At 27.7% G+C, this 59,000-nt stretch overlaps 4 protein-coding genes across 5 annotated transcripts; 2 read left to right on the top strand and 2 right to left on the bottom strand.

The window, feature by feature from the left end:
• The first annotated feature begins 5,833 nt into the window (after window positions 1–5,833).
• LOC112600832 (charged multivesicular body protein 4b) lies at window positions 5,834–9,675 on the top strand. Its single transcript, XM_025348145.1, has 5 exons — window positions 5,834–6,203; window positions 6,280–6,457; window positions 8,655–8,769; window positions 9,277–9,412; window positions 9,479–9,675. The coding sequence occupies exons 1-5, from the start codon at window positions 6,023–6,025 to the stop codon at window positions 9,538–9,540; spliced, it is 672 nt and encodes a 223-aa protein (XP_025203930.1). The 5' UTR covers window positions 5,834–6,022; the 3' UTR covers window positions 9,541–9,675.
• Window positions 9,676–11,824: 2,149 nt separating this feature from the next.
• On the bottom strand, window positions 11,825–15,683 carry LOC112600811 (leukotriene A-4 hydrolase). Its single transcript, XM_025348115.1, has 13 exons — window positions 15,360–15,683; window positions 14,318–14,433; window positions 14,119–14,252; window positions 13,930–14,041; window positions 13,800–13,868; window positions 13,513–13,734; window positions 13,312–13,452; window positions 13,042–13,248; window positions 12,824–12,965; window positions 12,592–12,763; window positions 12,281–12,511; window positions 12,083–12,187; window positions 11,825–11,984 (listed from the first exon to the last, which is right to left on the bottom strand). Exons 1-13 carry the CDS (start codon window positions 15,412–15,414, stop codon window positions 11,861–11,863), a joined length of 1,830 nt encoding a protein of 609 aa, XP_025203900.1. The 5' UTR covers window positions 15,415–15,683; the 3' UTR covers window positions 11,825–11,860.
• Window positions 15,684–17,153: 1,470 nt separating this feature from the next.
• On the top strand, window positions 17,154–26,992 carry LOC112600793 (transient receptor potential cation channel trpm). Of its 2 annotated transcripts, none has more exons than XM_025348095.1 (25): window positions 17,154–17,287; window positions 17,458–17,498; window positions 17,631–17,739; window positions 18,315–18,397; window positions 18,477–18,651; window positions 18,725–18,938; window positions 19,010–19,303; window positions 19,367–19,523; window positions 19,622–19,769; window positions 19,831–20,014; window positions 20,094–20,224; window positions 20,928–21,055; window positions 21,120–21,303; window positions 22,178–22,367; window positions 22,441–22,652; window positions 22,717–22,902; window positions 22,960–23,181; window positions 23,270–23,427; window positions 23,489–23,679; window positions 23,748–23,929; window positions 24,002–24,187; window positions 24,536–24,892; window positions 24,952–25,580; window positions 26,218–26,446; window positions 26,514–26,992. In XM_025348095.1, exons 3-25 carry the CDS (start codon window positions 17,674–17,676, stop codon window positions 26,637–26,639), a joined length of 4,632 nt encoding a protein of 1,543 aa, XP_025203880.1. In that variant the 5' UTR covers window positions 17,154–17,287; window positions 17,458–17,498; window positions 17,631–17,673; the 3' UTR covers window positions 26,640–26,992. The 2 variants fall into 2 exon arrangements, with proteins under 2 accessions (XP_025203880.1, XP_025203881.1); XM_025348096.1 differs by having other exon boundaries at window positions 26,218–26,453; window positions 26,514–26,633.
• Window positions 26,993–31,650: 4,658 nt separating this feature from the next.
• On the bottom strand, window positions 31,651–34,818 carry LOC112600837. The gene has a single exon (XM_025348151.1). The coding sequence runs from the start codon at window positions 34,199–34,201 to the stop codon at window positions 32,282–32,284; it is 1,920 nt and encodes a 639-aa protein (XP_025203936.1). The 5' UTR covers window positions 34,202–34,818; the 3' UTR covers window positions 31,651–32,281.
• Between the last annotated feature and the right edge of the window lie 24,182 nt (window positions 34,819–59,000).

Raw genomic sequence — 59,000 nt, forward strand, 5'->3', positions numbered from 1 at the left:
GTCAATTAGTTAAAACTAGAAAAATATTTTGATAAAATCGTTTTTGTAATTGAAAAATAAATAACTGTAAAGACTTGATTTTCTTTACCAAATATTGATATTATTATTTTCTAGATTTAATATAATTCAATTTTTTTTATAAATAGGCATTTTAAATGTTCGATTTATTTTTTGTTTCCATTTAAATTTTGTTCTTGCCTAAAAATGATCAAAAATCTAGTTACCCAGTTTACACGTGACGTGTAACCTATATGTACTTATATACATTGATATTAAACAAATATTTATCCATTTCAGATGCACATTATTATTATGACTCCTAATTATTATTATTAAACAGGTGTATGTAGAATCTATTATTCGGATTTGATAACACATTTACACATACGTATGTAGGTATGTATTGCGCGTGCAAATGACCGTGGGATTTGTTTTTCTTTAATCTCCAAGCACGATTAGCCATCGGGCACGTTCTATACTTTTGCGTAACATTGACGGTGATGCGCACGTGGACGACAAACGGCAATTTAACGAATTTTCGGACCAAAGGTCATTAATAATTCCACTCGGGTCGTCGACAGCGGCATACGAGTACCTATTTACTTGGTTTTATATATTATTATAAAACCAAGTAAGCACTATATACCTAAAGACAATATATACTTATATCATTATATTTTTAATTCTTACATCACATTTTGGTACCTGACGCCACTTTAGCAACGTGCATATTTTGTTAAAATGAATTATTTTTTCTCAACGTATTTTTTTTATTCGATAATAATAGTATATAATATCTAAATACATATATGTATACTTGTATATTATATACGACTCAATAAAATCCGTTGATATCAATTTATCTGCCCGTACAATATTCTATATTTTATTTTTATATTGTCCTCCGGTGTCGTCAGACTACGCCGCCGTCACCACTAGCTGAGAGATGAGCAATCACACATAATAATAATAATAATAATAATATTATTATTATTATATTCAGTAATTACACCTACCGACAGTTAGATGCGTATACTTAGTCAATAGCTGTATGTGCCAATATATTGAATTTTTGCGAAAATCATCAATGTGACCCAGTGTGCCAAATTAAAACAATTGATTGAGGTAATTGGGGTGATAAAAATATTTCAACCGATAAACGGAATGATCGAAATGTCAAGGCTCTATTAAAAAAAAAAAAATGTTATCATCTTATATCAAAATATTTTGTAATATATTATTAGTTATTATAACAATTACCAAAAAAAGTTTACTAGGTTATATTATCATTATTTCATTAGTTTCGTAAAAAATACATAGAAAGTATTTAATGTAAATGTCTCTTTTTTTTAAACTAATTGTCCTGTTGTCTCAAAAAATCTTCGGGACATCAAAATATTCCATTTTTGTTTTCGGATAGTAATTACTCTTGATAAAATAATTTATTAGAAATATAGGCGTTTATTTTTAAATCTATAAAGAATGTTGATGATGGTAATTTTTAAAATTTTTAAATAATTTAATTTTTTATGTACGTACCTGGTTTAAATGCAAAAGTTGAAATAATTTTCTCTATTTATAAATAATTTTTTAGACAGAAAAAAGTTGAAATTGGAAACAAAAACAAATAAATTAATGTCAATATTTAAAAAAAATTCACCCAAACATGTACATAGCCCCTAGACTTTTTATTCAGAAATCTATCATTATTAAAAGAGGTCTATTCGTTTATAACCATATTAATAACTAAATATAAAAAATATATTAAACATTTAAGTTTCTTGGATCCCTTTTCGGAAAGAACTGTTAATATATATTTCGGATTTTTTAATTTGTATTTCTCGATTTATTTAAAGATTTTTTATTCTATTTAAAAATTACTGTCTCGTTACGTTTTGAAAGTTAAATTTGTGTCCTCTGAATCAATTCGTGCCTTAAGCAAAATCAAAAATTACTATCGTTGCAGTCTGATTTTTGTTCTACGTTAAACGTTATGTAATCTCGATGTGCCCTAAGTAGATATTGTCGTCCACACAAGATAATTGTTTTTATTATAATTTTAAGTTTTTCTTAATTTTCTAAAGATCGTTAGTGATGAACTTAATCAATTTTTTTTATCAATCGATAACATTTTTCCAAACATGATATTCTTAAAATGGTTAGCTATTTAATTAGCTTCCTTTTGATATTTTGAATTTCTGTGTTTTTTTTAATTTTTCTAAGCCTTTTTCTAATTATTGTACTCCTTTTTAACGAATATATGAAGTGATTAGTTGGAAGTTGGAACTATAACCAGCTTCAAAAGATTAAAATAATATACAAACTTTACGAAAAGCACTATAATCTTTAATGCTTGAATATGTTAGCTATTTGTATTTAGTTAACCAAAATACATAAAACTTTTTATTTTGATTGCCAATTTATTGATTTGGAACCCATTCATTTAAAAAAACTTGAATTTTTTTCTTTATCATTGAGTTTTTTATTGATAAATAATGATATGTCATAAGAAGAAAAAATTTCATAATTACCAACAATATCAGATGTTGGCGGCGAAGCAAAAAGTTTTTGAAGATGGGGGATCATTGATTTTTAGAATTTTTGATTCACTACTGATATAGGTAGTTAAGTAGAGTACTACCACTACCAGTTAGTTTGCGTTTTTGACTCAGCTGTTTTTATACAGAATACATACGTACTTAACACAATAATCACAATGGCAAAATCGAACGGATTGAATTGGCCATTGTTCAAACGTGGTTTTTATACGCCATAGACAGTCAACAGTCATAGTTATTATTGTTATTGTAGTTATCAATCAAAGTCAACGACTGCTGATCCAACGTAATTGCTAGTACCTTTAAATATAAAAATAATTTTCAACAAAATAAGTATTGAGCGATTACCACAAACCTCATTACGTTCTATTGAACTATGAAAATATATCTAACATAATAATAAAATTTGGAAAAAAAACATCATCATTCATCATTAATATTATATTTATGACAATATGTTATAATAATGTATAATTTAACGTTAAAAAAATTTTTATTTTATTTTTTTTTTTTTTTTTGTGTAGGGGAGGGGGCTTTAGCCCAAAGACTCCACCCCCACAGATTCACCATTGATTACAATAAACGACGATATAGTACATTATCAACATCAACAACAGCAACCAATTATTTATATATAAAAATATCGTTCTATTAGTTTGTTTAAAACGTATACGGTATAACTACACTAAATTGTGCATTACTAGTAAATTTGATAAATTATTTACTTGCTTATTTTTGTATGTGTTGAAAAATTTAATTTATTTATTGAATAACTATTCTAATTTATTTATGAACTATCAATTAAATGTACCAAGTAAAATTAAACTAAGTATACAATTAAGTATACTTATACAATTATATAATTTATTGTGATACTTATTTTAAAACTTTTACTTATTTCCTATTGACTATTACTGTAAACAATTTAAAAGTTAGTTTTTATATAAATTTTGGATTTAAATGTATTATATTTCTTAAGTATAAATAATATAATTAATATAACTTATTTTATAATAAAAAATATTATTAAAATTATCTGTATTCTTGCTAAATAAAGACTTACTCATACACATAGCCGTACGGCCTAATTCCCTATACTTTAATCGAGGTACCGACTTCTTTGTTTTGACATTTAATATTTAGTATATATTATGAAATTTCAAATTTTGTCCTGTTTTTTAAAGTTTGAAAACTGACAACTCGTATAAAGTACGATTAGTTCATACAAAAATTTAATCATTTAATTAGTATTCAAAATTTTAAATTCTAAACTAGATAAGGTTATTTATAAATGGTAAGTTATTACCATTACAGTTATTACTGTTTTTAGGAATGATAGATTAGACAAATCATCACAATATGACTAATCATAATTTTAAAGAACATTTTGAGTTGTGTAAATATTTATTTTATTTTACAAGTCAAAATATTGTAATCAGGAACTTAGTTTTTAAAATTGTTTGTTGCATAACTCTAAATTATAATTTACTCATAAAAAGTATGTACACAATATTTTGTAATCATAATTCATATTATGTAATATTATGGATTTTAAAAGTTTTCTGTTATTGACAGTACTTATTAATTTTAAGTTTCTAAGTATTATTTTTTATTGAATATAGGCATATTAGCTTTGAATTATTATACGTTTGCAGTGTTTACACAGTTGTCATAAGATATTATAAATACAAGAAAATATGAATTTTATTGAGCTATGAAAAATCATAATACATTTTATAGATAGGCAAAATACTTTTTAATGTGACATTAAAGTAGTATCATACGTTATTTAAGGCTAATCATTAGAACAAATAATTGGGTATTATATTTGAATGAAAAAATTTTATACCTATGTTTGAAAAAAAATGGTAGAATAAATTATTGGATTATCAAACAGAAAATTCATGAAACTCATTATCGCTTATTATGATGCAAATCAGATAAAACACAAACCGACTGCTAAATATAAAATACACTATACTAACAATTATATTGGTAGCTACGTGTTCAAGTTAATTAAAAAATTACTAGGGTGATTGATAAACCATCATAATTTATAAAATAATAAAATTAATAAAATTAGTTGTGCACTGGGTAAAACTTTTCTAGTAAGCCGATAAAGTACTATAGGTCATGTATACAAAAATGTATAAGGTATTGATATAAAAGTGTATAATATATTATTTGATATTTGTTATCATAGCCATAACGAAGCTATATGTACTAAAAATACCTCTACTAGCAATCCCATACTAACTCTCAAAAGTCAAATAAATTGTCAAAATATTAAATAAATATTTATAAAATTATAACAATATACCTAAATTAATCTATAAATTATATATGTATAAAATACCTTGTCCTAGTATCTATTAAGATGAAAAATGAAAAAATTTGGATTTTTTTTATCAATAAAAACAAAATAAAGTATATAAGTCTTCAGAAATAGACATCAAAATATCAAATGCAACATTAACTATTAATTCATCTAGAGTCTATACTAGACTAATAATTAACTACCTACTAATTTATGTATACTATCTTTTTCGAATTATATTGGCGCGTACTAATACTATAATTGTAATTTATATTTGTGTAGACAGTAATTTTGTAATTTTGGGCGCCAAATTTATTCTTTTGTATTATATTTCTCTATAACTCATCAGTCATTTATACCCAAACGCGAATCACTCGAGCCCACCGCAATGATAAATAATAATATTATATCTGAGTGGTGGACATTGAACACTAGAATAAAATATTTAAATTTTAAATTCACAGCTACTCGATAATTTGAGTCATCCGTTACTGCCTTACTGGTTAGTTTGCTGTTCTTTACCCCACCACAATCCGAGAATATCTTAAATCGTGCCCCCGCTCAGAAATATAATCTATTAAATATCTGTTTACGTACCTACCTACCTAGCAAACTGATAATTTTTTATACAGTTGCTGATGGTAATGTACTAATTTGGAAGTGTCATTTTTAAAAAACGCATTATTTCAGATTTAACTTGTAAACTATTTAAGTATTTGATAAGAAATAGAAGAGTAATAATAATAAACATTAATATTTTTTATTCTGTGTTAAAAATAATCAAAATAACAGTTAAATACTACTGCTTTCGCATTTTTATGTACTCTTTGAAATGTATTACATTGTCTTTGGTTATAAGTTATCAAATACGGTGTTTTCATCGTCAATCATTTGTGGCTGATTTTAACAGATGACCACCAATGACAATAATAAAAATCCTTTATCATTATCTTTCGAAATTTCTATAGTTCTTCGCTTTTGCCTTCTACGCAAATTTAGTGCGACTTATTGTTAGTGTTTTTGTGACTATTAAGTGTTAACTATTGAGTATTTTTTATTTGTGTACGGTATCTTTGAATTATTATGTTCATTGCATAAATACCTGGGTTAATAAAATTAATATAAATAATATAATATTGTATACATTATGAGTTTCCTGGGTAAGCTTTTCGGTAGCAAAAAAGAAGAGAAAGGGCCATCAACCGAAGATGCTATACAAAAGCTACGATCCACTGAAGAAATGCTGATAAAAAAACAAGAATTTTTAGAAAAAAAAATCGAACAGGAAGTAGCGATAGCAAAAAAAAATGGTACAACAAATAAACGAGGTAAGTTGACGTTATAACTTAGCACCTTATTTCTTAGTTGTTTAATGTATTACACATTATTGTTATTGGTTTTCAGCTGCATTGCAAGCATTGAAGCGTAAGAAACGGTATGAACAACAATTAGCTCAAATTGATGGTACTATGTTAACTATTGAACAACAACGAGAGGCGTTAGAAGGTGCAAACACAAATACAGCAGTATTAACCACGATGAAAACTGCTGCGGATGCACTCAAGTCGGCTCATCAAAATATGTGAGTTCAATTGTTATTAATTTGTTATATATCTATAAGTTAAACCTAGATATTAAATTGTTTATAATTATGAAATTTATTTATTCATATTGAGTATTTAGATAATACTTATGATATAATATAGATATATACACTATATAGTGTATACATTTATTTAAATTGTATCACTATTTAAACAAACATTTAAGGTGGTTTTTTTTTTTAATTCCACATTTTTATTAGATTATTTTAAATACATAGGTAAAGGTAGAAGTAATTAGCGATATAATTTATTAATCAAATTCTTTTCTTCACTTATGAGTTATAGAAACTTTGTTACCAATATTAAGTTTTTAATTTGTTGCTTGTGTCTTAAATAATGCAAAAAGTTGCACATTTATCTATGTAACTTAAATAAATTATTAAAGAATCAAAATAAAGTATTTCAATAACATTTTTTAAGAACCTAACATGAGGCTGTCTATCATAAATAGTATCAATGTATTAAATGTTAACTTTAATTTTCATTATTCTATTCTCCTACTTCTAAGTTTTAATTAATTTAAACTATTGATAACAATTGTGGTTTTTAATGAGTCATATTTTCATTTTTAATAATGGGCTGAGTCACTAGTTACCACCTAGTTGGTTACTTGTAATTCTTTAACTTTTTTTCATTTATTAATGTTTTGCTCAAATCATATTTTTCATTACATCAGTATTATGTATAATTAATGTGACCATAATGTTTTTTACTTAAAGCGAGAAACTTGTAAATTTTAATAAGAAAACTATAATAACTTTTTACTTTAGTTTGGTACTTATTTTTGTATAATTTTTATTTATGGAAGTTAACTGCTTACATTATAAAATTTATATCAGTGTACAATATTTGTATACCTACCAACATAATGTTTTTGGTTGTGGTTACTTGCTCTTATTTAGTGGAATAAAATGTCACAGATCACCTTTTTTCAAAGTAGAACATTTTTGGGTTCTTTGGGAACAGCTGGACACCAAGTTTGAAAACAGGACTGTCTCGCCTTAAGCAGAACATATGGGCACGTTGGGTATACCTAAAAATAAAATTAAAATAATAATTACTCAAAAGTATAAGGCATTAAGTTAATTTTAAAATTGTCTTCATTGAAAATTTTCCTGCTATTATTATTTTCCATTAATTATGTATCGTTTTGATTTTTAAATATTTGAGTTTATGTATGGGTTATATTTGTTTAGGTATACTTAACTAGCATGATATTCTGTGTAGTGTATATAATGCATATATATATATTTGATTATATTTATGTATATAAAAGTTAGAAAATTAGACATGAAACTAGTTTTATTTTACTATTTGTGGCATTTAATTTAAAACCTAAATTAAATCATTTATTCATAAAATTTTGACTAAAAATTGATTTAAACTTTGTTAATTTAATTTTTTTAATAACATTCAAGTAATTTGTACTTATTTCATCAAATATTACCTTTTAAAAGGTTTAACTTAATGTACAATATTTTATAGGTTAGGCAACTAAACATTTTTTTTGTAATATCAAAAAAAAAAAAAAAATTACACAATGTTATTTTTAAGTAAAATATTATTGTAAAACTAATACATGTCTTGCTTAACTTAGTATAAAAATGAATTAAAAGACAGGTACCCATATTTTATACATATTTTTATCAAATATGATATTATTTTTTATTTAAAAATCTATTTTTATAATTTTAGATCAATTTTAGGTTACTTTCTACAAATTTTTGAAGTAGTGGAAAATAATTCAGGTTATTGATTTCAGTATTTATAAATTAATTAGTGTTAATTAATAAACTATTCTATATTTATATTAATTGTATATATTTTCAAGTTAAAAAAAAAATCTATCATTTAGTTTTCTACAGAAGTTAAACATAAAGAGTTATAGAGACTATAGAGTTTTTGATTATTAGGCACAGTATCTATATTTTTTTTATGTATAAAGTATTTAAAGTCTTAATTCATAATTTATATAGGTTTACACTTACAAATTAGTTTTCATAATTATATTATTATAGGATATTGTGTTTTATGAAATTGATTAGTAGGGATATATTATGTCATTAAAATTCCTAATTATGCATTTAAAAATTATGAAATATGTTGAAAATGTTTTCTAATATATCTTCATTATGATTTGAATAATGTTTATTACAATTAGTTATTATATTATAGGAATGTCGATGATGTTCACAATATGATGGACGATATAGCAGAGTCACAAGATTTATCAAAAGAAATATCAGAAGCCATTTCAAATCCAGTTGCATTTGGAACCGATGTAGATGAAGTAAGAATAATAATTTATTTTAATAAATTAATCATTAATTATTTATAAATTTTGTAATTGGTTAATAACTTATAAACAGGAAGTATTTATGCATTTCTATTGTTTATACTCATTTGTATTGAATTAAAATGTAAAAAAATTACTTGTTTTAACTACCTAATGTTCAAATCTAGTTCATCTCAAAAACAATACTTAGAACTTTCAAATATTAGCTATTTAATATGTTTTAATTTTATAATTTTATAATAGTGGCTCATACAAAAAAAAAATAATAATGTATATTTAATTCATTTTTAATGGACTATTAAGAGAATACTTAAAAACTTTACCTAAAAATCTGCTTTCTAGATTTATAACTGTTATAGTACTGGTAAATTATTGTAAATGCATGATATAGATGATATTGATTACATTGTATAATATTTATTCCTTAAAATAGCTAATTCTGACCAGTATTTAGTTAATAATTATATGAATAAATTTTTAATAATATTATAATTTTAACAGGATGAATTACAAAAAGAATTGGAAGAGCTAGAACAAGAAGAACTGGACAAAGAGTTGTTGAATACAGGCAAGACACCTGTCAACGATTTGCCAACGCCTGCAGTGCCAACATTTGATCCCAGTGGCCGGGGCAAAGGTATTTTTAAGGAAAAATTTATAGATTTATAAAATATATTATTTATGAGTTGTTTTAAATTTTTAGCAAAAACCAAAGTTGAAGAAGATGATGACGAAATGAAAGAATTAGCTAATTGGGCTTCATAAAAATTATTTAAAATGCTTTTATTAAAATATTTGATGGTAAACATGATAAGAAAAATATTTTTAAATTTATAAATGATCATTTTATTTGCTATTATGTTATTATATAGATACTATTTAACACGAATTTACTGTCAACATACCAATTTTTGTTTATACCATTCCTTTTTTTCCAAGCAAAAATTAAATCAATAATTTTACTGTTAATAAACCCAATATTCATACTTGATCCAACAATTATTTAACTTATTTTATCTAGCAGTGTGAAAAAAAGGTAATAGTAAACTATACTCACATTAATTCAGCTTCTTGTATATACATACTTTCTTATTGTTAATTGTGAACATATTTTTAATCAAATTCATAATTAAAATAAAATATTTTATATAGTATAGCATGCTGTTAAATTGATTTATTTTATTTTTACACTTTTTTTTTTGTATTTATAATCTTAACAAAAATATATTAATTTTATAACTTAAATATTTATTTTAATCAATTTTATTAAAACAAAAAAAAAAATTATTATTTTTTAGTTAAGTGTTGGGTTTAGTGTTGAAGTTTGAACACTGCACGATGGTACATTATTAAATTATCTTATTCTTTTAAAGAAGATCGACTTAATAGCTTGTTTTAAATTAGTATTTGAGTTTAAACTTAAATGATGAATTTAGTAAGGTTGGGATTTCTTGAAATCACTGATATCTATTCATTTTGGTGTATATATTTAAGTACTTATATTTATACGTTTATATAGTATTCAGTGTATATATTAGTAAGAACCTATTGTATATTGTCTACTATTTATGTTGTTTTTTATTTTGTAATCTTATTTTTTTTTTAAACCATTAGAATTACAAAAAAATTATGGTGGAAAATATTGGCAATAAATTAAAATGACTTAATTGATGTCAAAAAAAGCAATATAAAATGTAATTTGAAAAAATAATAGCCACGATAAAATAGAAATAAATACAATGATACAAATGATACGTTAATATGTATTATTAATTAATTTAAATCAATAAACAAATAGAAAAAAGTAGTTTACATCAAAGTTATAGTATTCTACAAAATACAGATTTTTTTTTTTTTTTTTGAATTAAAATCTGATTATTATTAGTTATTATCAATTAAAATTTATGTGACAACAGAAGACATTGCATCTTTAAAAGTGTTTATAAAATTATTATATTATTTTATTATTGACACTTTGTCAAATATTAATGTGTTTCGAATTCATGAATTTGACAGAAAAATTTGGCCTATAAAATATAAGTTCAAAAAATCAGCAAAGATGATCTGCAGATTCCTTGAAATTATTAATTAAATTAGCGATTTAAATGATAACATAATTTCGTGGATTTAGCTTAACAGTTATTTTTTTTATATTTAACCAGTTACTAGTAACTCTCAAGTACTAGTTATTTAATTTATGATAAAATATATTTTATTGTTATACTATTATGATTAATACTAATAAATAAGTTATTCAGTTCATGAGTTATAATTTTATTTACGTGGTAAGATTTAAAGTACTTATTTTATAGCTTATTATATTATTATAAAAATATTTGGATTGGTAATCTTTCAATTATTATATTCATTATACATTATGCAACAACAATATGTTAAATAACTTAATAGTTATTTATCCAAGTATTAAGTTATATCATAGAGTAATTTATAATTTTATGAAAGTTTACAATACATGAGTATGCTGATACTCATTATATATAAGTAATCAATTGCTACAACTAATTACAATGGGATTCTAAGTTTGGCATAATATATATAATTATTAATAATTCAAAATTTATTTTCCTTTGCAACTTTCACAGTAGTATTGTTCGTTAATCATTATACTGGTATGGAAGTGATATACTTGTAAACTGAACAAGACCAATATCATATCTAGTCACTGTTTACTGATGGCAATCTATTTGTTCTACTTATATCAAACTATTTATCTAATTAGTCGCATCATGTGTGTTCTTCAGATAAAGTGTTCGAGAGAACCATATGATTTATTATGGTTATTTCAAGAATCCTAGTGTCTTATGGAAATGTTTTCTCGTGAAAATTATATTATTATTATGTCAATATTTACAATAAATTCTATTGCAACTCTTATTTTAATGATATTTCAAAAATTAAAAAATATATTATTCCATTAAATATTTAAAAATTAGATTTTTTTAGTTTTTTTATGCATAAAATATGTTAGTTATCACATTTTGATTAAAATAGTATGATAATAATACCAAATTCAATACATCAATAAAAATAAATAAATATTGAACACAAATATTATTGATATTATTTAACAATTTCTTAAATGTAGATCTTTAGCCACAGTATGACGGCAAACATACATCATACGCATTTTATTATTCTCAAAGTTGTCTATTGTTTTTGTTCGGGTTTCTTCCCAAGAGTAAAGATCCCTATAAAAATACAATGATCAAAAAGTTTAAAATAAAAAAAAAATGATTATACATTTTCTTAAACTAATAACATCAAAACATAATTTGAAAATAGTTACCTATATAAAGGACGAACATATTTCATTCTTCCAGTAGTATTGATAAATTTAAATATGAGTTCCAATTGTTCCATCCACTTAAATTTTACACATGTTCTAAGCCACCTAATAAAAAATACAAGGGTATTATGGTGCCTACATTTCATTTAAAATAAAATCAGCGGTAATTGTAATAAATATTTTTACTTTAGTTCTTACCTAAGTAAAATTTCACAGTTTCCATTACTGTTGAAATCATAAACTTCTTGCATAGTTTTTACTTTAAACAAAGTAAAGTTATTGGATTTTAAAACCAATGCTAAAAATTGAATAGTTTGTGCTGTTTGAAATTTATCCAAATCAGACTTCTTAAAATTGTCACCAGTACCATCCCATTGTTCCCAGTGGTTTAACAAAGAGAGGCATGCATCTTGATAACTTGTATCATACCTTTAAAATTATTAAATAATATAAATATTTAATTTTTACTTACATATTTTCCTAAATTACTTGACTAAATAGATACTTACGAAGGTATTATTGGAGGCATACCACAAGTATACAACCATAAATCCCAATCAATTTTTGAGATAGCACTGTCCTCTTGGAAATAATAAAGTAAATATGATTTAAAATCTTCTGTACCAACAGACTTATACTTGAATTTATCAATATATGATTTGAAAAATATCTGAAATTTACCTGCAAAATATGTTTTTTTGAAATGAGAAACCCGTGCAATTAATTCTTTAACAGTCTTACCAACTCCTAGTAAATTTTCTAAATAGAACAAAAATGTGTGTCCTTTTTCATAAGGACAAGTAGAAAATGCATCGTCTGGGTCAATACCACTCAAATCAACTACTAACTTAGTTAATGGATTTTGTGCACCTAAATTATCAACCTACAATAATACTTATTTTTATTGTTATTATGATTTTTTAGTAAAAGTAGCAGTAAAAGTATTAGTAAATATGTACAGATTGTTTGAGATCTTCAAGACCACCTAGTGCAGCAAATTCTCTAGAACTCTCGCCATTCAATAGTCCATGTATTCTGCGTTCAACATAAACTGTAAATCCTTCATTCATCCAAAAATGTTCAAAATTTCGATTTGTCACCAAATTGCCAGTCCAACTATGTGCTATTTCATGAGCTACAACATTTACAAGACTCCTATCTCCAGCCTATATAAGTACATGATAAATACATTAAATGGTTATAGTTATCTTTGATATTACTTAACTAACCAGTAGTGTTGGAGTAACAAAGGTCAAACATGGATTTTCCATACCACCAAAAGGAAATGAAGGTGGCATAACAAGTAAATCATAAATTTTCCAAACATAAGGACCACATACATTTTCAGCGGTTTTCAATAGTTCAGGTGTCTAAAAATATCAACAAATTATACAATAATCAAAAACTCAAATGTTAATATTATAATATACTTGTTCAAATTCATATGCCGCTTTGTCAATTTCTTCAGGTTCAGACCAAACTTTTGATATAGGACTTAAAGTTTTACTGACTAGATTGCCAATAGCTAGGGCAATCAAATATGACTGGATAGGAACAGTTTGTTGAAATAAGAATGTGCGTGTATCTCCATTGTCAATTACTTCTAATGGGACCGCACTCATCAATACTGTTAATGGTTTAGGAGCTGTTATCTGTAAGTTATTCATAATTAAATAAATATTTTGAAAAGTTATAACATTTTTGACAATAAACAAACTTTTGCTGAGTATGTAGATTTTGTTGATGGAGTATCTTGACAAGGTAGCATAGATCGAGCATGAGCAGGCTAAACAATACATATCATTTAATTTAAATGAAATTATATTAATATGAAAAATATAACATACTTGACATTGGCTAAACAAATATGGATAGACTTTGCCCAGAGTTTGCTCAGGTGTAAGCCACTGTAAAGCTGAGGCAGTTTTAGACGTTTCATAAGTAATTTGTATGATGCTCCTTAAGTTTAAGAATTAAAAAACCAAATAAAAAAATGTTATTTAAAGTTTTAATATAAAATAACTATCATTTTTTACTTTTTTATAGATGGTACTTTTATTTCAAGTTTGGAACCAAATACTTCTAAGCGATCACCTATAGTATAGTCAAGCAATGTTCCATCATCTTTGTTCTTAATACTTATTATGTTTAAATCAATATTGTCCAAAATCTATAATTTAAATAATTTTGTGAGTTATTTTTGTATCATAAATTAATTATCTTTAGGTACCATACAATATAATCACAGCTCTCATCAATTTTAGTTATGCTCAAATCAACAAATCCTTTAAGTTTTTCATTTTCAAAATCAGCAGCAAGTTCTATATCAATATGAGTTACAGCAACTTTTTCTAGAAAATTATTATAATTATATTTTACTTTTAAACACAACAAATTAATATACTTAAATGTTTGAGGTATAAATAAAGCAATTATTATATTTTTTATAATTAGTTAATTCTATAATTTGGATAACTGGTTATGAACGTTATAGCCTATAATTAATATTTTGATGGTTTTATTTTTTTACATTTAAAATATTCTAAAATTATTAGTTTGTCATAAATCATGGTTAAAAAACACCTGTAGAACAAAATTAATAAAATAATTGTAAAAATAATAAATGATGAGTATTTAATACTAACATTGGTATTAACATTTTAAATAAATAATTAATATAAGTATTCTAAATGATTTAAGTAAGTAATAATATCAATCAACTATAAATTAAAAACATATTGAATGATTTTAGTAATTATGGTTTTGAGAGTTAACAGAACGAAATAAAATAAGCAAACTACTTTATTCAGATATTTAATCAAAATGTAATATTATTCAAAATTATGACAGGTACATTTGCTTCAGTTTGTAATTTAACTCACAATAATTGAGTAATAAAATATGAAAATGGATTGCTTGATTTAAGTTAATATTATTGTTTTTAGTGTGCTTAATTATAGTGATACAATAGAATAATAGATATTCAAAGAAAAATATTTTTCATCATAACAATTAAGTTTTTTGTCAATTCTAAAAAAAATTCTTCACATAAACATGTTTTTGAAAATGAATAATATTTCTTAAAAAACAAAAACTTCTAAAAAGGGTAAGATACTATATTTTTATTATTGCTAAATGATTAATTTTTTAAATAAATTATTCAACTAACAAAAATAAAACAATTTCACATACACTCATGAAGAATAAAAAAATCATAAATGCAATGTATAATTTTGTTTTATTGATGTGGATTGTAGTAAATTTTTAAATCACTCACCAGGTAAAGAATAAGATCCTGGGTCGTTAGGACTTAGCCGTTTTCCCGATGACATATTTTTACCTTATATAATAATTAATATTACTGTCGAAAATTAAAATTATTCTAATATATTATAATTGATTTAGACTTAAGAATTTTAATTTAAAGCATGTAATTATATAGAATGGATCTGAACTGTCTTCGAGCCGTGCAATACTGCAGCGTGGTCTATGGAATTTTAAAACTTCAACACATCAGTGCAACACTCGACAAATTAGTGTTCATACTAGTTACTCAAAAGTCAAGTCTCAGTATATGTTTTACTATAAAATATTATCCGCTTATCAGTGAATCAGAGTATCAGACCATTACCACACCACCAAATACCACAACAACCTGTTGCGATAACCCATTATTATCTGTTGGTATTTGGTACCACGGTTTTGGATATTATGTATCTACTATCTTAAGCTGTACTTGTGCGAAAAACGCTGTCTATACTACTAATTATTACTATAGTATTATTACCTATCTATAAATTTAAAACCGTTTCTGACATCACCAATTAAACGCAGTAAAATCTTGCCCGTGATTTATAATTTGTTGCATCAGCTGTATACTTAGGTCCCAATTGTATAAACAATGTATATAAATACACGTCTGTACTCTGTTGCATTATGCTCATTACTCATATTGGAATGTAACACACTAACATGAATGTAATTGTGACATTCTGTCAGTCTTGATATCTGCATCGCGTTCCACAATGCAAGCACTATGCGTTTGTAATTTTTATTTATTTTATGCGAAAACTTTAAGCAAAAATACATCGCACGGCTTGAAAAAAATCATTCTCAAAGATATTATACCTTTAATTTTAAAATTATTGAAAAATATAAATTGATTAATTTTGGACGTAAAATATGTTTTATGACTTATGAAGTTAATATTGTAGTATTATGATCTGATGATCAATGTGCATTTAAAAGACGCTTACGATAATGTTGCATAGATATATCTATTATTTTATTGTAGTATGACGTCTTAATCATGTTTAAATACTATTTATTTAGCCCAGGGTCCTTAATTCAAATCATGACATTACGCTAAAATATGCGAAATGCAAGTTAAAACCATAGGCGTAACTAGTGGGGGGACTTGGGGGGGGGGCTAGGCCCCCCCAACATAATTTTTAGCCCCCCCCTGTCTTAATTCCTAGTCCCACACTCCCACCAATATTAGTAACATTTTTAAACTTAAATTTAAAATATCGTTTTATTTTTTTCAATTTAATATCTTGGTTTAAATTATAAACTATATTATTGTATGTAATGATCCTGTGTAAGACGTATCATATTGTGTAATTTTTACTACACAAATACTCTCTACTAAGAAGTTGTCAATAAACTAAAAATCGTTAAATTCTTTATATCTAAAATAAAACTTAATAATATGTTAATATATAAATATTTAACCTCAATACCACTTGGTTTATTATTTGTTTTATAATTAAATATTAATTTACATTAATATAATATGTATAATCAATGAATGTAAGGTGTTTGGGGGGGTATGGGGGCAAAGCCTTCCACTTAATTTACTTATAATAAAAATTCTAGGGCTGAAGCCCCCCCCTAACTTTAAGTTCTAGTTACGCCTATGGTTAAAACTTAAAAAGTAAAAACATTTTCCACGGTAAATAAATATTTCTGATACGTATATTAGCGCTATCTATGAATAAATTACTGTACCTTAATGCACAGGTTTCAATTTCGGTCGTCGACTATCTATCATCCATGTATGCTTAACGCTCAATGGTCAAATCTAAATCAAATGGTATTAACAATGGGTTAAAAATCGGGCTTAGAATTTAAATTGTTTTATCTAAATTTCTTAAACATATTCAAGTCAATTATTTCCGAAACTTTCAAAATGTAAATGTAAAGGTGAGTGACTATTATTAGTGTTAATATTGTGTTGTTTTATTGAATGTGAGATTAATTTTTATGATTTACTCGACGTCAGCTCCGACTTTTGTTCTAACTCTAACACTATGCAATACTATTGTTTAATGTATGGTAATTAGCCACTAATTTGTAATTTGTATGTTTTACAGTATTCAGTATTTTGGCCATCCAAAGGACCAGATTAAATTTGGTATGTTGTGTTAAAATGTGTTCAATGTATTTAAATTTTATAATAATTAACCATTTGTTGATACAATGACGTTTGTTTTTGTAAAAATTGAAATAATGACCTTTATTATTTTATTTTAACTTCTTTTTTCAGATGCATTGGCTGACAATGGTAGTAACGTTAAATTCTGCATTTTATGATCTTAACAAACAAAAAGCAACCAAGTGTCAGTATGATTTCAAAAATAAACAAATCCAAAAAAGTGTGTATATTATTATTATTTAAATATATTTATTATATATGTATAGAAATTATTAATAGTTATAATAGTACCTATCTACTTTTGTCAAGTATATTCAGTCATTTTTTAATTTGGTTAGCATTTAGCACATTTTGCATAATATATTATATTACATTTATTTGCTTTTACAACTTATCTTATCTTTTATATTATACTCAAGTATTTTATAATTAGTCTTGTTTTAAAGTAATATTATTATTTATTATAGTTATATAATTGTGATTAATAAATATTTAGTTTTCAAATTATACATTGTAATGATTTTTTATATTTTCATTTCATTTAAATTAAATTAAAATTAGTCAATTAATTATTAATATCTAATTATTTACATATCAAAAATATTTCTCTTTAGAAAAACTTATAACTTACAATTATTTGAATAATTATTTGTTTTTCAAATTTATACATTCAATTTCCTTGCATAATTTTTTTTTAGTTTTGTAAAAAATATTAAATTATCTTTATTTTCTAAATAAATAATTGTTGACTTGAGTAAATTTCCTTGGTGTCTAATTAAAATTTTTATTTTTTAGAGGCAAGCTCGGAGTTGGGTTGAAGCATTATTTCAAAAAAGAGATTGTGTAACTTTTATTCCATCCACTATCGATAAGACTAGGTAAATTTTTCAATAATTCAATTATTATTATGTATTGTTATTTATTTTTAAACATTTTTAATTAAAATATTAATTATAGATGCAGTTGTGGGCTTTCATTAACATTCCACTGTGGTGGAGGAAGTGCCTCTGTTCAGTTAGATCCTGATAATCCTAACGAAGTCTGGTCTTCGTTAAAACACACTGTAGTTTCAGCAACAGATGCCTATGGAACAATTGAGTTTCAAGGTGGCCCTCATCCTACCAAAGCACAGGTAAACTTTAATAGTGTAATAATTAATAACATAATAATTTTATATTTATGAGGGTTAAAAAATTTTTTTATAGTATGTAAGATTGTCACATGATACTAGACCAGAAACAATACTGCACTTATTTAATCGAGAATGGGGTTTAGAATTACCAAAATTATTAATAACTATTCAAGGAGGGAAAGCCAATTTTGAAATACAGCCCAAATTGAAGAAAGTATTACGTAAAGGATTATTGAAAGCAGCTAAAACAACTGGTGCATGGGTATTTACTGGAGGAACAAACACTGGTAATTTTATAACACATTCTTTTTACTTAATTACTTGTGTATTATATTATAAAAAATAATTGTATGTTTAGGTGTTACTCGTCAAGTGGGAGATGCACTTTTGCTTGATTCGCAACGTCCAGGTAGAGTTGTGTCTATAGGTATAGCACCATGGGGTATTATCGAAAACAACCATGAACTTATTGGTCATAATAAAGATGTTCCCTACCATTCTATATCATCACCTAGATCTAAATTAGCCGTGTTGAATAATAGACATACATATTTCCTTTTGGTTGATGATGGTACATCAGGACGTTATGGGGCAGAAATTGAATTACGCAAAAAATTGGAAAAATACATTTCAATTCAAAAACTTCATCCAAGTACTTTTATAATATAAATATAACTTTTAAACAATATTTTAAGCTTTTTTTTTCCTTTAACAGGTGCACATTATAGTACTCCTGTTGTTTGTCTAGTGATTGAAGGAGGTACTCATACCATTAGAGCAGTATTAGAGTATGTTACAGATACTCCTCCAGTACCTGTGGTTATATGTGATGGGTCAGGCAGAGCAGCTGATCTATTAGCTTTCACACACAGGTAAAAATTTATCATAGCTTGAACATTATCTATTTGCTTTTTAAGTATTAGTAATTAGATAAAAATGAAAAAGGTGGCCTCTATACCTTTTGAATCAGATATGCAGTGGACAGTGGTGGACAAACTGTTTTAGAAAATATGAAGGAATATCTATTAAATACCATACAGTGTACATTTGAAGTTGGACCAGACAAAGCTGAACGTTTATACGAAGAACTCATTGAGTGTACAAGGCATAAAAATATGGTACTTATAACATTTTATTTTATTCTCAGTTTGAAGCTTATTTTGGTTTTTGGAAATATAGATCACTGTTTTCCGGATGAGTGATGGACAAGAGAAGTCACAGGAATTAGATCAAACTATATTAACTGCATTATTTAAAAGTCAACATTTATCTCCTTCAGAGCAGTTGAGTTTGGCATTAACTTGGAATCGTGTCGACATAGCTAGATCTGAAATATTTGTTTATGGACAAGAATGGCCAGAAGGTAAATATTTTAAAATATTTAATAACCTATTTATTTTAGAATTTAATAATAAATATGCATATTATTATTTTTTTTGTAGGTGCTTTAGAAGAATCTATGATGGAAGCTTTAGAACATGACCGGATTGATTTTGTAAAGTTATTGTTAGAAAATGGTGTTAGTATGAAGAAATTTTTATCTATTTCTAGACTTGAAGAATTATACAATACTGTAAGTTACATTATAATATTATATGCATTTACTTAAAATATATTTTATTCTTAGATAAAATTAAAATGTTATTTCTTAATAATTTATTTGTTATTGAAATTTGAAATTATTATTAAAGTTGTGATATTCTTTTAAATATGTATGTATATCTAAATAACTATTAAGAATATAGTCAAACATAATGAAATAAAATTAAAAATTATCATATTAAGGGCCAATTGTGATATTAGTTGTCCTGTGCTAAATAAAAAAAGAAAGAAAAATATAGTTGACTATCCTGTTTAAAAAAATAAAAAGTTGTACTAACATATAATATAGCTGTATTTATATAAACTTAATGACTATAGTTTATACTATATACATCAAAAGTAATTTGTTATACATCAGTAGTTAACCAATTTAAAATAATTTGTATGTATAAAATTAATTATCTATGTCAATTTAAGTACATTACCTCAATTATAGTTATTTGCATTTTTTTAAATTTATAACTGTTGTGTCACGTCTATTAAATGTTTAAATACTGAAAAATGTATTTAAATAATGTATTTTATGTAAAAGTATTTAATAAAGTTTATCCCAAAATAATAAAGCATGATGGTGAACGAGATAAAATTTCTTAAGATAAATTAAGAAATTATCAATAAATATCAATACACGTTTAAATTTTTACATATTCATATTTGATTTTTTTTTTTTTTAGAAACAAGGACCAACAAATACATTAGGATACATTTTACGGGATGTTCGACCTCATATCCCTCAAGGTTATATGTATACATTACATGACATTGGATTAGTAATTAATAAATTAATGGGTGGTGCATACAGGTAGAATTTAAATGTTATTATTTTCATTGTTATATTTAGTTTTTGATTTACATTCTTTAAATAGAGCTCAATATACCAGACGTAAATTTCGGGCAATGTATGCCCAAACACGCCGTTTGAACAATACCCACAGAAATAGTGCTTCATTTACGCGTTACTATGGAAACAATTTAACATTGGGCGTTTTAGCTGACTCTGAACATTCAGAAGAGGAATGTCTTTTTGAATATCCATTTAATGAGTTATTAGTACGTAATTAATTGTTTACTTGTATGTCTATACATTCTCATTTCTTAATCAAGCTATGAGAGAATTTGATGTAAAATTTTCTGTTGTTTTTTTCTTTTTTATTTTAATATATTAATTAGCTTGAAAAAATAATTAAAAATAACATATTTGTCATAGCCTGAGCTTTGGATTAGCTAACAATATTGAGTTTGGATAGTATTGGTTAATAATTTATTTAAATTTTAAAATTGTAAAAAATATTTTAAAAAACATACAAAATAACATTCAGTTTTTTTTTTTAATTTTAGTAGAAGACTTAGCTTATATTGAATTTTCTTAAAAGATAAAGTCAGATTATTTAAATATACAGTTTAAATAAAGATTACTCAAAAAATATTTTTGAACTTTGGTGTATTAATTTAACTAAGGGATAACAATTTTTAATTTTGGTGTAACATATTGATAATTTGCTTATATAAGTTTTTTATGATAGTTTTTTTTTTTTTTTTTTATCTAGAAAAATGCCCAAGTGGTCAATTCTTAAATTATATTCATTAATATTTTAAAATGGATCTACTTGTTAATCAAATAATATAATTTAATACTTCTCAATTTTGTTATATTCTCGTACATAAGTTTGTCCTAAGATTAATAGTTTTAAAAATATAACTAAAATTTATCCAGAATTATTCAAGTTATAACTTAATTACTTCTGAAGTCTACACCTTTTATGTTTTATCTTGTAATTTATTTTATCAGTAAATTTTTACTGCTCTGAAATATTTTTCTGATTTTATGATAATTGTTGTTTTAAACTTTTAAATTAACATATTTTACATAGTCTCTATTTTCAATATAATTCTATAAAATTAGTCTGCTTTTTATTTTTCTTAGATTTGGACTGTATTAACTAAGCGTCAAGAAATGGCATTATTAATGTGGCAACATGGGGAAGAGGCATTAGTTAAATCACTTGCTGCCTGTAAGCTTTATAAAGCTATGGCACACGAAGCAGCAGAAGATGATTTAGAGACAGAAATTTATGATGAATTACGAAATTATGCCAAAGTATTTGAAGATATCTGTATGTAATAACATTTATAAATCAAAATAAATTATTAATAATGATATAATATGATAAAAAAATATAATTTTAGCACTTGAGTTATTGGATTATTGCTATCGTCAAGATGATGACCAAGCCCAACAAATGCTTACAGTTGAGTTGCAAAATTGGAGTGGTCAAACTTGTCTTAGCTTAGCTGTGGCTGCAAATCATAGAGCTTTGCTTGCTCATCCTTGTAGCCAAATAATACTTGCTGATTTGTGGATGGGGGGTTTAAGGACAAGGAAAAATACCAACATCAGGGTATTAACAATATTAATGTTAAATTGTAGATTATGTTAAATTCTTTAAATATTTTTGATTATAGATTTTATTAGGATTGCTATTTCCACCATATATATCAAGGCTGGAATTTAAATCTCGAAAAGAATTGCAATCAATGCCTCAAACTGAAGAAGAACATTTGTACGGATTGGAATTAGATGAAGAAAACGAAAGTGTGGAAGGAGGTGTACATCGGTCACACTTAAATCTTGTGGAAACAAATTTAGATGTATGAATTTAAATGTAATATTATTATAATATTTATTAATGTATGATATAATTTAAGGGTGTACCATCAGTCAAAGATAATGAAACAGCTGAAAATGGTACAATGTTGCCTAATGCTTCAATAGGAGGTACAATTAAACATTCTGATTTTGAACATAAATGTGTAACTCCGTCATATGAATATGGTACTTTTGATTTAAAGAGACAGAGACCATTGCCATTGCGGCACAAGATCATAGAATTTTACACTGCACCAATAACTAAGTTTTTAGCAAATTCTGTTAGTATTTCAAAAATATTGTCATATGATTTTTTTAGTATGTTGATATTTAAGTTGTTTAATAATCAAATGTATTTTGATTTTACAGGCAGCATATTTTGTCTTTTTAGTTCTTTTTACATACGTGGTACTTGTTCGTATGGAGCAAACACCATCTTGGCAAGAACTGTATGTAATTGCTTACATATGCACGTTTGGTTGTGAAAAAATTAGAGAAATTGTTTCTTCTGAACCTACCAGCATTAGGTAGTATTTGAAATACATTTTATAAAATGTTATTAAATCTTAATTTAATAATTTTTTTTAGTGATAAATTTTCTGTTTGGGCATGGAATATGTGGAATCCATGTGATGCTGCAGCAATTATTTTTTTCTTAACCGGTCTTTGTTTAAGGTTACAACCATCATCACAGGCTATTGGAAGAGTTATGTTCTGTACAGATATTATTTATTGGTATTTGCGAATTTTGAATATACTTGGTGTTAATAAATATCTTGGTTAGTAATTATTAAATAGTTTTAAAATTCTTATATTATTTATTCAAGAATATTTCTTTATACATTAGGACCACTAGTTACAATGATGGGTAAAATGATAAAAAATATGCTGTATTTTGTAGTACTTTTACTTGTAGTACTTATGAGCTTTGGAGTAAGCAGGCGATCAATTTTGTATCCTGATTCTGATCCTGAATGGGTTTTAATCCGAGAAATATTTTTACAACCATATTTTATGTTATATGGAGAGGTATTTATAAACAATTTACTTAATTAAAATGTATATAAATGCTTTTATGATTTATAATGTATTATTATTTAGGTATATGCTGATCAAATATATCCAGGATGTGATGAATCGTCTGGCATGCCAAATTGCCAAACTGGGAGATGGGTTACACCATTAGTAATGGCTATGTACTTATTAGTTGCCAATATTTTACTTATTAATCTCTTAATTGCGGTTTTCAACAACATTTTTAATGATATTAATGCTATATCTCATCAGGTAATTGTTAAGCAATAATAAGCAGTGATGTATTAAACAATTTTCAGACTTAAGACAAACTACCATTTGACCAACCATGCACCCATAGCTGTTAATCTATATATTTTTTTTACTTTATAACAATCTAACTTAACTATTATTAATAAAGACTTTTTATTATAATGAATCCATTACCCAGCACTCGTTCATTTTTGGTTTTAAGGTGATTGCCTTAAAAAAAAACTATTCTCATAACACTGAGGTTTACCTGAAAGTTTTTTTACTACCGACAATACTTTATATTATTCTAAAAATAAGAATTTTTTAACTTCATTTGATATATAATATTAGATAAAATACCTTTTTTAGGTATGGATGTTCCAGAGATTTACAGTTGTTATGGAGTATGAACAAAAGCCATCGCTTCCACCACCTTTAATTTTTTTTTGTCATGTTTTCCTGTTAGCAAAATATCTTTGTCGCAAAATTCGAGGCATTCAAGAAACTTATGACAATGGCTTAAAGTTATTTTTGGGTAATGAAGAATTAGAACAACTATATGATTTTGAAGAAGAATGTGTTGAAGGATATTTCCGTGAGAAAGATTACAAATTACAAATGTCTATGGAAGAAAGAATTAAAATGTCTTTAGAAAAAGCTGAAAATATACAACAGAAAGTAGATGATATTAACCAGAAGGAAAACTTACAAAACTCATCAGTGCAAGTATGATACGTTTTTTTATTTATAATTTATTAGTTTATTTACAATTGAAATAATTTTAGGCTTTAGAATTTCGACTTCATAAGATAGAAGATTTAATGGACCAAACATTGTCCACTTTAGGTGTAATACATAGATTCATGGCAACACAAAATGGTGACCAAGATAGTGGTAGTAGTAGTGACAATGCTCAAAAAAGAAGTAATTCTTATGAACCAGAATTTGATTCTGATCCAAAAATTCTTCCTTTAACTGGTAGAACAAGATGTATTAGTGAACGATCAGATTTATTATCAGATATTTCAGATGCTTTACCATCTTCATATCGTAGAAAAAAAAAGTATTCATTCCAAGAGAAACGTCCAACAAATTTTTCTGATAGCAACTTTGTATTGTCACAATTTGATGGTGTTCCATCGTATAATGATAGAGGTATAGAACTGTACAATTATGAAAATCGTCGGATGTCAGTTAATTCAGCTAGAACAGTAGATAGAAAATTCGATACTGAAAGTACATTATCACCGGATTTTAACTGCAAAGAAGTGGATGATATTGATTGTGGCGACGTTGATTGCAAATGTGATAGTGGTGATCAAGCTATTGCTCGATCAAGTATAGATCGAACTATCTGGGTAGAGCCACTCATCAAAGTTTTTCCTCCAACACCTAGCAGACAAGTTTACTCTAGGTAAATTTTATGAACAATTTTAAGAATTTATTAATATTTTATGCTATTGTTTTTAAATTATTTTATACTAAAAGGTAAAATTAAAAGTTTGAACTTAAAAAAATGATTTTAAAATTGGCATAAAATTAATATTGTTCAATGATTATCATAATTTTATTTTATGCTTAGTTAAAAAAATATAGTGATTGAAAATATTTTGAATTGTTTTAAATTATTAAAAAAAAAAAAAATCATAAGAAACAAATCAATATTGTTTCTGTAATATGATGATTATGGTTTTTAAATTCAATATAACAACCAACTATATACAATTTTTGAATAATAAATAAAAAATATTTTATGAATTCTCAATAAATCCTTTTGCAATTTAGGCTATAGTAAGTTTTACCATTTTACATTTGCATTAACATTTGAATAATTAATAATTTTTTTAAATTTTAATTAGTAAAAAAAAAAAAAGAATAAAAATAAAAATAAGAAATTAATCTTCTTTATTAATAAGTATTTTTATACTTTTATTTTTATAGGAATATCGATAATTTTCAATAAATAATAAATTTAAATTTATTTTTACAGAACAGTAAATTAAAAACTCCAAGTAGCTTTATTAATTTTGTTTTTTTTTTTTTTTGTGTAGCTTACTATCTCCACATTGTGACCATTCACCGAATCGAGGGAATACACCTGTACCCCGTACCAGGCATGCATCTGAAATGTCAAACCCAGAAATTGCTAGATATCTAGAAAAAGAACATCTTAAAGATGCAGAAGAAAATGATTATCATTTGATGGAAGGCTTGATAAAACAACATAAACCGAAAACTTCAAATACAATTGACATACCTTATAATATCCATAATGATCATGTGAGTGGTAAGGTTATATTTTGTATGATGTAGTTAATAATAATAACTTTTTATATCGATAATTCAGATGATCCGTCGACGAACATGTACAGATATTGATCCAAATGATCCACTTTCCAATACTACAAAAATGACAGAAAGCTCAACATCCTATAATCCGCTCAACAGCATGTCTTCCAAAAATTATGATTAAACCAAATATTATTTTTAAATTAAATAGTGAGTAGAAAATTTTAATTTTTTTAATTGTTTTATTATCAATTATATTTATTTGGGCTCTGATTCAAATCCATTAGTGTACTTAAAGTGGGCAATTTTATTGTATTATTATTATATTATTATTTTTTTTTTTACAATTTTTTTCTTCATAAAGATTGTAGTAGTATACAAATAGTTATAGTTACCTACATATTCTGCATTTGTTTTTTTTTTTTTTTTTTAATAGTGTAAAACATTTAAAACAATATTTTAATTTAGTTGTATATGTTTTACTATGCACAGACAATTTTAGAACATAAAAATATTATTTTTTTTATACTTAAGCTATTTTACCTAAACAATTTTAGTTTATTAAAATATTGTTTCATAGTTTTGATCAATAATATACATTGTTGTTTTTTCTTTTATTACTTTGTTATTTATTTGAAGTTGAATTAATCCTATTGATTATTTATCCAAATAAAAGAATGATTTAATTTAATTTATAAACATATAGGTAGGTCCAAATCTTGGATTAATACTCTTATAATATTCGATTGTGGCTTGGCGTGGCGTGTTGGCTGCTACCAGTCGCTGAATGCGACTGAGAGTAAGTAACGGCCACAGCTACTAGCTCCCGGATGGGTGACCACTTGGGATCATAATGGTTAAAAACCTTGCCACACATACACATGTTTGCTATCAACCGTAACAATCGTAAAATACAACCTACCGTACCAACCCTACCCCTTACCATAGTTCATAACCCCTATAAACAGCTAATGGCCCTAGTTGCCGGGCTTAAAAAAAAAATATTCGATTTTATTTATGTATTTTATTTTATTTGATTTTATAATGATATGTGTTCTTATGTGTAATTTAAACTAAAATACATGTGATGATTTTCAATTTTAATATTCTTTGGTAGGAGTGTGAATCAAGTTAGTACATCCTTAGAAGGTAAAAATTGAAAGTTCCCAGTATTTTTCTTAATAATTGGTAAAAATCAAATAAAAAAGTGGAGCAAATAAATAATTGCTCTGCTATGTGGTAAGTGTTAAGTGTTCCTCATAGTTGAGTAAATTACTGTAATGTATGTATTAAATTTGAATTAAAAGATAAATCATTGCATAGGAAAAACAATTCTGATCAAAGACAGGCCATCAGCCTATATTAATACTATATTACTATATTTTATGGTGTATCTGTATTACTATTAAAACAATTTATTTTGCTATTAGTACCTTTTGTGATAGATTGATTTAATCTTTTATTTACATATTATTTATAATTCATTATTATTGTTTACTTTTGAGTCAATACTGTCTTACTGTAGAACGGTGTTAACTACTACTAGGTTATAAGGTTTATAGTATAAATACCTATAATACTATAATACAATAATCTAACAAGTAATTTTTTTTTTTATTTCAATAATTAAAATTACTAATGATGAGCCTTGTATTGTATTTTTAAGCTTTTAACAATTTTTTAAAAAAACTATAAATTAACTAAAATTTTAATCATTTACAGTTATTTGTTTTTTAAATGAATTTTATCAAAAACTGATTTTGCATAAAATTTATATTTTCTCTAATTACTTTTTTTTTGTTTTTTCCAATTTTTTTAAAAAATAGTGAGATTTTAAATATTTAAATCTCTTAAGTATTAGTTTGAATTGCTTTCCTATTAGAAAATATATTTTAAGTTGAAAGTTTAACTATTTTTTCTAATATAAATCATGTACACAATACAAAAAAAAAATACATTAATTCAAAAGAAAAATAAGAATCTTAACAATAAACCAATTTTTAACAAAATTCTTTTTTATTGTGTACCTAATTAAAAAATGATGATCGTATATAATTGAAAATCTTACCAAATGTTTATATTAATATTTTTTTTACACAGTATAATTTTCAAAATATTTTGATTCTTTATAAGCATCTTATATTCACATGTTAATAAAAAAAAAATGTTCGCACTCGATCCAAAAACTTAACAATTACGTAAGATAAAGTTATTATAGATATTTGAAAATATTCCACGATTTAATTTATAATTATTTCAGGTTGTAATGTTGATAAAATCGGTCAAAATCATAACAAATTGTAAAAAACTGTTGTAGTTAAAAATTGACAGCTAAGCTTAGAACATTTAATACAAGATTTTTCATAAGTAGTTAATTTTGAAATTAATAAATCTAAAAAGATATGTAAGCACAATATTTTTTTATAGAAATTTGTAGTTCAAATCTGTAGGTACGAAATTAAAAATTTAAACAAAGAATAACTAAAATTTTAATTATTTTGTTGTAATTCAAAAATATTATTTATGGATTCTTGAAAATTGTACGTTTATTATAATAGTTTACATACACAATAACCATTGATATTTTCAAAACATTTAGATTAATTTGAAAGTATTTCCTATTTATGCTTTGATCCTTTTCATATTGTTTTATGGTAAGACGGTATTAACTTAAAACTGCAGGGCTTAAATTGAAAAAATATATATCGTTTTATACGTTTTCGGGTACTTGAGCATTATTTAAAATATTATCTAATGTTTAACGTTAAACATAAAATCAAATTAAAACACCGATGAAATTGAACAGTGAACACGGACATTAAAATTATTAGTTAAATTACAGAAATTTACTAATAAATATAGGTACTGTATATTTAATAAAAAAAAACAATAATAACATTTTTCGGAAAATATTAATTATTGTTCATAAGGGTTGTTAGGTGAATTTGAATTAATCGTACCTGAAAGATGAAAAAAGCACTTGTACTTCATAAGTAAATATATAATGTCAGTGTAAAAAAAGGATAGACATTTTACATTGTTTTTAATATCGTTATTTGTAATTATTTACACACTAAAAATGTATTGTTTATGAATACTTTAAAATATTTTTCCGTTATAAATTTATATAAAAGTTTTGAAGCCCTGCTCAAAAAATAATAACAACAATAAATTAGGATTATAAATATACCATATTATAATAATTAATTATTTATAAAATAATAAATGCTACCTATGTGTTTGGCCTAAAAAAATATTAAATTAAATCAATCTATATCTTAATATTATGATAGTAAAATAAATTACTTTAATAGCAATATCAAAATGCAAATCATGGAATATACTCAGTAATATAACTTATAAGCTGACAGATTGTCTTCGCTTCAAAAATCATTTTTAGTAGGTACCTATGGAATGATTTGTCATTAAATTTAAATCTAACACGAACATTATAGTCATTACATACATTACTCGTCATTACTCAATGACTAGGCGCACTTGATGTCTTCTATATTAGAACGGTTCCTAACCTATCCCTTGTTTGATAAGTTCTATTAACTATGGTGTTTAATTTAAAAATTGGAGATGTGAAATTATAAGAGTGATATTTATTTTACCTTATAGTGCTGTTGACTGGGCACATATTCTGTCCCAGTTCGGAAGACTGTAGGTGACAGACTTTCTAGGGGTATCATATAATTTCTGCCTTTTCAAAGGCGATTATTACGATCTATTTTTTTAATCTTAAGGTAAGTTGGCTCTTCAGGAACAAGAGACCACGCGTTACGCCGTGACGGGTTTGAATTTTGAATTGGTAACATTAAGAAGGTACCTATTTACTATTTAGTATTTACCACCTTAATAATCCATTCTTCAGTTCCGTCACTAAAGAATGATGTTAGGAACGGTTCACGCATTTAGAGCCATAGTCTATAACTACTATATACTTATTCATGATGCAAACATTAAACTATTAATTATAATAAATAAATAACTTTAAAACTAAGTTCAACTGACAGACACGATCGTCATCCATCAGCCACTTCTCTTAAAACACTAACATATTATAAAAATATTTACTAAAGTACCTAGGTAATTTTTTTTACACATAAACGTACAATATAAAAGTAAAAAATAAATAATCAAATGTACGTGATCCCTAATGATAGTAATAAGGTATCTTTCTATCGAAAAAGTTTTTTGAATTTCAACAAGGTTCATAGGTTGAATATCTTGATTTGTGTAATTAAAAATTTAAACAATTTTAAAATAATTTATGTGTGTATTCATCGTTCATTTATTCGTTGCATTAATCCTAAAAACCCTTTTGCTAAATGAGATAAAAAGGAGTTGGTATTATGTTTTTAAGATATAAATAAATTACAAAATCAGTGTATATTTTTTGTCTTTTCGGTTTTTAGGAGTATGTTACGTGTATTATTGAATAATGTTATACTAAATTTATTTCCGCTTTTAGGCGATTAAACAAAAGGTGGATTAGTTTGTGTGATTTTTAATCGATTTAATCAGGTGATTGACGTATTAACATGTATGAAGTAAACAGTTTCAGGCATCACCTGGCACCTTGTCGAACTTCGCAACGGAAACAAAATCGTTGTATCGTTATGGCGCAGTACCTACAGCGGAAAGCGATGGTAAATTAACCCTTCCACTACATTTTCATAATTTAAAGTCACGTGACGGACGCAAGATTGATACGATGATAATACATTGTTTACACTATACCCATTGCCTGCACTCTGCAGTTGTAGATATATCGTCCACCGGACACCGAGTGATTGAGTAATGAGTAGCGCGGATGAGCTGAGTCCGATCTGAAAATTGTTGTTATATTTCGATCCGTAGTCAAAGTTTGAGAAAAATATATCGTTAAAAACATTTAGTGGTTAAAAAAAAATCTATTATATGTGAGTATATATATTTATATATATATTACGTTCATTTGTATAAATATGAATAAATAAACCAAACGTTATTACTCTAATACGATATGGTCTTACAAATATACCGGTAACATATATGTATTATACATCGATAAAATAATAACTTAATAAATTAAATGCTTACATCGACAATATAATAATAATGGTAAAATATAAATAAATTATAATATTATTTTAATTTCAAGCGAATAATATTAATAAATAATAAATAAAAATATTATAATTAATATTTATAAATACGTGTAATACAAATAAACATATGAATAAATGGTATGCCAACATAATAAATATTAAATAAATTAACGCGAAATCGAAGCTCTCGAAAGTCATCGAGGCAGGTATAATATAACATCATGATATGTACCCAAACCTCAAATGGCTCAACTTCTACAAAGTATAAACGATAAAATAAGAAAATACTCGCACGCAAATAATATGATGCCGAATTCGACAAATAAAATCGTACAGCCGATAAAATTGGTCGATTCACATACATACATATTACCTATGGAATGTTTATGACATAAAAATAAATTAAATATTATATGGATCCTACTGCCAATAAAATGAGGCAGGGATGTCGCCCTTATTCCTAAAATTCATTTTTATCTTACAAGTACCTAAGTATCCAAACCGCTTAAATTAAAAACTAATCATATATATACCTATATCAGATATGAAAAGTACCTATTACATTATTATATAGATCGATATATTTTTTTTGCCTTGCTTCGGGTTTCTTAAATTCACATGGTTGCTGTATCATACATAAATAATAATGAATAATAACCATAATCTTAACGATAATATTATTATATTATATTCTTAATATTATCGTCATGTCGTCGTCTCGTTCAGCTGTTCACTCGTAAAGAGTGGTATCCAACATCGGTTCCCGCTGGAAACCGCGGCTGCCGCAACCGTCCGGACCTTTGGGCATTCTTACCACGTTATCCGGCGTCACAAGGCCCAAACTGGGCCTGCGTCCCCTGCCGCCCGACGAATCGGAGTCGACGGACAGGCGACGGCCCATGCCACCTTCGCCCATCGAAGACGAGCTGCTCTTGCGCGACCAGTTGTGGAATCCGTCTCGGGGTTGACTGCCGCAACAGAAGTCCGACGTCGAGTCCTTGCGCATCATCATATCGCCGCCGCTGTTGCTGCTGCTGCTGCTGCACCGCCTCATGTCGTAGTGATGGCCGTTGTCCTGTGTCGAGTGTCTGCGCATGGCCATCGGCTGTTGCTGCTGCTGTGGCAGAGGCGGCGCCTGGTTGTGACCGCAACAACAGCACGGTTGCTGCTGCTGATGTTCGGGGCCACGGTTGTTGGCCAACGAGAAACGGCGCATTCCGAACGTTTCCGGTATGGACACGCCGCTGCTCGAACGCGATCGGCCCGAGTAATAGCTATCTGAGCTCGAGTCCCAACCGGACGACATACGCCTGTTGTGGCCGTAATCGCCGGGCTGCTGCATGTGATGCTGCGGCGGCAATACGTACGAATCACGCCGCGAGTATCCGGACGCGGAGCTATCGGTGCCCGAGTCCCTGGACCACCTGCGCTGGTTCCACGAAGAGTCGGACCGCATGAGTGTGTTGGCCGACACCTTGCGCTGCATGCGCATCTTTTGTCTGTCCTCCGCCTCGGAACCGCTCTGGCACGACGACGAGTACTCCGAGTCGAACAGCCGGTTCATCGGCGACTTCTTGGCGGCCGCTGTGGCCTTCTTCTTGGACGCGGGAGCGTTGAGCTCGAGCACGCACATGGACTGCCCGTCTTTGGCCTTTTCCGAGGACCAGTCTTTGCTCATCGCGTTGTGCGCCGACTCGGTGCGCACGAATTCGATCAGCGCACTCACGTTGCTGCCCATCTCCGGATGCTTGTTGACGAAATGACGAACGTCCGACGGTACGGGGTTGCCCGGACGGAGCACACGGATCAACGCGATTTCGCCGCAGCTGCGGAAAAGCTCGGCGACCGTCTCGATGGTCACCGGCTTCTCCTCGGCCAGGTTGATGGCCACCACGGTCCGAGACGGTGTCGTCTGGTCGTACGCGGGTAGAGGCTCCTTACGCCTTAGTTTCGTTCCGGATTCGTTCAGTTCCAGTTTTTCCGACTTGGTTATGGCGTATGCGACGGCCCGCCAGTCCTTGGCCAGGTGTTTCACCCGCTTGAACGATGAAATGAGCTTCAGCGACACGTATCCTTCCTTGTTACGGCGGACGTGCTTCAACAGGAACGCGTCCTTGACAATGTTCGCGTCCGAGAAGTAAAATTCCACCTGGTCGAGGATGCGCTTGGTGGTCTCTTCGTCGGGCGCCACGAACGGCGTGGACTCATCGCCCGACTTAACCTGACCGCCCTCGTACGCCGAATCGGACGAATCCGTGTTGCTGATACCGGCGGTGGCGGACGCGACCGAGTGGTGCCGACCACCGTCGTCGGTGCCGGACCCGCTCGAGTTGTTGGCTGACGACATGCCGCCGGTTTGGCTCAACGAACGCGGGTAAAACGGCGCCGCGTCGTAAGACAGCGATATGTCGCTGTCCACGGACGACACGCTGGCGCGCTTCAAGTCGAACGCCTTGCCGACGATCGGCAACGGGGCGGTGACTCCGGGGGCCGACTTGATGTTGGGCAGCGGCGCTACGATCTCTTCGGTGAAGTCTCGGTCGACTGCGTTGGCCGGTGTGGTCTCTGCGGGACTCTGTTTTTCTTCGACGACGGATGCGATCTCCTGTTTGATCTGTTCCGTTTCTACTGATGCGATTGTTGATGCCATCGTTTGCGCGCGAACATTCACCACATCACACGGGACTCGCGACGCCGGCGGTCAAAACGCGAATAATTTATGTAACTGGTATACGTGTTTGTGTTTCGAATTGCACTGTGCACACACGCGCACACACACTCGTTGTTGGCACACGAACACACACACACACGCGCACGCGGAACGGGTTTTCCTAAACGCACGCGTCTTGTGTCTGGTCGTCGACGAGCGTTGTTGCAGAAATCGAAAGTAACACACACGAGTTCACACGCACGCGCGGCAACCCCCCCGAACACTATATAATGTTACGATAGCAATAATTACGCACAGTTTTGCGTATTATTATTATTATTATTAATATTGTTATTATCGGGTTATTCTGTTGCGGCGTCGGTCACATGCAAACGCTCACTCCGCTCTCGTCGTGTATATAGACGGTCGTGCGGGTAAAAAATACAAAAAAAAAAAAAAAAAAAATGATATTCGAACGAAACGCACCCCCTGGCTGCGGGCGGCGGCTGTGTCGGGCTTATGGCGTGGTCGGTGTCCGCGGCGGTCGTCTGTGCGGCAGCGCGGGATTTATGGTGTCGGTGACGGCGACGGGTCGCGTATTTAATCTACGGCTGCGTTTAAAATCACTAGCGCTGCCGCGGCGTTCCCTTATAACAGTGCGCCGATCCGTCCGGGTATTGGACCTGCCGGCGGTTCATGTCTTGCCCCACCGGGCCGCCGGCGACGCCGCGCGACGGCCCGTCCGCACGTGTCGTGTTGTCCCGTGCGCGCGACGAGCGAGAGAGCGAGAGCGAGGAGCCGGCTTTATCCCGCACCGAACACGTATGATGTTTTCTGGGGTGTGTGCGTCCGTCAGTCCGCGCGCGGCGCGCGTGTGTTTGTGTGTGTGTGTGTGTGTGTGTGTGTGTGTGTGTGTGTGTGTGTGTGTGTTGGCGCGCGCGTTATTATCGAGTACACCGATTTACGCCTTTTACTCTCGACGACGGCGGTGGCGGTTATTACGCGTTGTTGTTTACTTCACTTCCGATTCGCACTGTACCGCACGCTCGTCGTTATGATATGCGCGCGCGCGCGCGCGTTCTCTTCCTTGTTCCGGACACCGCGGCATTGAGACTTTAATGTACATGTAATGTCGAAGTGTTTGCGAGCGTGGATGTGTGCGTGTGTGCGAGTGTGTGTGTGCGCCCAGGACCTTGGGTGTGAAGGTGGCCGCTTGGATCGAGTCTGTATATTATCTCCTTTATTATACATAATAAAAGGTATATAATATATTATTTTTATTATTATTATTATTTGAACAAACGTCGTGGTCGCTACAAACCACATTACACATACATTATACCTATGTATACATACATAGGTATATAATATTCAAGATACCTGAAAAAACGCGTGCTCTCAATATCAATAGAAGAGAAAAAATATATGTCTACCTATATACAGAGTGATATTTATCGGACATGCACATCCCTTTCTTTTTCTCCAATAAATGCATCTGTTCGAAATTTGATTTTCCGATATTTTAAAAACCGTATTTTAAAGTTTTCGAGATTTGTGTTTGTATTACTTGAGGAGTATCCCGCTGAGGCACAATTTTCTGTTTTTCAAACGAGAACTCTCTTTTCTATTGTAAATCACCTGTTAATGGATAATTTTTTTTTAAATATCGTATCAAGACGTAGTTATCAGAATCAAAATGTCAAAAAATAGTTTTAAGTTATTGGACTTTGTGTACTAAGGATGATAATGGGTTTGGAAGATATGAGAACTATGGCTAAATTTTTTAGTAATTAATATTATTGCGGATCAGTTCAAACCATTTTTGGTGCAAAATATAAAAAATATTATTTTATGTTTTTATAAACCATTTTTAAAGACTATTTATTATTCTTAGGATAAACATTTTAATAACTAAGAAACTGCTAGTTTGAATTTTTACTTAAGTATATACATTAATTATTAAAAAAACGATCTACTAATTTTGCAGGAAAATGGAGGGGGGCCATTTGAAAAACAGAAAATTGTATCGTTACAAGACACTTTTTAAGTAGAACAAAAGAATTTGAGAATTTGAAAATATAGTTAAAATTGTATTTAAAAATTCTAAATTCTAAATTTAAATTAATTAATTTTTAAAGAAAAAGTAGGGATTAACATGCCTGTTGAATCACTCTGTAGAAAATTTGTAAATCTGGTTTTTATTGATTCTATATTTTTTATGTAGATATATATAATTCGTATTGGTTTATTGTAGGCGGTGTGTGTATTGTAAGGTCCTTCGGATGAATTTAGTAAATTTTTACGCTTATCTCCCCCCCCACACCCACACACCGATATGGGCAGGTATATTGCAATGTATATTATATTAATATCCGTTTGTACTCGGCGCGGAAACGCAAAACAATAGAAATTATCATCTTGTAACGTATTGTAATGTACAGTCGAGTATATACCTTAATGTTCTATATATATATATATATTCCAAATTTGTCCTTGATTGTTATTTTTTTTTTTTCAAATCCTTTTTCGGTGACAATGTTTATACGATGGAACGTTTTCGGGGGCTGTCCGAGACGACTAGACATCATGAAATGTCGTGTACTAGCTAGTAGCTACGTATAACTGTCCGAATGTCAGACAATGTCATTTAATGATCGAACTCTGGAACAGTTTTCTTTAAATGGTTCATAGATCTCGTGCATTACTCACCGTAATATTATGGAACGATATATTATAATAAAGCCTTTTTCGTACGCGCATAAATATCTTCGACTCTGAGCGATGTGGTGAATGTATTTATTTTTTACTAGCTTTTACTCTTATATGATTATTAATTATTGATTAGAATATAACACATACATAATAGCAATTAGCTAGGTATTAATTAATGAGCACTTACATTTAGCATAACATCACACATACTTTGCTACTTTGTAAATTATACCGTTGTTTTTAGAATAGATATTATAGAAATATAAAAATACAAAATGCATGGTCATAAATTTAATAATTATTCATACTTTAACTGGCTTAATCAAATGAATTTCAGATCTAATGTTTGCGTTATAATATTATATAATTATGGTTAATAAGCAATCACAATCAACCAGTTTCTTAAAATTGATTTTACATTTTACAATATCTTCGATATTGAAAGTATTTTAGCATTCTGATTTAATCCTTCATACTCATTTACATACTATACATATTATTTTTTTTCAGACGGTTTAACTCCTACCTTGAAGACCCAATCGAATCAACCTTTTTCTTAAAATTATATAATTTAAAAATTAAATTAATATTATAATTTACTGTTTTCAATACTTACTCCAACATGCAAAGTAAATAATGCATGATAAATATTTTATTTTACTATAGTCGAAACAATTATTTAATTTATTACTTGTTCAAAAATCCGTTAGAAATAAGCATATTTAATTTAATTATAATTTATATTACAATTTAACAATAAATGTCCATTAATGTCTTATTTCTATTAACTTAAATATAGTAGGTATGTAATAAACAAATTAGATCCAAATATGTTATGCGTAACACGTTTGGTGTTTATGGTTAATCAATTATCCTTGAATTTGTATTTGAAATTTATCAAAATGATTAGAGTACGCGCTAATACATTTTACATGTATACACCTATGCAGAAAAGTAAGTATATTATCTAGAAGGCAATAATAAAAATATAAATGTTTAAATTTGTGTGTGTGTGCGTGTGTGCGTGCAAGCGTTTGCGTGTGTGGTTATATTTTTCAACTCTTTCGAAATAAATATTTATTTTCTGATACCACATGCCCTTTAAATTCAAAACCTTGACTTTTAAGGTTTTTCGTGTATTATGTTATCATTGAGAAGAGTTAACTTGTTTTTGTTCGTCTGTTCTACATTTATCACCATATTCATAGGCCATTTTACATTGAACCAACGCAGGTTAATACCCGCATAATGGCTCTAATAAAAGCTTGAAAAGCAAGTTTCGATAATATGTGAAAATTTCCCTTGAAATTAATTTTGTATACAGTTATATACATCAGTAAATATCTCGATATTACGATTTCTTATACTGTTATTTTATAAATTTTAAATGGTTGTATAAATTATAGAATAGGTCTAAGTCATTTTTATAAATGTAAGAAAATTCTTTTCGTAAATCAATTTTAGATTGTTATTTGTAAACGCTGATAGAAACTATTCACTCGACCTTTGCGAACACAACAAAACATGTTCAGCAATTAGTGTTTTACAACAGATACGCGATATCAAAAACATATTCACCAAACAAGACCAAAGGCTACCAGGTCATTGCCATGTATTCGAAACTCGTTAATTAAACGGTATGAGCTGATCTAATTCGAATATTGTTGATTTACTGAAAAAATAAAAATCGCAATAAAAAAAACTATATATATATTATGATGAAATAATAATAATCGATGTAACTAATATGCCCGCCGTCCTTACAAAAACCCATTCCCATTGATATGTCGTTATTTTGATAACACGCGAATACCTATAACACAACGTGGATTCATGGACAGCCCTAAACGCATCGTGTTGAAATATGAAAAACAAAAAAAAAAAAAAACTGAAACACATTAAAATATTCGCTTAACGTGACGTATGAAGCACGCCGGTGACAAAGACACAGCATGCGCGCGGCGTTTAAAAGCAATATGTAAATACGTAGGTAGATGTATCGCACAGGTCTTCCTTCGTTCGTGCGTTAAACCGTTCAAGGCAAACACAAACCGAGAGCGCATTGTCAGAATAACGCACTAAACGCAGGACAAAGTGTTTCAAATTAAATATTTTATTTTTGCAGTCAAATAATTTGTCGACGTTGCTTTCGATTTGGTCATTTTGTTTGCGTGTGTAATGTGTATGATAAATAAAATTATAATATATTGTGTGGAATTGTGCTCGCTATATGCTATACCTACGCGAGTAAAGTTGCGCCGTTGATTCTGACATTCTGACTGTTGGTATAATTAATATAATATATTACACATACATGTCGTGTATAGCACCAGTATTTTGATTATTGTCATTCAATATAAGTGTTACAATATTATTATAACGTTTTAAAAATATCGGTCACGTTTACTGCAATAAATCAACAGAATAATACATTAATTTTACTTCAATATTTTATTTTTCATGGTTTTTAACTCTTAAAATAATGAGAAGGCTGTTATTATAATAATATATCAATATATTATTATAATAACCGTAATTTGTAATTATGTCTTAAAATTTTAAAAATGTTTGATTCGTAAAAATATCCGTACAAAGTGAAGTACCTATATTTGTTGTATGTATTTATTTATTATCATAAAAAACAATATATTATTAAATCCAGGAAGCAAACTTGGCGTCGGTTGTTTCCAACGAGATTTGGGCGATAGTGCGTGATCTAGGAGAATCCAGGGTCACTGAGTTCGAAAACAATTTGTATGACCAATGATAATCGTTATTTAAATTCCCATAGTAACCTACAATTTCTTTGCATATCAACACGATACAGTAAAAAAAGTGCAACATTTCAACAAATCAAATTAAATTATTTATTATTTATTATAACTTATAAAATACTTACGGTTACAATTACTCGGATTTTAACGTATTATTGTATTAGACGTTGTGCCTTTATTCTAAGAAATAATATTGGTACATTGTATAATATACATGAAGTAGGTTTTTTGTCAGATTTTTTTTTTAACATAATCAAAACCTAAAGCAAAATTTAGTTTTTGCACAAATTACACCATAACTTGTGTCTTCCACCTTTTAAATAGTTGATATTATGTAGCGTATACAGGCTCTCTATATATTCTATAATATGATGAAATTGTATTTTATTAATAAGGCTATGCTAGTGGTTAGAAAATCATCGGCATATCGTAACGCTCATAATTGGTTTAAGACAAGACAAGTTAGAAACAGCTTGTAACCGTCGTTGTATCTATTAAACTATATTATTGTATAATATTTGAACGTTTCAAAAGTATTGCTATACTCAATATAATTTGATATATCAAATATATTATTATTATTATTAGCCTAATAATGCGATTACAATATTAATTGGACAATAGACTGTATATATCAAACTCGACAGTGGCGTACTCAGTTTTTTTGAAAAAAAAAGAAGGGGTATATGAATTTTTACAACTATCAGATAATTTTGATAATCAAAAAATGTATATTCTTACTTTATTTGTAGTTTCTATTTATTTTATATAATAACTTAACCCCCTTCAACGTTCTCTGTAGTTAAACACAATTTATTGTATAATCTGCAGTAAATTTACTATTATAATTAAAGGTATCTATATAGGCAGGGGCGTTTCTATGGGGGTGTTAATTCACCCCACCCCCGATATTTTAACGAATTAAACAAAAAAGTATTGCTTAATATTTGTGTCCATTTTAAATCAACGTTGATCCCAATGAAGTGGTGAGAAAATTTGATTTAACATCTCGAAGACAAGGATTTATTCTATACATTTTTTTTATGCATGTTAGTAAAAATGTTGAACCCCCCTTTCAAAAAATGTTTAGGCACGCCCCTGTATATAGGTATTACCTATATATGGTATGAAGGTTTTCAGTATATAACTAATGTAAATACATCTAATATGTTAAAATATTAAGAAAAAAATTAGTCTATTTCATATTTTTGCGAAACGAATTCAACAAACTATATTTTTTTTATTTATGTATATATGTATAAAAATATATCGGTAGACTGAATAATAGTGTAGTCAAAAATACAATTTTTTATGATTTTATACCAATTTCAACAATATAATGTAACACATAAATTATACCGGCGTCAGTTTTTATTTTCATCTTATTAACCGACCTCGTACAAGGAAAGGTACATATAACGCCAAGTCGCCAACACGGTAGTTTAAATAGAAACATAATATGAAGTAGGTATTACCTATTATATTTGCTCGTTAACTCAATAATATATTATACCCCTGTTCGAGTGACGTTTGTAGAATGAAAATATAATTTTTCAATACCATTGGTCAAGGCAATCGAAATACCAGCTGACAATGAAATCCGAATAGATTATTCCGTGTAGCAATGTTCGTCCTACACTGAACGATAAATGATTGAAGCTGATGGTAATATTAAAAACATTATAATTTTTTGAAATAAATAATAATAGATTAAAAATCAATATATCATTTCGTCTACCGATTAAATAATATATTAATAAATACCTATGTATAAAAAAAGAATAGAAAATACGTTTGCTCAAACCATATCAAAAAATTATAATTTTATAAATTATATTAGGTACCTACATTTTTTATATCACAAAAAACTAAAAATCGTTTTAATATAAACAAATTATAATTTTGTTAATTAGCAGTGTTAAAAATTTCAAATATCCATACTTCGCTCTTGATGGCTATCTCTATATTATAATACCTAGTTGCAATTACTTAAGCATGTGAGCAGGAAATTAGGTACCATGCGATACCTATCCATAGATGCCGATTTAATTATAATACCAACAGTCTTAAGAATTCATGGTTTTTTTTTTTTTTTTTTACAACGGACTATTTATATAATAAAAATTCTTGATCTGTATAATTCACACTATGATTTAATATAATTCAAAAATAGTATTCAATAATTCTATTGTTGATTAAAATTGTATTTAAAGCCCAAGGATATTATTATTTATATAGATTGGCTATGATAATATCAACAAATATTATTTTTTCAATTTTGATTAAATAATAAAAATATAATTGAATGTAGTTAAGTATATGATATTACATGAAATAAATATCTTTTCTAACAGACTACGGTTATATTTTATAAAATGTAATCGAATCATCTATATTAAATGATTAAAAGACGGTAGTAATTTAAAATGTACAGGAAGTATATAATAGAAAAAAAAAGATTATATAAACACTAGTAAAATTATATAAAAAATATAATAAAAATCAGATTTTCTTATAAATAATATAAATATTAATGACCATTTTATAAAGTAAACTTAGTGGACTATTTGTTGACGAATCATTTTTCTATAATAAACTATTTGAAAAATAAACATTTAAACCTTCGGTCATAATATATTTTTTTACGTATTAACATATTACAATAATTTATATATTTTTTCAGCATAGCAATATAGTTGTGTCTTAACTTTTAAGAATTTAACAGCCTTAGGTTTTTTAAAATATCAATAAGTTATTTTTTTGATGTTTTTTGTTATTTTATTAGACTTATATTTAAATATTTGTTTTAAGGTTAATAAATATTTAACGTAGTAAAAATATTAATAATTTATGTTAGACTAATTTTGAATATTAAAACGTATTATTAATGTATAGCATACGTGTACAATAAAATCTGTATTTACCAATATCTTTATGAGCAGTAGCGCAGTCAATGGGAGAGCGGTTAAGAGTTATATATCCTCCTCCATTATAATTTTAATTTTAAGTGATCTATATGTCACCCATATATTAGAATTGTTATTGTATACTAAAAATACTTCCTTTTCACGGGAAAATTACAGGGAATAGTAAGAAATACGTGTTTTCAATACTATTTTATTAAAAATTAAGGTTTTTGATGTGAAATGAAAAATGTATAGGAACGGCCAGCAATAGATATCTCTAGACTCCATAAAGTCCATAATGATTTTTAGAATAAATATTTTTGACATTTATTTTCGAATATTATGTACTTCATGGCCAATTATTAAATTTTTGTGTTATATTATTTACATTTAGTATTAACTATACAGATCACGTACAAAAATCTTATCAAATGTAGTACCTTTATAAATAATTATTAGTCAACTTATTCGGTGTAATCACCTAGTTATCTTTATATAAAATAATTAAGATAAACTCTAAAGTATTATTAAATCGATGTATAATTGTAAGCATGCACATTATTTGGACTACTACCGGAAATGCGTTTGAAAGATAAAAAAAATAACAGACCTGTGTTAAAATTGTTAAATTGTAACGAAGGTGTATACTTAACGCGCGTCATTTTATTGTTATATGGTATTCACTATACATTAAAGTTTACGGTATTTAAACCATCATTAAACAATTAATGAAATATATTGTTTGACATTTCCAAATAGAAGTTTATTCGATACATTAGTAACGTTGTGTAATTATGCAATAAAAATAGCGCCAGAAAATAATAAACTACCATGATAATGTTAATATATACTGATACACTAACGTATTACATAGGTAGTATATTTTTGGCAAACGGACTTATAGTAATCGGTATAAGTATAGAAAGTATAAATTATATATATATATCAACTGTACATGATAAAAATAACGTTTATGGTAGAAGAACTTTTAAGGGGGGATATAATCATTGATCGGTAGTATCAATGTACATTATAGAGGTGCAACTAGTCTTAAAATTTTAGGAGGCAGTGACCCCTCTATAATTTCTTCAAAAAGTTACCCATGAACGTCCACTCTTACATCAAAAAATGTTTCCTAATAGCTATTTTCATTATACAAATAATAATAATTTACAAATCAATTACATTTAGTCTAGTTTAATTTTTCTTTATGATATCTGTTACAACTTATTACTGTGAACTTGTAACTACTATCAGTTAACATTTAAAGTACTATCAATAGTATCACTAATAGTAAAATATACTAGAAATATGGCGTTAATGTGATATTTTTATTGTAAAACCGAAAGAGTAATTATTATGATATGGTATGATTACATAGCAATTATTCGTGAGTGTATAATATGAGTACATCGATCGGATTGTGTATCAATATTGCAACTTGTAACAGATGAAAGAAAAAATATCGAAGTAAATAAAAATTTTCATTTTGGATTAAAATATGTGAGTTTGAAGAATTTTTTTGGGGGGTAGAGCTATAAGTAATTTGGGGAGTACTTAGTCCTTCCACCTCCCTTCTTGGCGTGGTTATAGTATAATATGCATAACTTATGGAACAACATTTCACGTGAAGCCTTCACATTACGATTACAGTTATATTTATTACTATGTAATAATGTATGTGTGAGGGTGGTTAATCCATGAGAATTTTTTTAGGGGTTGAGCTCATTCATTTTGAAACTCTTTCATTTTTATCTGTATGCTAAGAATAGTGTAGGTACTTTTGTGTAGAATATTTAATTTAACGTTTAATTTGTGTAATACAAAAGAAGCTTACATAGAGTTGGGGTGATTTTTTTGAACTTCAAAAATGTCCACTGTGAATGATACCTCATTGTTATGTAAACAGAGTGTATTTACAGATTAAGCAATATGTAGCATAAGCAATATGTAGCATATTACAATAAATGTACTATCTTTCGTGCATTTAAAAAAACGAGCCTCAGATATTTTTATATGCGATTATATGTTGCAGTGCATCTTATTAAATTATATTTATGTTTAATTATGGAAAAATTAGATTTCAATTTATTTTAGCTATACGAAATTCTGAAATAAATGACTGTAAGAGTCATACCATAGCAACCTAATATAGTAGTCAAAAAATTAAGTAAAGAACACTATACGAGAGTCTCGAGGATTAAGTGTGCAAAATTTGATACTAATTGTTCATTAATCTCCAAATCTATAAATCCCATAAAAACGTACATTTATTTTTATATTACAATTATTATGATACACTAATAGAACTATACGTATATTATTGTAACTGCTCCAGTTTCTGCGTGGGACGCACGTGTATACTTGAGAATACCGCGTAGAACAAAATGTGAATTTGTTTAATTTGCGTGTACATTATACTATATTTTATGATCCTCAGGCAATGTTACGAAAATAGTAATAATAATCAAAATTATTTAATTTAAATTTGACCTACAAGCGGCCATTATATTAAATATATACGTTATACGACAATACAATAATATAATATATGTATACATAATTTTTAAACAATAATAAACAAGCAATGTCAAATAAAGGTATCGCAGAACTAAGTATCTACTGCAGTATGCATGGACAAAGGATACGCGGGCTTATACAAAGTGTTATGAAGAGTGGGTACAGGTAAAGTATTATAAGTAATATATTATTATATTTCAGTAATATAATATAGAAAACATCATTTTTAAATACTCGGCATCGTGTAATTATATCAAAAAATAACATATTAACTACTTATCTAATTATTATATATTTTTTTATTTTTTTTTAATTCGTCGTTTTATTTTACTTAAATTTTGAATAATAGTCGTATTATATATTTGAGTTAGTTGGTTATGTTGAGAAATTATTAATTCATAAATTATTAATTATCATTAGTTTTAAATTGTTTTTGACATTTTAACATTTATATGTATAGATTTCTGATAAAGAAATTTTAAATACATATTTAGGTAATATTAAAAGCATATTTTAAAGAATTTAATTGTAATAACTTATTACTACAAATAAGTCTTAAACTTTTGATTAATATATTTGATAAATAGGTTTAATAGGTATAATAGGTATATAGATGTGCTATGAAAAATTACAGAGAATGCATTATTATGGGTTTTTGAATATTACAATAAGCATAATAATATTATGTTTAATGATAATTTATAATAATAAAAGTTAAGGCCAGAAAACGATACGAGTTATGACTAATAACTGCAATATAAATTAAAACCCACGTAAAATAACAAATATTTCGGTCAAATAAATACACGGGATTTTATCAACAAAGTGATTAGGTAATGATTCTCAATTATTCAATGAGAATAAACTAAATGACTGCTATTGAACGTTGAACTCTGATTATAAAATTCAAATGCAAACTGAAATTCAATTTAAAAAAATGTTAACATGTGAGTCAGTTAAAATAGTGTATGGTGCCTAAACTATATTAATATAATAAGGCGTAAGACTGTATCATATTATAAAATACTTGTCCACGCAAAAGATATTCACTCAGATCGTTTCTTGAAAGCATGAACGTTTGTTAAAATAATAAATATTTTAAAGAAATAAAAGATATTTCTTAATAGTAGTGAATATGGTTTTAAAACACTAACATTAACTTTTGAAAAATACCTTTTTTTAATATTATTATTATCGAGAGGAGAAATTGCAGTAAGGTTACAAGTTCACGGTTGTCGAGAATTTATTAAAAACAAATTCTTTAACTGAAAACTACATGATTGGGAAGGCTGAGTTGTATATCTACTTCAGTACCCTTAGGCCCCGAGTCAGTCTATGGTTAATATGAGTAATGACCATCGGGTGTACCATGTGTGTGGTCGTCAGGTCGGATGTATCAACAGGTGAACATATTATTTTAATAAATACGAGTATTACAACAATAGTATTGTTTGATAGTCGTAGAAATATATTTTTATCATCATTTCACCATGGACTCGCTTTTACTCAAGCAAAACATAATACCTAGTACACCCGGAAACACAGAAAATAGTTCTCACGATGTCTGTGTGTGTGTGTGTGTGTGTGTGTGTGTATGTACATTTAACATTATTGGCGAATAATAATATACATTGTACTAGACTATCTGCAGCTGTTCGTGTGGATTTCCTTGGGCCAATATCATATAGGTATATACATATCGATGTAATACGTATATGTAGCTACTAGCTATATATGCATAATGCACATTATGAATACGGGGAAATGCAAGCAAACAAGTACATACACGCCTAAAATGATATTATTATTATTATTTTATAGTATATAAGTATTATATATTATATTATGTACATTTCAATGCACGCGCGAATTGATATTAAATGCGAAGGCAACGGTATCGGCAGGTAAGGAAACGCACGGAGAATGTGCGACATTGAAACGGAACGATATTATATATTATTTATTATATTGTGTGGTTTGAGTCGCTTTTTTAATTATACCTTTATAGTTTTGATAATCATTATTGTCATTACGTCAAACGAAAAGACAAAATAATTCGTTTTAAATAGCTTTGTTTTTTTCTTCATAAGCGTTTATGACTTGCTGCAATATATGTCGTCAACTGATTTTTATATACAATTTTTTACGTCCATAATTCATAATAATTAATTTAAAAATTTACACATATGAGTAACAATAGAAGCGTCAAATGATTTTCTTACTGTGATTAGAGATGTATTTAAATCATGATGAAATGACCCGTGTAGGATGGTAACTCACACCCTTAAAGATGTTTCAAAATATTCTATTAATTTTATCAAATATCTATCATGCAACTGTCATAGTTAATGAAATACGTATGGTACACAATTTATACTTGTTATCGGACGTCTGCCGCGCTTGTTGGACATTTTTATGTTTATGTTATTTTCTTATGTCTATTCAAGATATAATAGTGTGTTCGTCTAATACAATTTACGTACCCAATACCTATGTGCAAGAGAACACGGTGGTCAGAGGCATAGGCGTAACTAAGGAGGGCTTAGTCCCCCCAACATAAATTTTAGCCCCCCCCTATCATAATTCCTAGTCCCACATTCCCGCCAATAATAGTAACATCTTTAAACTTAAATTTAAAATATCGTTTTATTTTTTTTTATTAATATCTTGGAAAAATATTAATTTAAACTATATTATTGTATGTAATGATCCTGTGTAAGACGTATCATGTTGTGTAATTTTTACTACACAAATACTCCCTACTAAAAAGTTGTCAATAAACTAAAAATCATTAAATTCTTTATAATATCTAAAATAATACTTAATAATATGTTAATATATAAATATTTAATCTCAATACCACTTGGTTTATTATTTGTTTTATAATTAAATATTAATTTACATTCATATTACATATTTAATCAATGAATGTAAGGTGTTTGGGGGGTATGGGGTGCAGAGCCTCCCAATAATTTACTTATAATAAAAATTCTAGGACTGAAGCCCCCCTAACTTTAAGGTCTAGTTACGCCTGTGGTCAGAGATCTCGACGACAACGGATTTATTATGATTTCACACCACGGCTGCACGTGTACAACAGACACGAAAACAGCCCGACTATAACTCACTATGTACGCGATGCACATCTCGAATTCCATAAGCAGCTAGCGATAAGACCTCAGCGACCTCGAAGCCGAATCGGGAAAAAGGCAGATATACAATATGCTTAACATATATAATTACGCGTGTACGACGTACGTATATGAAACGCGTACGTAGCCTATGATTCTCTTCTTTTTACATATATAATATGTATAACAAAATATTTATTATATATCGGTCCAATTATGGTAAAAACTACTATAATATTATGTATATGTACAGCGTCTGTACCGTATGTTACCCGGTGCACTTGACCCAGTTTCAAAGTATCAGCCGTCGCGCGCATGAATACCTACACCAATATAATATAATATATATTGTGTACCAGCTATACGGTTCGTTCTATCTATATACAATAGGTGTATAAAAACATTATGCCGCGGTACGTATGTTATTAATTATTATATAACAATATATCATACATCATTTTTTATATTTTTTACTTGTGTATGTAATGTACGTGTAGATCCATGTAGTAGGCGGATATTGGAGGGTACGGACTTTGAAGGGAGTAAATCCGGGGTGGAGAAGAACTGACCGTTAGGGAGAACGATGGTATCAAGCTCTCCACCCCATCTTTGATGGTTTAATCCATTATCTACAACATTTACGATATTTATAGATGTATAATGCTAAAATAATGTATTTCAGTAGGTAAATTATTATTATCACTTAATTATCTACTTACTTTATTTACATTTATAATACATACACACTACACTCTATACTTAAGGTTTGGGGGCAAAATAATTTAGTCAGTAGATTGAAGGTTGAAGCCTGCTTTTTTTGATAATGAATAACAATTTCAGCTTACTACACGACTAACCAAATACGAGTTTACGTAAAATACTCGAGTATGATATAATAGGTTTGACATACATCGTACTACTAGAGTGTCGCATACGATTTATATGTTAAAATAAACGGTGTTCTTATTGATCTTTTTAGTCTCTTGCATCCACCATATCGACCTCTTGGGGTCTATTCTCACCTTCATAGAGTCCATATCAACGAAAAAAAATATTGAGGGCACACAAGATATAGTTAGTGGTCTTCAAGAGTTATTAAATCAAAAACACGGATATCGTAGTTTTTACGAAATACACGTGTACGAAAATGTGAACGATAAACAACATTATTTAATATCAAAGCATCAGATTCACTCCTCCCATAAAAATTATAATTTTTTTTTTATGTTAACAGATTTATTGACATTTATCATCGTTTAAGTAATTTAAAAATCAAATAAATATTGTCATTTTTATAAATTTTTACTCCTAATTCCTATTCAAGTGAGTAGCTTTGTTAAGTTTTCATAAATGCCATTACATTAATTTATAAGAATTCGATATTAGAGATTATAAATATTGTATCTATATTCTATACGACTATTAATTATAATCAGTCCATACTGTAGGATCATAGCCCATTGGGGTAAACTTAAACTACAAAATATACTGTAAAAATACAATAAATAACACGTTGAGTATTCCAATGAATGGTCACCCGATTCCCGTCGAAATAAAATCTGATGATATACACACCGCGCAGAATGATAAACCAAAAAGTAAAAACGGAACGATTTCAAAATTTCAGACCTTATCGTAATGAATCGTAGCCTAATGATAAGGCATGATTTTCTCTCGTGATTCGGACTTCCTTGAACTTTAAGCTTGGTGTCATCGCATCGCTACTATATTCGTATCAGTGCTTTTTATTACGTCAATGTCGCCGTTCATTAATTATTATATTGTAATCTTCATAGATACTAATTCACGCAAAAAGCACAACATTGTCTGTTACAAAAGTATTATGTCGCCTTACTTGGAAATAGCTTCTATTGGAACGTTGTAAAAATTTGAACATCAAATGCTCAAAGAAAATTAATTTGACTTTCTGTTAGAAACTTTTTTTGATTTCATGTTGAAAACTTATAAAGATATCTAAAACGTTGAAAACTTAACAATAAAAATAAAAATTACAAAAACTACAAAATAGTTTAAAAAATTTAAGATTTTACGAATTTTATTAAAGTTCTAAATTTAAACACTTATAAAAAATATTATGACTACAAGTTGATATTTTTAAATTGGTAAATTTAAACTTAATGAGATATATTGTCTTAAATTTTCAAGCATTTTTACATCGTGAATTATTTTATATCAACATTTACAAAAAAAAAAAAAATAGAAAATTTAAAATTTCTATGAATATAGCGCAAAGAGAATTAAATTATTATGAAAATTACATTACCTACAGACATTAATTTATACGTTTGATGAAGACTTCAAGTAGGTATCTAAAGAACAGTTCGTTTTCAAGTTCAAGTTACATTATCAAATGAAATTAACAAAAAACCTGGATTTATGTAAAAATTTTGTTTTTTCTTAATTCATTTTTAGTTTTTCTGGTTTTGAAAATATTAGGAATTTTTAATTTTAATCTCTTTAAAGTATTAACTAAATTCAATTTTTTATTCGAATCCTCTAGAAATTTGAAAATTGAAGTATTATTTTAACGTCTTATTATGTACACTTACTCAAAAAAAAAAAATACATAATTGTAAAATCGATTATTATTATTATTCATCGCTCTACTTAGAATCTGAAATTATGAATTATAATTATTTAGAGGAGAAAATGATAATATTGATAAATTCCAAATTATAATCAGAATATTATATATATAAATTAAAGTATAGTCTGATATTTTATTCAAGGACTAATTATTAAGGTCTTTCGCTACACGTTAATAATGAATAATCCAGAAACATGAATAATTTTAATGAATTTAATCAATAATATATATTTATATATATAATATATGTACTATGTATATAGCTAGGTAGGTACATACAAATTATCTACAAATATAAACTACGTATAAAGTATAAACTATGCGTATAATTTATGAAATACACATTATTTTTGTAAGAAACAGACTATTAATTTTTTTTGTTTTGATAACTGTTCACTTTTACACATTTACAAGCAAAGCCTGCTTTTCTTTTTAAGCAAACGTTGTCATATTTAAACTTGCGTTTCTCATCTCTAGAATAACTAAAGTAAAAACCCGTTTGCAGTTTAAACAAGTTCGCCGTAATACTGTTAGCTATAGTAACCGCTAACCATTATAGATAAAATCATTATGTCTGTTAATAAAAGTGACAATCGGGCAGTGTATAAACCTACATCATAATAATTATTATTGTTGCATTTATAGTTACAGACTTAATTAGATTACAGTAATCGTGTAATTCATCAAAAACAATCCAAATAATTTATATTGTTTATTGTAAATTTACTTTTTGAAAATTTTTAACTCAAAGGATCTTTAATATATAATTTATGCTTTAGTCGTAAATATATATTTCATAAATCAAATAAATTTGCATAGATGTAAACATATCATATTAAGCTGTGATTATATTATATAATTCAAATTTTTTCTATCAAATAAATGTTTACTTATTTAATTTCTATGCATTTTATTATGTTGATTTTTAGTGTACGAGTATTTCTATTATCTGCTATACTATATATATAGTTGATGACAAAAGTGTTCGTTCAAATACATTTGTTAATTGATATGTCGAAAAAGTGTGATTTTATATATATATTTCTAAACTGATTGGAAAAACTTCCGACTGGGTATAGTAAGTCTTCAAATTTAAAAGCAATGATAATAAATTACAATTAAATTATGCATTTACTCATTTGTATAATCATACACATTACATGTAGGTATATTATTATTTAGTATTTACGACTATTTGTTGGACGAGGAATAATAAAATATTCAATTTAAAATTAGTCCAACTAAAACCATATAATAATTATAAATAATTATTATGTAATTTAATAACAATATTTTTTTGTAAAAATATTCCTCTTTTAAAAATATCCAACATAAACACATAATATAGTTTGTGTTTCTACTATTTGACTTTTTTTTTTTTACAATAGGAAAATAATCTTTAGAAAGATAGAAAATAAAATAAACTTATTAGTTATTACTTATGATCGAAAGTAATGTAAAACATATTTGGGTTGAACAAAAGTTTAAAATCCAACTGTGTTGCATGACAAAACTTATTTTTAGCTACATGACAAGTTAAACAATATACTATAGACTATAGTTGGTACCTACCGGATCTATACCATTGTTAAGGTTAAGGTCAATAAATTAGTTGAAGAACCTATAGTAAATAAAATATAAATCAATAATGAAGACAAAAGAATAAGGAAGAGAAAGAATTCAATAAAAAATTCATATTTTTACGCTACAGAAAATCTATTAACTTAGGTAATTCTATATATAACATAATTCACCAAGATGCTGCTATAATAGTCCTTTGATAAATTTTATCATCGAGCCTCTGAAACATAAATCATGTTGTAATTTTGATATTGATGGTACAACATGAAATTAAAATAAAATATTGACGTTTTAAGCAAATAAATAAAAATACGTTTTTCTTCAAATATATTAAAATAGTTGAATATTTAAATAATAAATATAATATAATATAGGATACATTAATGTAGACTTATTACTTACATAATAAATCATTATACTATATACGTATGAATCTAAATGTAGAACAATTATATATGTGTAAGTATAATTTATACCTATTTAGTGATGATTACGAGAAATAATAAATTTGTTTAAATAATAATACATTTTAGATAAAAAAAAAAAAAAAATGCTAACATACTCGTAGATTGAGGTTTGTGATATCTATACTTCAGTAAAAATTTTACACTCGTACACAAATGACTGAATCGAATAAAATAATAAATATGAACATTTCTTGATGAAAATAAAATAAATTATTATAGCTTACAAATAAATCCGTTAATGATAGTACAATTAAAAATTATTTCAATTCAATAACGAAATTTAAATTCACGTTTCAAAACCCAAATGAGATAAATACCGCCAAGAAGACAAATTAAAAAACATAAAATTTATCAAAATTTAATCTAAGTACTGATAAAGTTACAAATCGAAAAAGTGAATAAATTCATTTGTAATCTATAAAATGGTGGATAAAATTAAAAAAGCATACATTTTGTATTTTATATATTATTCATATAGAATACTTGTTCATCCACAGCTGATGATTTTACAATTGAGATATATATTCAAGGTTACTCATCTAAGATGCTTGTTTACCTTTTACATTTATTTATATTAATATTCAAATATCAGATATTATGTCAGTATTATAATATTATATGTATATTATAATTATTATAAATAGTATGATATATAATATATATATTTTTTTTGTATTACACCTTATTCGAAGGATGTTCATATCTTTCATCGTATTATTATTTTACAGATTTAAAATTTTTAAAAAAAATAGACTTAATGTAGAGATCTAATGTGGGGATAGGTTTGAATTTCATTCAACTCGGTGCCGACAGTAATATATGTTGTAATATTATAAAATGGATTTGGAAGATAATTTTGAGCGGAATTCAAAACCTCACTTGTTGATAAATCTTTAATGTGTTTAACAGTTATTGGTTACCTTTTTTACACTTAGAAAATGGATTTTTAAGGTCAATATACCATCAGGTAAAAGGTCCGACGAGAAAATTTAGTAGCACACTAGCACCATAAGCTTTTAAAATTTTCATAAAGTATTAGATAAAACATATTTTTTTTTTATGACCATTGTGAAACTATTAATATTAATAATTATTACTTGACTCAAAATGTTAAATAGTATGATAACTTCATTAATAGATGTAGTATAGGAATTAGTTATAATTCATATATTTTATACTTGTAAAGTTACTGAAACAAGAACTTAAGTTAAAAGTATTATAGAATATAGGTACTTATTCATTGACTTATATTATTATGAATAATAAGTATACAAAAACTTGTTTATTATTACTGTACCAAATTATAATTTTTTAGATTTTTCTCCTGAATAAATTTAAGCTCAACTAATTGTAATAAATATAAATACCGTTATTGAGTTCATCTCGTTTATAAAAATAAATAAAAACTAGTTGATGATAACATACTTATTTTATAAAATTGAATAGCTTCAAAATAACCTGTAATATCCGAGAAACGTCGTAATAAAAAAATAAACTTTTCTGTCCATTTAAAGCGTAATAATATAATATAAATACAAACGTTAACACAACGCCTATTTATGTAATGATGTCACGGATGAGTATCAGTATTCACTTATCACTAATCAGTATAATTTATCATTATAGTTATTGCTCATGGCCTGCAGTAGCCGAGTCTAAAAAGTTACATCGACATCATTTTTACGCATTCAACAGCATACAACCTACCAAAAGTACCTGTGTATGCAATCAAATGTCACACGATAGGTCGGCCCTCAAATATTTTTAAACAAACATTCGTTAACCCAACAATCATACGCTGGTTTAGTTTTAAATTAAATTTAGATAAAACATATATGGTTTGGAGCAAAGTGATTTTAAGATTTAACATAATAAAAACTTGGTCAACGAGTTCCACCAAGGTTTTCGCGTCTTATTCAAGTACCTATACCTAACGCAATTATTCCCCACAACGAGAATGACAATTAATTTTTGCTATCGTTACGATTATATACTTTAATATTTTACATTATACTCGAATGTAATTATTACATTCTGCAGCGTTCAATTGTTTTTCGAAATTTTAATGATTATACACCCGTACGGAAATAGCCATTCCATCCGTGCAGTTTAAATACTGCACATAAACATCGTTCATAACGAGCGTATCTAAATTATCAAAATCAAACAATAATTATTATTCATTATGGAGTATTGCCTTTTTAATGTAATCAAACGCAAGAGTCATTGTAACCACTAGCTACTATTTAAGTTGTCTAATGCGATACGAAAATTTTCTTAAAATATGATGTCAATAATAGATACCCAATGAATTCGGTGTCATTGTTTAATATAACATTTTAATACGCATTTACTTATTAACTATTAAACTTAACCTAACCTGTACTCAAAATGCGTCTAATTTGTTATAATTATTGGTACTTTAATTATATATTTCATTTTTACGTAGTTTATACGTACCTGTGTATCTATAATAACATGTATATTACATGAAGTCTCATCGATAGTGTGACCTTTTCGATCGAAAACGATTCTAATTTCTAGGCAATCTGGTTTCCATATAAATTACATATGTGCACACACATACGATAAACATAAACTTGTGCAAAACTTTGATATTCGTACCTTGGTACTCATGATAAAATGTAATTTTTAATTTCTATACTCTTAGAAAACCATGCAATTTGCAATCGTTTCACTGTCTCTGTTTATTTTTATTTAGACATCTCTTTTAATAACCTAGAGTTGTATATATTATACAGTATTACAGTACACACGTCATAATGTGTAATACACGTGCGCACGATGGATAAGACACAAACTGTTGTAAGTGACATTTTTTTTCAGAAAAGCTAAAAATAAATTATTACTTTCATATTGACATGCTTTCAAAAATCGGTTTCAAATTTCAATATTATAAACAATCGAAAATGATAAAACTTAACTTTTAAATTATTCAGCAAATGGATTTTTATAATATAATAAATTTCATCCATTTTAAAATGAATTTACAATTAAATTTTTTTGAAAAACTATAAAAAGTGGGACATTTGATACAAGAAAAAAACTCTAAGACACCGATATGCTTTATATGCTTAAAATTTAAAACACTACATTGAATTATATAGGTAGGTACTATAAATAATAATTAAACAGACCATTAGGACATAGGTAAAGAACTTCCACAAAATAATACTATTAATATACTTTTAAAATAGTGATCATGGTTGAAGATTAAAAATGTTTTAAAAATTTTATAAAATATTATTATAAGTGGGTACTTACATAATTTATAATAATCGATAGGGGCTCACATCGTTTACAATAACAATGAAAAAAAGTGGCACTTCAAAGAGTTCATGGGTACATGAGATATATGAAATATCTCCATACATTCTGTAATAGCAGTTAAAAAAATTGTCAAATTTTCGATTTATCAACTTGTCATTTTTTAAGTTCAGGTAATTAACTAATTCGTTTATGTATTCATTTGTATAGGGGGATTTTTGCCCCTTCTAGTCAGTGAATGTTTTACATGGCCGGAAGACCTCGTCCCAGTTCCGGCTTAATAGACAAATAGAAAATGACAAGTATGTACGAACGTAATTAATAATAATCAGCTAACAACAATAATACGAGAATAAAACTAACGCGTGTTCATGTGTGTTCGTTTCGGCAATCATCGTGACGTACTGACGTACCAGATATATATGTACGTCATACTTAACACTCGTATATTATATATATTTTACCGCTGCAGTTCACCTGTCGCTCATTCTCGATTATATAATATAATGCGTATTATATTTATACGAATAGGTACTCAGTACTCGCATGACGATCGTACATGACTCAATTCAAATCGTCTCCAGACATTCGAAAATCCGTTCACTTTTATTCAGTCGCCGGAGCTCAGCACACGCATGGTACACGGCTGATGAATAAAAAAAAAAAATCTCTAAATTACGGTCAGACAGTTTTTTAATACTCGAAACTGTTGTTGAGGCCACAAAATAAAGTACCTCTTGTAATCTAGCGCCCTCAGATATTCTTTTTCGAATTTTTACGATTACTTTTTGTTTTTTCAAACAGAGAGAAGACGAGATCACATTCACAAACACCGGCCATTAATTAAAATCCTATCGCTTTCTGTACAGTAAAGGTCGTACAAATTTCGCTTGTAATGACAACTGATGGATCTTTCAAATGTTAGGCGTATTGATGAGGATGCATCTGATTCCTATCCTATGACTAATGAACATTGTTGTTGTTAAAAAATACTTTTACTACCACCGAAACTGTATTAGCTGATACATGTTTGATGAGGTACAATGAATGACCTTAAATTAATTTCAAACCTATATAATATTGTAGTTATGATAATATATTTATGTGTTTAGCTACCGGCAATAACTGTTATTTATTGCTAACTCATAGGAAATGTAAAGGACCTCCAACCGTTCTCCGATCAGCATTTATAAGATAAACTGTATGTATTATACTACATGGGATAGGTTAATAAAAATAATATCAATATTATTAGTAATAATGACAGACCTCCTTGATGCATATAGTATAACTAGAATATAATTATATTGTTTTATTCGCACATAATATTGTATGGGACTCGTATTATTCATAACTATTATATCTATATGCTGACGGTATATGTATGATATATACTTTTTTAAATATTTCAATCGAAATCCCAAAATACAAGGACAAGTGGATCAGAGTTCGAAGAACAATATATATATATAATATACAAGTATATGTAACAGAAAAAAATTTGTATTCAAAACGTGTTTTGCTTTTTGTTTTAATTAAATCTAATGAAATATGTCGTTTCCAAAATTTCGTTACGCACAATATACTATTATTAAAATTATATTGATTAATTTAAATCGTTGCTTTATAATATTCATAAATATTTACACACAGCCCTTATACTGTTACACTCGCGATTCCCTCAAAAAATCTATTTTCCTCGTTCACAGTGCCGCAACTAGCTTATATTATAGCACAGTTTCTGATTTGAATTTTGTAAACGCCCTATACTGTTTACCTTGGCATACACATAGCCATTCACTGAGTTTATTATTATTAATTTTCACATTTCTAATATATACAAGCCACAATATATACTAATATAATACCTATGCGTATTTGGTTTTATTAAATTAAATCGAATCTAATATTATACATCGTCGTATTTTATTTGAAGAATCTACAATATATTATACAGGGTTGTTCATAATGTATATGGCCTTGTACACACAGTCATACCATTCATACCCACTATCTGAAGGCCTAACATTTATGTACATATAAATATCTAATATATATAGGGTGAATCATCAAGCATGCTCACCCCTATATTTTCCTTTATATATAAATATATTCAAATACTTGACATTTTTTTGTAGTATCTATCCTATGACGATACAAACTTCTGTTTTTCAAAAAAGTATTCTCCCATCCCACTCCCATTAAACTATAGATTATTAAAGTAGATCATTTTTTGAAAATTTCGATGTACTCAATTCAAAATTTAAGAAAAGTAATTTCACATGTATAAAAATATTTACAAGGATTAAATATTTAATTAGTCTTTAAAATGGTTTTACAACAATATAAAATAAATGCAATATAGTGTTTATTTTACTTAGTTCATTTTTACAAATTATAAAAGCTGATAGATTAATATTAATTACAAAATTTTCAAATCGCTATAGCCGATTAAAATATATATATATTTTAAAACAATTATATTATGGACCCATAATCCTTAAAGTATACCAAGTTAAAACTATACTAGTTAAAATTTTAATTTTAGTACATACAATTTGTCAAAAGAATTACCAGCTAAATAATATATAGTAAAAATGGAGGGGAGGTCATTTGAACAAATAAAAGTTACTATCTTCATAAGACACTCGTTAAGTATTGTGTAAAAAATCTTAAGAATTTAGAAATATGATCCTTAAGTGTATTTAAAAATTAATAAAATCAGGTTTTGATTTTGAATAACTGCATTATTGAAGAAAAAGTAAATAATAGAACATGTTTGAAAAATTACGCTGTATTATTTATGTACTCT

This window comes from Melanaphis sacchari, unplaced genomic scaffold, assembly GCF_002803265.2.
Source record: "Melanaphis sacchari strain LSU unplaced genomic scaffold, SCAv2.0 Contig72_pilon_pilon, whole genome shotgun sequence".
Taxonomy (NCBI): domain Eukaryota; kingdom Metazoa; phylum Arthropoda; class Insecta; order Hemiptera; family Aphididae; genus Melanaphis; species Melanaphis sacchari.

What these genes read in the sequence shown, in the direction of transcription:
- LOC112600832 (XM_025348145.1), top strand. Translation starts at nt 6,023, where the DNA reads ATGAGTTTCCTGGGTAAGCTTTTCGGTAGCAAAAAAGAAGAGAAAGGG. An exon ending in TGGTACAACAAATAAACGAG is followed by an intron (nt 6,204 to 6,279) that starts GTAAGTTGACGT and finishes ATTGGTTTTCAG; the next exon opens with CTGCATTGCAAGCATTGAAG. An exon ending in AAGTCGGCTCATCAAAATAT is followed by an intron (nt 6,458 to 8,654) that starts GTGAGTTCAATT and finishes ATTATATTATAG; the next exon opens with GAATGTCGATGATGTTCACA.
- LOC112600811 (XM_025348115.1), bottom strand. Translation starts at nt 15,414, where the DNA reads ATGTCATCGGGAAAACGGCTAAGTCCTAACGACCCAGGATCTTATTCT. An exon ending in CGGCATATGAATTTGAACAA is followed by an intron (nt 13,453 to 13,512) that starts GTATATTATAAT and finishes TGATATTTTTAG; the next exon opens with ACACCTGAACTATTGAAAAC. An exon ending in TTGTTACTCCAACACTACTG is followed by an intron (nt 13,249 to 13,311) that starts GTTAGTTAAGTA and finishes GTACTTATATAG; the next exon opens with GCTGGAGATAGGAGTCTTGT.
- LOC112600793 (XM_025348095.1), top strand. Translation starts at nt 17,674, where the DNA reads ATGATCTTAACAAACAAAAAGCAACCAAGTGTCAGTATGATTTCAAAA. An exon ending in GTACAAGGCATAAAAATATG is followed by an intron (nt 19,770 to 19,830) that starts GTACTTATAACA and finishes TTGGAAATATAG; the next exon opens with ATCACTGTTTTCCGGATGAG. An exon ending in ATCCATTTAATGAGTTATTA is followed by an intron (nt 21,304 to 22,177) that starts GTACGTAATTAA and finishes TATTTTTCTTAG; the next exon opens with ATTTGGACTGTATTAACTAA.
- LOC112600837 (XM_025348151.1), bottom strand. Translation starts at nt 34,201, where the DNA reads ATGGCATCAACAATCGCATCAGTAGAAACGGAACAGATCAAACAGGAG.